Consider the following 70,396-nt stretch of genomic DNA (forward strand, 5'->3'; position numbering starts at 1 on the left):
CTCTTGAACGTCTCTTTTAATATCTGTCAAAGTGCGCCGCTGAGCTGGAAAATTGGAAAATTGCCACACACTCCTACACTGGTGGGGTCACTACACAAAATCTAAGCATAATAACAATATTCCCTTCTCGCTCTCCCAGAGGTATTATTTTCTGTATTTATGTATTTAATAAATGACTAATTATGACTAATAACTTGTGCAACACCAAGTGCACCAAGTGCACCAAGAATACAGACACCTTGTCTACCCTGAGGACAATGGGAACCAAGACCATGTCACGTCATGGTTCAGAACCATTCTTAGCACACCACAACACAAATGATAGGGAGTCTAAAGGCTGCTGAGTCAAGTCAGGCGATTGGTCAGTGGGTTTTGCGATGACGTGTCACCATACACGACCTTCACCTCTGTCCAAAGGCCTTCAGCCGGCTACATGCCACAGCTGACTGGAGACCCTGCAGTGTGCTGGCACCAACTCCCGAGAAGCAATCCCTATGGTGTTGATGTGATCGTGAACACTGATTACGCCTCTGCTCAAAAGCACAAGAAAAGAGCTGGGAAATCATTTGTTGCACTGATACCAAAAACAATAAATGTGTGGACTATGATAGTATGATGAGGAAGCCATAACCTTATGACTCAGATCGCAAATTTCCAACTATAAGACAACATACTTTTATAGAGCAGGGATGCACCATCATGATCCATATCACAATCTAAATATAAATCGAAAACAAGAGCAATTTGTGCATAACATAATATTTCCTGACTTTCAGACAGTTCCTCCAATCGTCATGCTTCAGCCCAGCATCTGCACCTGCCCCACTCACCCTCTCACTCACAGCGTTGACAAAACAATGTATTCTGTGCCGTCCCATGGAGATCTACATGAAGGTATGAGAAGAAAATCACTTTTGAATGTGAGGAAACAGCTGATGTTCTAATCCACTTCCAGTTATGAAAATCATTTAATGACGTTTTAGAGGAATCAGATCTATCTTCTGGTATATACTGATACAACCTAGGATCACATACTGAAGTGACACAAAAAGTGATACACTTTTCAGCCTAACAATGTGAACATAGTCTACAAGAGGCGCTCACTACATTTATTGCTTTGAGTCAACACCTGCTGTCATTATACTGAGACACCAAGTCTGAGACAAGCACCTTTTTCCCCCGAATGCAGGAATGTGTGTTTGTGTGTGGCTCCATGAGAAATGGACCTCCAGACATCCTTTGTGTCTGTCTCCCCACACAGAGGCTCTCCTGCAGCGCTGCCTCTCATTCAGTGCGCTCACAAGCAGGAAGAGGAAGCCGAGTGTTCGATTGTGTGAGAGAACCAAACACTGATCTTCAAAAACTCTTGCTGGATTACCACTCCTCTAATAACAGATGACATCATGTGTGGAGAAATGAGAAGAAATGACATGGCTATGATCCCGCTCATGAAAATGTGCGCTTTGTATATTATGCTGCTTATTCTTCTGCTCTTTCGTTTGTTGTATCGCACTTCAATCCACCAGTTTGATATCCTGCCAATTTAACAAAAACAACTTCTGAAGACACATCTCTTCCCCTTGGCTTTTAGCACTGCTGCACACTGCTTTTAGCAATGCTGATTTATTTTCTCAGCTGAAGACTGCGGGAGGTGGGTCCACTCTGGAGAACACTGACCCACATCCACAGGCAACACACACACAAGATAACAACTCTGAAACTGTGTCGCTCCTCTTAATATCAAATAATTTGAAATACTAAAGAAGTCACCCACAGTGATGACCATGCAGGGAATTATGACCCGACTGTACAGTTCAACAAAGAGACCAAAGAGTTTAAGCATCTTTAAAAAGATAGTTTAGATGTTTTGAAGCATGAATGTACTGTGTGACGTTTGACACATTATCAACACTGACTTTGCTGAACATCAGCCTGAGACCCTGACACTCACTTTTCACCAAAAACATGGCTGCCAGCAAGGAACAGCAGTGCTGTCGCTAAATATACCAGACTCCTCTGTTAAATATTGAGATTTTAGACATTTCCCACGTCTCTTCCTGTGACGACCCTCTGACCAATCAGTGGCCGGCATTTTAGTGCCATTGGTCTCGCAGTTAGACAAGTTTAAAGTGGAACTATGCAGGGGTTTTTTGCCGACCCGAAATCAGGAGTCTTGGGTGTCACAGAAACACAAATTGCTTTACGGCACTACACACATGACTCCCAGCCAGGTACTGGCTATAAAATCAAGGCAGCGATTGTGTTATGTTAGATGTTGATGACAGAGCCGGCAAAAAAGAAGCTCTCATCTGATTAGGCTGACGTAAATAAACACAGATGTTTTTCTAGTGAGCATTTGCACACCTGTCAGAGTATGGGAAGTGGTATTTTTTATTACTCGTGGTCCAGTGTGATAAGAACATCCTCGCAAATTAATTTTTCATTAACCTGACCTATTTTTATATCAGAATGACCTCTGTTTTCACTCTGAACAATAGTAGATATCATGTTACACAATATCTAACCTTCATGACACATCTAAAAGCCTTCACACCACAAGGTTGTTCATTTTAAAATATTTTTTTGTATTGAATTGCTGCTACGCTCTAACAATTTCCCCTCGGGGATGAATCAAGTATTTCTATTCTACCTATTCTATTCCATATTTCTTCACTGTGTGTGTTGTTGCTAAGAATGCTAAGAGTGCTGCACCACCTGCTACAGTAGGCACCCAGCTGTTACTAGGAAATCCTTACAAGTGCTTACAACACATTCAGTCCACTTCTAGGAATTACTCACTGACATATCACCGAGTAAACATCACACACACCAGCATCTGCACCTCACATGTGCGGCTGCTCCCTGGTGTTTTGCCACAGCCTCACTGACACTTTCATGGTGTAACCTCCAGCACACGTGCACATCTCTCCTCCAGCGCCTTTAATAAGTAAAAGTGCAGCATGGTCTTTTGTCTTGCCTCAGGGTGAGCTGCGGCTTCACATACATGCGAGGTGTATATTTAGAATAGTTGTGCATAACATTGAGCGTTGCGTGGGTGGCTGGATGTTGAGGAGTTACTTGCAACTCTGGAACCGATGACCCACGGATGCTGGTCAAAGAAACAACAACACATGCATAGACTTTGATGTGTCGGTGTGGAGACTCACACACACACACAGACTCATTCACTCGATCACACACATGCACACACACAAGCATTGTGCAGCATTGTAGAGAGGATATTCATAGACATCATGCATTCCCTAGCCGCTTACCCTAACCTTAACCATCACAACTAAATGCCTAACACTTACCCTAACCAAAACCCAAATGTAACACTAACCCTAAAACCCTAAAGCGCTTACACACACACACATACACAGGTTTGCACACTTATACCTAAAACCAGGGGTCTCAAATTCAAATGACCTGGGGGCCACTGAGCATGTAGTCTGGTCAGGACTGTTAATTAAAAGAAGATATTCCATTAAGACATCATAATAACAATATTTGTGACAGTATTTCACAGAACTTCCAAATAACACAATGTTTGTGTTGTGAACAATATATTGTTCACAACACAAACATAAATTAATCTTTTCCTCATTATTACTCAATACAAAGAGGCGAGCTTTGAGACCTCTACTTTAATCCTTTGAATTCCGTTCATTTGGATTAACAAAGCGTTATCACTTACCTTAACCATAACCAGTTAATACCTACCCTGACATTAACTTAAAAGGGACATTTCATGCCAAAACACAATGCCACACAGTTTGTTCTGTCATCATAGAGAGCGATCCACCTATTCACGTGGTTACAGTGTTGTGTCATTAAGTGTAAAGCTACAAACTGTTGCCAAAAACAGTTGGATTAAATAAAGCGAAAGATTCTGAATGTCCCAATGTTTACTTAAAAGGTACAGTGTGTAAAGCATAGCATTTAATGAAAGTCCAGCTGACCATCCCTCACCTGTTGGACAAGATGTTTCTCATTTGTGGACTACTGTAAAACTGTTCCTGATATAAATAAAGGCACATTCTGGGGGTAATGAAAAACAGCAATTCATACAACCAGGTGACAAAATCTGTTTAAAATTAAAAAGTTACTTTAAGCTTAAAATGTTTTTTGCAAGAGCATATAATAGTTTATTTAATATGCAACGCAAACACTTTAGAACCTTATTGCTCAGTTGCTGTCAGCACAGAAATCTTCTATTTCAGCAGTGATTATGCACTGTGTGCTGAAAAGGTCCTACAGTTGTAACAAATATGTAACACATGCTCACACATCCACACTAACATGTACAGAAATAAAGAGCGTGTGTTGAGGAGAGGGAGATAAACAGATGCACCAGCTCTCCTCCCGCCCCTTCCTCTGTAGGAAACCCCAGCGTGCAGACACAGCTCTGCGTGATGCCGCGGCGATGTATTATTCACCATCTTTAAACGTGGATTTTCCTTTCACTCCATAGACACGGGTTCATGTGATTCCGAGAGCTTCAGTGAAAAAAAGGAAAGATGAAGTATGATATGTTGTGTTTGGAAGCAGTGAAATCCAGCTCAAACATTTTGTCCTCAGCTGAATGTACATGTACATTTCTGTTTCCTGCTGCAGAGACAGGTGAGCTCATGCAGCAGGGGAAGCCCTACCCTGTCTCTCATGCCAACTGATCAGCACGTATCCTTTAATCACTTGCACATATTCATCATTATTCGCCGCCCACAGGCTATGAATTATGCATCGCACGTTCTCATTTCCACATGAGAACAGTGACAGAAGACATGAGAAATGTCTGTTCCCTGTCATTTCTTTTCCTTTCTCTCTCTCTCTTCCCCTAATCCTCCTTCAGTCACCATCTCGTGTGCCGTTGGCACAGCGAGCACAAAGATGGGGAGAAATCAGCCCCCGCCTCCGCAACCCACATAGTGTTTGAATGTAATAACTGAAGATGCCCAAACCATCATGGTTGCCTGTAAACAAACAATATGTCCTGCAGCTCTGCTCATAGGAGAAAGGAAATGAATACATTTGAAGGCAGAATATTACCTTTTTGAAGTGGTTTTGCAAACCTCAGCACAACAACAATCACGACGCATGTGATACCACTCTGTAAAATATCTGTGGTGTTTTGCTCCTTGTGTAGTCATTTGATTAATTATTATCCGAGCAAGTGAGGCACAAACAATGTGAGCTACACCTGCTTCCTGTTCCTAAAAATGATGAGGTATCCAAAGTGACTAAATGGTTGCCGACCTCTGCTCTGACCCTGCTCCTGTGTAAGCTGCGTGTTTTAGCCACATGACCTGTGATGGCCATTAACAGGTTGCGGTGAAACATTAATCTTTAGCTGCTTTTGTCTCTCAACCTACACAAGCGAGCTGTGACAACAAGATAATGAGGCAGTTTCCAGTTTGCTCTCCACTACAGAAGTCATTGTGATCCATATAGTCTGTGTTTTTCAGGGTCAGATGTGATGCTACTGGCATAATACAGTATATCTTCTGCACCCTGTTTGGACAGGGAGGGGATTGCAAGCTGGAATTAAAAATCGATCGAGCAGCCAAGGCGCTCTCATTTCACACGTTACGGTGTCAGAAGCGGCCGTCTTACATCTGTGTTACTGTGTCCACTGGGAGCAGCCTGCGCCAGTTTACTGTTATGTTGCCAGCAAGAAAATGACTTTTCTACCTGGTTGTTTCCAATAAAACAACCAGGCCTGACAGACAATTTGACAGATGGCAGCTCCCCTCCTCGGCAAGCTGAAAACGCTTTTTCATCATCCTCCAGCTGCAACAGAAATAACTTGTGTGTCGTCTCCTGAAATCCCTGCATTACTGCGGGAAAGTAGCCGTTAATGAGGCGTGGAGGGGTAGAGCAGATCTGTGCCGAGGTGCCGGATGGGTCTGCAGTCTCTCCTGATCACACAGATACACAGCCATGGCTTTGGCAGTGTGAGACCCCGGCACAGAGGGAGGCACAGCGGGGCTTAAGAGATGACTTCCTACTCATGTGTGCGCCCACACACACAATCTGCCACCATACTAGTGCTACTGTGTCTGACTGAGCTTCAGCCTTGTTTTGCAAGCTGCCACACATTCATATCTCTGGAAACAGCTACTTTTCAAAAATAAAAAACTTTGAGAACACTCATACTAAATCAAATGGACTGTATTGACCCCACAGGGTATAGCAAGATGAATATTGCTAAACATTTACACATCCATTTACAAAGTTCAACTAGCTTAATAATCTATTAGTGCCTAATATTAGATGCAATGTCTCATCACTCTGCCAAAGGCACCGATATGTGCTCGGAGTTTTACGACAGGATGGCAATTCTGTATTAAGCTTTTTATTGACTTTGACTGTCTTGTTGCAGCAGTCAGGAGTTGCTAAAAATATTTCAGGTGTTTGAAATCAGCATGTCTTTGGGGCGCCGCTGCCAGCACAGAGGATGTGGAGCGAGGACAATGGCATGTAGCAAGCTGTCTCAACGACCACTTTCACCTTGCAACACATGTTCACTGGGCACAAATTGCTGAGAGCCAAAGAAACCAAAACCAAAGAAACCATCCCTCCTTCTGAGTGCTTACTTGTACATCACACTTATGACTAGCACTTTATAGTTTGAGCACTTACTTCTAGCGCTTGTTTGTACCCAAATGCTGAAATGCACTTGTAATGTAATGTAATTTATTTTATTTTTCAAGACAGGGTCAATGCACAATAAAACATTAATCTTGTACAACAAGAGAATATGCATTGTGTCAGGTTGTAGCAGATTGCTATTTTCCACCTGTAGTCCCTGGACAGATTGATGGAATAGTACATAAAACATACAATAATAACAACAACAAATATAATTGTATTGTATATTGTGAGTCGCTTTGGATAAAAGCGTCTGCCAAATGACATGTAATGTAATGTAATGCTCTGACTGATGCTGCGCCGTGTGCGACACAATGGCCCTGTGCAGAAAACGGGCCCCTCTTTGTTGGCGTCTCACATAAAAACCACAACAGATACATTTATCACAGACGAGCTCGTTTGAAGCTCTCGTTTGTTTGAAATGTGACCGGGAAGGTTCTGGAGCCAAGCCTTATCATTCGGGCCACTTTATCAGATGTACCAAAGTACATGTTTAGTCGACTAGGGCGGACGCTCCCAACAAAGAAAGAAGGCAGGATGTAGAGAGAACACTATAGAACACTATAGAAAGCACACAAGTGCATCCGCACCACAATGGAACCAGTTAATTAGCTATTTCTGCTCATAACAGGGTGACTATTATTAGATATGCTTCAAATAAATGGGCAATGTGAACAGCTGAATTAATTTACAGCTCCAATACATAACCTCTGGTGCACATTCTGAGTAATTAGCAAAACACTATTGGTTATGATTAGGGGTTAACCATCACCTTGAAACACAGAGAAATTGATCATCTAATAAGAGCACTGCTAAAATGTCACACAATCATTTACATAAACAGGTGTATAGTTTCTTCTCTCAGCATGTGTCTCTGCTGCACACAAACACACATCTGTTCCAAAGTTACTCGGGTAAATGGGCTTAACATATGAAATCCATGCTGCAATATCAGTGTTTGTGAACACACACATCACAAACCTGGTAACAGAGTTGTGAAACACAGCTGTTGCAGGGAAATCCTGCTGTGTTTTTTCTCTACAAGACAACGCCACAGATTTAAACGTGAATTAAAATGTAAACCTACAATGGCTCCATACATCCTGAGGCAATCGGACCTCGGCTCCATCCATTGTCTTCATGGCTTTATCTTCCACATGAGGGTCATGGGTCACTGGAGCCAATCCCTGCGGACACAGGGTGAAAGGCGGGGTACACCCTGGACAGTTCACAGGACTGAACAGCCATTCACTCTCACATTCACACCTCCGGAGGAAATTAAGAGTGTTTAGTTAACCTCTGCATGTTTTTAGACTGTGGGAGGAAACCAGAGGACACAGAGAAATGCCACAAACACACAAGGAGAACATGCAAAGTCCATGCAGAAAGGCCCTTGTTCTAACTGGGTCACTGGAACATGGGTCCTTTTGCAAGAGCTTTTATATTCTCGTGAATAGTCAAATTAACTGATTGACACTAATCAAACAAATAATTGAATAATTAAATATTCATGCCTGTCACTATAATGCTTAGTTGATCTAGCACCACCCACAACCCTACGCTATCCAGTTGCAATGTCCAACTGCAGAACGTCCAGTTTTTTTAGCAGTAGAATCCACTTTTCTGACATACTCCAACCATTTTAGCCATCTTGCTTTACCAGTGCTATGTCGCTGTTAAGCCTCTTCTTTGCCTTCATCACTCGTGTAAAAACAAAATTATTTCCTGTGCGCAGCGTGCAGTGTCAGTTTGTAAACGTTTGTCAGTGATTCCACTCGGTAACACTGATGTTATCTCATTATCTGCCGTCGTCTGCCATATGGCGTGTCACAATTGTGGAGGACTTCGCAGTAGCGGCCCGTGATTATATTATTATAAATGGCTTTTTCTAAGGCTATGAAATTCATGCTAGGTGTCCTTTGTATGGATAGTAAATTCGATTTTTGCTAATATAGCCCCAGAAATACTACAAACGTAAGTTTAAAAGTTACACACAACAGTTTAAACCTGTAAGTTGGATAAAAACAAGCAAGAGTGTTCGTACAAGAAAGAATACCATACTTTCTGGTCTGCAAAGGCCACCATAGTTGCCTTGCACACTTCAGACGGGGATGTGAGCAAAGGAGTCTTCCATGTGTTTAAATCTGCAATCTCATTCCATTAGATGTGACTAACTCTTACATAACTGGATATTTAAAATATCCATAATCATGTTCTGCATCCGTTGGACACATCAGCTTGAGGATGTCATGTCACGGACATGAGTACAAAGTACAGTACTGATTAGACTTTGGTCAAATTGCTATACTCAGCACTTGGCACAATGTTGCACTTTGTAACTCACGTGATCTTTTTTGAGGGAGACAACTTATTTTGACTTATATGTGACTAATGTAAGCAGAGCTTTGAGCCTCACAGCTGAATATGTCAGCTCTTACTTTCACCTCTGATGTAGTGGTAACGTAAGTGAAGCAGCATGAAAAGCTTTGGGGAAACATGCTCCCCTTTATTCTCTTCTTCTCATTTCTCTTTACTTACTTTTAAATAAAACATGAGTGAACAGCCTTTCAAGTTTTTTTTTCATTTAATGCAGGCTGCTTTTGTCTTCTTTTTTTGCCATTGCCATTTGCCACATTTATTTTTAAAAACAAACAAAAGAAAAAAGACAAAAAGCAGGTTTATGAAAAGAACTGTGGGTTAAGAGAGAGACAGAGAGATGGGACACATTTAGCAATGCTGGGACTGTGTCATTTGAGATGCAGAACCTAACATAACTTATTTGGAAGAGCATAAATCAGTGTATGGCTGTTGTAACAATTACTCAATCATTAATAGATTACTAAATGAATCTTCAACTATTTTGATAATCAGTTTGTCAGGGAGCTTCGGAATCAGAGTGTTTTTTAAATATTTAAACAATCTTTCAGAGTTTTCAGCTTCTAAATGTGAATATTTTCTGGGTTTGATCATTGTTTACTAAAACTGGAACTGATGATAAGGGTCTCGAATGAAACCAGAAAATGCCCACTTTTGAGAAGCTGAAATATTAGTTTGAGTTATTAAAATTATTAAAACATTATTAGTTTATTAGTTATTACAAACTCAAGCCGATAATAATCAAAAAATAACTGTTGAAGCCCTAATAGTAAATTAATCTGACTACCTCATACGTTAACCTTTTAATACAAAACATTTATAGTCTAAAAAGACTTGTGTCCTCGTTTTTTGCATTTCATCAGCATGATGATTTATTGTATGACAGTAGAATTAAGAGATCCAGGAAATCTGAGAAAGCCGGCCTTAACCTTTGGATGAACTATTAAGTTGACCCTGGCTTGCACAAACGTCAAACCAGGATGAGAAGGCACAGCTAGGTCAAGCCAGGTGTAAGTTATGTGCCACTGCTATTGTGCAACTGACCTGAGGCTAAGTTCAGCCAGTATAACTGTGGCATAAAGGTGAAACTTGTACTTGAATCTGTAGTGAGTCACAGTCTAATAAAGGAATAAACACGTCATGCATATCAGTTTGTTCGGATCCTGTGGTAAATGTGCTGTAATTTATGTCATTTACAGTGAGTAAAGGGCCACACGGCAGTGTAGTGGTTAGCACTCTCGCTTTGCAGCGAGAAGACCCGGGTTCGAGCCCCGGTTGGAACAAGGGCCTTTCTGCATGGAGTTTGCATGTTCTCCCCGTGTGTGCGTGGGTTCTCTCCGGGTACTCCGGCTTCCTCCCACAGTCCAAAAACATGCAATGTGGGGAATAGGTAAATTGGACACTCTAAATTGACCATAGGAGTGAGTGTGAGAGTGAATGGTTGTTTGTCTCTAGTTGTGTGGCCCTGCGATGGACTGGCGAACTGTCCAGGGTGTACCCCGCCTATCGCCCGATGTAGCTGAGATTGGCACAGCACCCCCCGCGACCCTCTGGTGGAGGATAAAGCAGTTAGATGATGACTGACTGACTGACAGTGAGTAAAGAAGGAAATGTGCATGACAGTAATTAATTCATTTGCTTGACTCTACTACTGAGATAAAACTGAAGTGTGAAGTGTGAAGGGTTTAACTTTGTGTGGGAGGTAAAGATGAGTTGTGACTCGCACAATCAAAACAATGTAGAGGAACTGACAATGAGCCCGACCTGCAAATAATAAGTAAAACAGCTTACTGTGCCGTGTGGGAGAGCAACAGGGAGCGAATGATGGTTTGCACAGATGCTGAGAGAGTGGGGGCTCATTTGTTGCTGTGTTGGGAACAACCTGTCTGGTTAAAAATTCAATATGGATGTTTCAAAACATCCCTGTAATCTAGCATCATCGAAATCAACTGAGTGGTAAAGAAATAGCTCAATAAACATTCAGGACCTGGAAAACGATAACTGCACAACAACAAGTCTCACTACAACATTCTTGTTTTTTCTTTTCTTTTTTGTAACTGAAGATTAGACATCACAGACACTTAAGTGGGCACCCAAGGATCTTGATTAAAGAGGCCATAGCCCGGAAGTGTCAATTAACGTGTTTTTTTTAAAAATGTATATTTTTTGGGCTTTTTTGCCATTTAATGGACAGTACAGTGGAGAGAGAGACAGGAAATGAGGAGGCGGAACGGTCGAGGGGGAACGACATGCAGGAAATGGCTGCCTGTGGGGACCAGCAGTGGGGACTGTAGCCTCAACATGGGCCCCAAATTAATGTGTGTTTGGGTGCGTTTGGGTGTGTACCTGCGTCATTACCTCGTCTCTGAAGACCTAAAACAATCAGTTTAGCCACTGCTAAGTGACTGGCGAATCTCACCGCTCCTGTAAACAGCAGCGCCTCCTAGTCTGGGCACATCCGGTAATGTACTTTCAATCATAGAAGAAGAATAATTACTCTCGTTGTAGCTGATGAGCATATCGGTTGAGAACATGTCGCAAAAAGGTTCAGCGAGTGTTTGCTCTGTTCTGGGTTGTGATGCTCCACAAGCTCCCCGCCAATGAGCTCAGTGGATATCTTTCATATTTGATGGGAATATCCCTGCTAGATTTTCCCAAATACCTCCATGTATGCGGCAACCACTTCACAGAGGATTGTTACACAAACTTGGGGCAATATAAAGCAGGACACAGCACCAAAGTTCACCAACAATACGTATATTACAATATTGGCATACCATAAAACTGTCTTTGTGTGCTCGTTCTGTCGTTTAGCATTAGCGATAGTCGGCTACAGGCTAAGCTACACACGTTCGCTCGTGTTTCATTTGCATGTATGTGTGTTTATCATCTCGGTAACCACAACATTATCCAAGCTACAGGCGTCCTGCAGCAGTCTTTGCGATGGAGGTGGTTTTGATAATTGCTCGCGGTGCATCCGCCTATCCAGAGCTGACGTGCCAATTACGTCACTTCCAGGTAACGGGCCACAATCGTTTTTGACCATAAAAACGACTTCATGTTTGTAAGTACACGTCCATACCTCACATATAAGTGAGATAGGACCATGCTATGGCCTCTTTAATTTCCCCCTAAAATAAAAATTATTTTGAAAAATCCAAAATCATTTGGTGGGAAAATGACCTAGGACAGGAAATTAATACTGAACTCACCATTAACCTTTCATTAATTTCCAGCAGATGGTAATGTTATGAATAGCATCACTTAATGAAGCACTTCATCACATATCTGTCTGAAATAAATGTAACTCTTCTTGACAACATAACATCAACAAGAGTGAGACATGAACAGAGGCCCATCATTGTGTCGTGGGAATTGCTTAATGTCACTTGCTTATTGTAAAAAAATATTCTTGATATCATGAGAAAGAGTGCTCCCTGTGAATGAAACTGAACAAACTGTCTTGGAGAGGAACTGCAAGGTCAGGTGGTTAAGAAAAATGACAGGCGTGAATCAGAAGTTTAAAAAAAAAAAAAGTTATAAAGTTTATAACAGGACGTTATATCTACATGGGAAATAAAGCATATCCACTAATGTATGATAATCATACATGTGATAATGGAGTAAATCCTTCGAGGAAAAAGCCAGCATCCTGAGTATTTTGTATCAAACTTAAACTCAACACATCCAAACATTTTCATAAACTGATGACCTGTCTTTTCATCTTGTCTTGAATAAATGTGACTTATTGCCACAAAATATATATTTTGCCTTTACCCCAGCAAGTCAGCAACTTAATCAATCCATGTCAGAGTTTTTATTTGCTTATTAAGACAATTATATTATTACCATTATTACAAAAGTAACAATGATAATAATAATAACGACTATATTAACAATAATAATAATTTCATAGTATCTTTCAGGTTACAAGATGCTTTAAAATAAGACAAATGTTCAAATAATGGAAGTATTACATCCCAAAACATGTAGTAGTCGAAATACAAAATATAAAATGTAACAGAAACAAATTAAGAAAAAAAACACCAAAAAAGTATATATTCCACTCAATAAAAGTGACTTTTATGAGATTTGTATAAGTATAATGTAGTTTTGCTGTGTGAGATCAGTCGAATCAGTGAATGAACAAAGACATTTTCTTTGTTTTGAAGGTAAATGGGAAAGAGAAGGACTGTGTTTTTTGTTGATTTAAAAAAAACCAATAAGGCAAACTAAACTATTTCTGTTTCATGCTGAGTGTGTTGTTTCGATTTATATTTATATAACAAATTTCCACATCATGTATATTTTATTTCTTTGATTCGAACACGTGTAGCCCTGGCACGACCATTTTTTTTTATGTGAATATATGTTCTAATAAAACATTATAATAAAAAGCCAGTGAATGATGCCTCTGTGTCTTGCGCCATCTAGTGTCAATTATTAACTGGCGCAGCATCGAGTGACGATGGAATGATGGGAAAATTATATAAAATCACAAAAACAAAATTAAAAAATATAATATGAATTTAGGGGAGGAAATCCTTAGTATTCTGGATTATTTATTGTTTTCCTCTCTTTTGAGGCTTTTAATTTGGTGAATACGGAATACTTTAGGGACTTCCTGTGAAGTTTATCTTGGAAAAACTTTAAGAATCAAAAACATTTCATGATAACATACATAAATACATAAGAAACAATTAATCACTTTATTATATTCAGCGTTGTGTGTCAGGCATTGAAATTCTCTTTTGAATAAATTATATATTTTGGGAAACGTCAAATTTAAGTGTGAAGTTTCCGACGGTATCTGAAAGCAACGCGAGAAAAGAAAGCCTTTTGTGGTCACATGACAACAAAAGTAACTCACGTGACAGAACCTACATCCAGAGCTGGAGTTCAGTGTAGAGTGTTCGGTTGGGACTGTGTGTGTGTGGTTGTGCGGGTCAGCATGGTGTCTGTACCTGGACGAGCCGGTGTGCTCGGTGCTCTGTGTGTGTCCGCCATGATGAATGCGGTCTGTGCGCTCAGCGGCGGAATGCTGTTGCCGCGAGAGTCTCCGTCCAGAGAAGTGAAGGAGCTGAGCGGACTGTGGGGCTTCAGGGCGGACAAGTCCCCGAGCAGGAACCTGGGCTTCGAGAGGGCATGGTACAAACGTAGATTGGCTGAGGTGAGAGGGAGGAGGTGGTGGGTCAACAAACAAAGCAGCTCGCTTTGTAAATAAGATTGCAGTAAAGCCAGCCTCCACTTCGAAAAACCGTGCAAAAAGCTAACCCTCACTTTGTTTTACGATATCGTTATATACTAGACATTACGGTTAGAGCGTGCAATTTCAATGTTAAAGCAACATATGCCGGCTGAAATAGTATAAATGAAATGTATTCCACCTAACCCCAGACTGGCCCAGTGATTGACATGCCAGTTCCTGCCAGCTACAATGACATCACACAGGACCACTCGCTGAGAGATTTCATCGGCTGGGTGTGGTATGAGCGAGAGGTGGTGGTGCCTGCACGATGGCTCTCAGACGAAGGCACAAGAGTGGTTATCAGAGTGGGAAGTGCTCACTATTATTCAGTGGTGGTGAGTATTTGTGTATCTCGCTGTTAGAGTAGAAAAATTAAGTATATCACTAAGATGTTCTTGATCAGTGAAAATCATACTTCTGTGTTGACAGTGGGTAAATGGGGTGAAAGTGACTGAGCATGCAGGTGGCCATCTTCCTTTTGAGGCTGAGATAGGCGCTTTACTCCGCAAAGACCCAACCTCGCCGTGCAGGATCACCATCGCCGTCAACAACACACTGACCCTGGAGACTCTTCCTCCAGGAACCATCCAGCACTTTGACGACCACACCAAGTAATCTCACCTTTTTTATATATCTATATGTATATATAACCAAAGTTTATTCACCAGTGTGCAAATAAAATAATACTAGAGAAACTAACTTTTGTCTTATTTAAAGACAGTGATTTTTGTGCCCCTATTTCTGATTATCTCCATTAACCATAACAACAAATGTAATAATCAATCACATCACTCCCCAAATAAGCATGTTCGCCAAGTCGCTCAGAAGTCTCTTTTACAAGTTAGGCTATGCATTTGTATATTAAAGTATACTGTGCCCACCAAGTAACCTCGCTTAACTTAGTTCTGAATAAAGCACTAATTTAACGTGTCAAAATGGCTGCTATGCAGGGGACCCATTGCTTTTTCTATGAAATTACAGACACCAGTGTCGTTTTCCACTATGATGTAATTCCTCAACAGATATCCTGATGGCTTTTTTGTGCAAAACTACTCCTTTGACTTCTTCAACTATGCTGGCATACATCGCCCTGTGCTGCTCTACACCACTCCTAAGGCATACGTGGATGACATCACTGCGGTGACCGACTTCTCGGATAACACTGGTAGACACACACAAACAATTTAGTTGTTTTTCACGTTTGTAAAGGGGTCATCGACGTGAGTCATTCTAATTGATGCTGTTTTTGCTGTTTGCTCCTGTGTTTTAGGTTTTGTCAATTACAAAGTGTCAGTCCAAGGTGCGACCACAGCGACGCTGAAGGTCACCCTGCAGGACAGAGACGGACACTGTGTAGCCTCCTCCAATGAGCTGTCTGGAGTGCTCAAAGTGGTGGATGTCAACCTGTGGTGGCCGTACTTGATGCATGATAATCCAGGTTATCTGTACTCTCTGGAGGTAAGACCTCAGGTCCTTATTGACTCATTTTGGTCACATAAGTATTGCCACTAGTTTTGTTAGAGTAGTCTAAAATAATAATTCCACCAGGAACATCAACACCACGTTATTACATATAATTGTACAATAACGCGAATAGAAATTAAATTATCCACAATGATAGAAAACTACATTCATGTAAATCATCATTACTATGAGTGAGTTTTCAATGCATTAATTCAATAATTTCGGATGCGTCATGAAATGCTGTTCCACCATTGACTTGTCATTCAGTATGAGTTCGTCATATTTCACTTAATTGCATGCCACCAAATGAGCTGGAACTCTTTCAGCTACATGTCTTGTTGTCATAGAGACTTGATGCTGCGTTTGACTTTTACTCAATCGCAATCACAGGAGTGTTGCAGCATGACCCAGCAGCTAACATATTCCTGACTTAAACTTTCTCCAGTGATTTGTTAGCACATCATTCTCATATTATCTCTATAACAAATAAACCGAATAAAATAAAATGCCAAAAAAGATCAACTCATTGTGACTTGGAACAGTTTATCTTAGTGATTAATAGGATACATCCTGTAGTAGTGTTGCAATACTAGGCACATGTTTTGTGTCAGTTTGAATGTGTGGCAACATTTCCTGCTTAAAAGAGCTGATGAAGACTCTGGAAGACAGTGGAATATTAACATAGCAATTGATATGTACTTTCTTCATTACTGTATACTAACACGCTAGTGTTTCACTTGTAAGTTAACTTTATGTATGCACATGTACTGTACATGTACTGTGCATACAATTTTAGGTTATGACTTAGTTTCCTAACTCATTGCAATTGCTGAGTATTTTTTCCAAACCCTTCTATACAAGGTCTGAAGAGCTGTGTTTAGCAGATGGTAAGAAAGTGTGGTTTCTGAATCGGGCACTTGTTCCATTCAATGTCCAGGTTCGCTTAATGGCGCCCAATGAAGACGTGTATACCCTCCCAGTAGGCATCCGCTCGGTTAAGGTTACCAGCACCCAGTTCCTCATCAACAACAAACCCTTCTACTTCCATGGAGTCAATAAACACGAGGACGCTGATGTGAGTACCACTAGAGGGCAGCAAAGCTCTAACAATGAGTCAGTCTCATTTCTACATTGAATTGAGCTCCTCTGTCCTTCTGTTTGCAGCAACATCTTCTGATTTACGGGAGAACAGAAGCTCATTGATCTCTATTTTTCTGTTTACCTGGTAGATTCGTGGCAAAGGCTTGGACTGGCCCCTGATCGTCAAGGACTTCAACTTACTCAAGTGGCTGGGGGCCAACTCCTTTCGCACCAGTCACTACCCATACGCCGAGGAGATCCTGCAGATGTGTGACCGCCATGGCATCGTAGTGATCGATGAGTGTCCGGGGGTGGGCATCAAAGACATGTAAGTGTCCCTGTGGCCTTCAGATGTGTGTGGTCATCAGCATCGTCAACCTACATTTCACTTTTAGTCACAGTGTGCAAGAACAGAGAACAAAGTAGCGCGTGGTGTCATTAATACCAATACAAAAATACCCAGTTACGTTAATTAAATGCATGTTAGTTCAGTGTCATTTGTTAAAAAAACATGTTAATAGAATTAAATACCATAAAATTGATTACCGTACTGATTTGAAAATCTGCCCTCTTCTGCGATGATGCGTTGTGATCGGGTCATCGTGTGTACACGACGCGCATCAGTTCTGCAACAGGAAATGGCAGCAATCATGTCGTCCAGCCTTTAACTTCATAGTCTACTCCACTGGTGTCTTCCCAAAAATGATTTTCCAGAAACTGTACAATAACAACTGTAATTTGTACATAATCTACACATAACATAATGATAATGGCCGGTCTTTGTGAAACTGTAATTTTGTTCCTTGAATCAAATAATCACATTGGTGGTTAAGGTCATGACAACTAGACATGATTGATATTCTGATGCAAATACATACTTTTCTTTCAACGTCCCTTTTAAAGTTGCAAAAAATCAAAAATGGAACAATACCTACATGTTCATTTCCATGTTCCTGTGTGTGCTTGGATTTTCTCTGGGTTTTCCGGGAATCCTCCAACAGTCCAAAAACATGCAGATTTAGTGATTAGGTCACTTGGACACTCTAAATTGACCGTAGGTGTGAGAGTGTGAGTGAATTGTTGTGTCCCTGTGATGGACTGGCGATCTGTCCAGGGTGTACCCTGCCTCTCGCCCTATGTCAGCTGAGCACAGCACCCCCGTGACCCTCATGTGGAGGAGAAAGCGGTAGAAAAAGGATGTTTATTTCCCCTGAAAATGCTGTTGTGGGTGCCGAGTCATCTCATTGTGTCCGTCTGTCTGTTTTGAAATTGGCTGGAAAATGTCGTAGGGACTGTTGAAAACTTCTAGGGGGCGCTATGGGCCACACCCATAACACATCAGAACGTAGATGTTTTCAGGGCCAGACACTCATTAACCTGTGTGCCTGCGTGCATGTGTGCTTTACTGTCCTTCATTACATAATGTCCCACACCTATGACTTCACTGCCAAAATGCACTGAACAGCACACAACAGACGGCTGACTCAGCATTCCCAACTAATTACAAAAGCTCTGACTGTGTTAAATGAATAAATCCATCCATCCGTCTTCTACCGCTTTATCCTCCACATGAGGGTCACAGGGGGCTGCTGGTGCCAATCCCAGCTGACACAGGGCGAAAGGCGGGGTCACACCCCAGACAGGTCGTCAATCCATCACAGGGTATCAATACATCTATATTAATAAATACATAAAAACAATTTCAATAAAAGAAATAATAGAACCTTAAATTAATTGTTAACTATTTTGATAATCGATTAATAGGCTTGAGGTTTTTTTAATTTAAGAATTAAAACAGGTTTTCAGATTTTTCAGCTTCTTAAATGTGACTATTTTCTGTTTTTTTTGCATCACATAACAAAGAAACCATTAAAACTAAATGCTTTTGGTTTGTGGACAAAACAAGACAAATTGAGAACATCATCATTTTCAGGTTGAATAAACACTGATCTTTTAATTTTTTCCAAAAGATTACTCGATTAATTGGGAAAATAATCCACAGATTAATCAATTGTGTCAAAAATCACTTACAGCTTCATTTACATACATACGTAAATTATCATTTGGGGTCTGAATATTGAAGAGAAGAACACATATAGGGTAAGTATAAGTAAATATGTGATTAAATCTTTAAACTGGTTTACTTGTTTAATTCAACTTCAATGACACCGGTTTGGTGTAAACAGTGACAGAACTATAATTAATGCGATTGAAAGTGTTCCATTGGTATCAATGGTGGGGGGCCCCCCCATAAAGGCTTGGACCAGCCCTGGCTGCTAGTGTTGTAGTAAAATTGTCGCCTCGGTGTTTAAGGTACATGAATGAGAGCTGAATAAGGACTTATTCATATCTTTTTTTTGTGTCTTTTTCTTGAACTAGTTATAGTTTTGGAAACGCCTCCCTCACCCACCACCTTGTTGTCATGGACGAGCTTGTACGTCGGGACAAGAACCATCCTTCTGTGGTCATGTGGTCTGTCGCTAATGAGCCCGCTGCAGAGATGCATCCTGCTGATCTGTATTTCAAGTGAGTATTAATAATGGACCCGCCCATAATTCACACACACACAGTGACGTTGGGCTGTTCTATTGCTGGGGAATCTGGGGAACAGAAATGTATTTAAAGCATTTGAGCTCCCTGTGTTTCTCAGTTTCAGCCTATCCCTTTAATCTAATGCATGGAATGCAGAAAGAGTAGTCATGAAGCCGCCTGGAACATTCACAGCTGGAGCTCAGCGACAGCCTGAGGCTTCAGAGTGACACGCAGGGCAAACAAACAAACACCCTGAGTGAAGTGGTGTACAGTGGTATTTGTGTGGATACAGTCATTCTAAAGCTTAAGGGCCCGTCGACACAGAGACAGGTTAAGATAAATACGCATGCCTGAGAAGCGTTCTGTCCACACGCAGACGGCGTTTTAGGGCACCTGAAACGCAGTATTTTTTGAAAATGCCTCCCAGAGTGGAGAAATCTCAAAACGCCGGCCTCGCATTTCCATGTAGACAGCGAATACGCTACTTGATGACGTCATATTCCCATCTCTCTGTTGCGCTGTCATTCATTGTCTCGTGTCTGGAGACTGTTTGAAAGTTTTACTAACCATTGTAATAGATTTATTCCTCCTTATCCCATGCACATTTGCCATTAATATTACAGATTTAACTTAAGTGTGTAAACAGCAGCAGTACAGGGGAAAATAAAAAAATTTCCTTTCAATCTGCTGAACGTCTGGGTATTTTGAGCAGTAAAATCCACCTCTGACACACCTTTTGTGTCTCTACAACACATTTTCAGATTATGCACCTTTTGTTTTTCTTGCAGAACCTTGATAAAGCATACTAAAGCTCTGGACCCAACACGGCCCGTCACTTACATCACAGATAGTAACTATGCTCGAGACAAAGGGGTGAGTTTGTAAACTTCACTTCTTGTTTAGCTGAAGAAGAAAGTTGTTTTTTTTCTAACTTGTTGGGTCTCAGGTCACACCCACTTCAAATCCATGCCAAGAGCCTCCATTTTGTTCACCGTTTGTGTTGAAACGAGGTGTGGTCAGATTGACTGTTGCTGCATTCCTGCTGCATTTATTTTATCAACACAAATCTGTTCTGAAGTCAGTGTGGGACATGTACACTCTTCATGTCACATACACACACACACACACACAGCTGGTCCGCTCAGGTGCATTAGTAAAAAAAACTGCCCATATTCTTCCTGGCAAATCCTTTTTTTAAACTATGTGCCATAGTTTAAAGGATTAAGAAATGGCACTGTGCTTCGTATGTTGCATGTTACACCCTCAACACACCCATGTGAGTAAATCACCCTGCAAGTCTGATATCTTACAGTGAGTCAAATAAAGTGCCGGTTGAAAATAAGGGACTAAAGATCGGGTTGTCATGGTATCCCTCCGAGTTTTATCTGTTGACAGACGTGTTGACATGCCTGAGGATTTTCACATTCCTGTGTTGTGAGTAACATCTTCTCAAGCTGATGTTTGTGTCTTGAAGGGTCTCATTAGTTTGACGACACTTAACTTCTGCAGCCGAAAATTTCACAATTCAAGAACTATTTTAACAATGTTGCTGCTGCAATCAGCATTCTCACTCTTAATCGGAGTGAAAATGCCACCACAAGTGCTTTAATATTTAAAAAGCACTTGTGACACAAAGAGCGATGCAAACGATGCTTCGTAATCTAACGGGTATTTTCAAAGTATCTCTCCAAGTCATACTTTTTTGTCTTTTATCTTGTCCTTAGGCTCCCTACGTGGATGTAATCTGTGTAAACAGTTATTTCTCCTGGTACCATGATCAAGGTCACCTGGAGGTCATCCCCATCCAGCTCAACACTCAGTTTGAGAACTGGTATGGGAAATATCAGAAACCCATCATTCAGAGTGAATATGGAGCAGACGCGGTGCCCGGGCTTCATAGTGTGAGTATTACCATACACAGAATTTCAGTGAGGCCACGCGGTTGGTGTAGCGGTTAGCACTCTTGCTTTTGCAGCAAGAAGACCCGGGTTCCCGTGCCAATCTGAACAAGGGCCTTTCTGCGTGGAGTATGCATGTTCTCCCCATGTGTGCGTAGGTTTTGTCTGGGTTCTTCGGTTTGGGGATTAGCCAAATTGGCCACTCTGAGAGTATGGTCGTCTCTATGTGGCTCTGTGACGGACTGGCGACCTGCTCACAACCCTCATGTGGAGGATAAAGCAGTAGAAGATGGATGGATGGACACTTTAAATGACTCGGCCAGCAGTTATGGTTATATTTACATGTTTCTTTGCAGACTCCTAAGGCAGCTTTCTGTTCACCTTTCAGGATCCACCCATGATGTTTACTGAGGAGTACCAGAAGGCAGTCCTAAAGAACTACCACGACGTGTTTGACCAGAAGAGGAAGCAGTATGTTGTCGGGGAACTCATCTGGAACTTTGCAGATTTCATGACTACACAAGGTACAACACCAGCAAATCACAACAACCTGTCCAAACAGACCTAGGGCCCGTTTCGGAAAGGTGGTTCCAAAAACTTGGGAGTCTGGTCGTTCATTCTGAATTGATTTAGTTTAGAGTTAGTTCTATATCTCAGAGTAATGCTGTTTGTAGTTAATTTGTTTCATATTGTTTCATATTGAACAATTGTACCTGTTTTCACCAGTTACATTATATAAATGAATATTATCTATAACCATGGTTCTCAAACTGTGTTACTCCCCTGGTGGTACTTGGAGGAAACACTGTTCTACTGTGTATACTGTACCAGGGTATGTGATCAGATTGGGGCTGAGGAATTCTGACAGGATTGAGTAGAAAATGAAACAAATGATAACAAAAATTCCACCTTATCTCTCGTTCCATCTTAATCTAATTTCACTATGCCAGTGTGTGAAGTATATGTGAGGAAGAGGAGGATGATGAGAGAGCAAATTATCTTACTGGGAATAAATCTGCATCCTTGGTGGTACTTCATTAATTATAAGCCTATTTAAATTCATCTTTGACGGATCATGGAGCAACATTAAAAAGTTATTTACTTTTGTATTTGGGTGATGGTGACATAACCTGTAATATCTTAAGAAGATTTGTGGCCCCACACAGTAATAACAGCCTTTTCATCTACAGCAAAAGGACATGCCAAAGTCTGCTTAAGTAATTATTTCCATTAAAAAGATTTGATAGATGATGCCCATACCATTCCTTGAGCCAATTCCTTGTTATTGTGTCCCTGGCTGCCACACTCACAATCCCAAACAATATTTTGTTTTTGTTTTGTTTTTTCGAAGCTATCGAGTTTGGCAGTCCTGCAAAGTATTTAAACAATATAGTATATCGTATCATCACCCCATATCATGATATTTATTAGGGATGGGAATCGGTATCGGATCGGATATTGGACAGATAAAAATGTAGAATCTGATACAATCCAAAAATCCTATATATAGCATGTTTCATTATGCACAGACTATAAAAATATAAGTAAAAATGAGCAAATTAGATTTTAGCTGAGTCATGTTTGGGTTGTTTTTTTGGGAGAACAATATTTGTTGCACAGTTTTGTGAAAGTGATGTCTTTGAAATGACTCGGCACAGCTTCATAGTTTGTGATCGGTATCAGACACAAAAAAGTGGTATTGAAACATCCCTTATATTTATCGCATTGCCAGATTGTTACCAATACACAGCCCTAATCATAACTGAAAGCCTTAATTTCCCTGTTTTTGGTATACAGGAAGTACAGTTAAAAAAAAAAAAAAACTGACAAAGCCTCCTTTGTTTCAGCATCAGGTGCATGACAAGGTTGTTGTTGATCATGTCTCATGTCTGCAGGAATCACCCGCGTGGTGGGAAACAAGAAGGGCATTTTCACCAGGCAAAGGCAGCCCAAAGCAGCAGCCTTCTTCCTGAGAGAGAGGTACTGGAGTCTGGCAAACCAAACAGGAATACTACCCACGTGGACCAAGTATCCCTGCTCCCTCTGACACTGTTTGGGAACCCAGCCCAGGAGGACCGATTCAAACCTATAGCCGTGTTTCCGCCGAGTCGGTCCAGTTTGGTACAGTACGCATTTTTCATTTCCATTAGGAATGGTAATAAAATAACCAGCCACAAGGGCACCCTTCCCTTGGAGGTACCAGATTAAAATGGTATGGTACAGTCAGGGAGTTGTCAGCTGATTGGGCAACAGGAAAACGTCAGTCCCTTGCGATTGGTGTAAATATCCCATGGATGTCGAGGCAAAAGCCTGCAGTCTATTCTCATACAAATCATCTTATACTGTGAAAGTTCATCTGTCTTCTGATTGAACTTCAATTTTTAGACAATAGTAAGTTTTCCTTTTCCTTGTTAACCAGTTTCGGCGTGTATCTTTCTGTCAGATTTGACACTCCCTCATTCTGGTTCATCGTCCTGTGCGCACGTTTTACAAAGCCCGACGTCAACAGCCACAAACTGAGCAGGGAAAAAAAAGAGCTGCTGGATGTCCTCCATTGTTGTCCGGTTGTGTCGCGTTTGATGTCGTCGCAACAGTATGGCGTCGCGCTAACATCAGGGATTGCTCACCCCCCGCCTACCGAATAAAGATACTGTTCTCCATTGAAACGCAAGCTTGACCCAGGGCTTTACCATTCCAAACCATACCATACTCTACCAAACTGAACTGTACCATGATGGAAACACAGCATTATGTGGAAAAATGTGGGTACTGTTGGTTAGTTTCTTGAGGAAAATCTACTTGGGGACAATGTGCATTCCTGTGCAACTAACAGAGTGTTCACCAGCAAACTGAATATTTTTCTGAACATATAAATACTTTTTATGCTGATTTATGAATACATGATTTTACAGTTTTATTTGTGGTTGTTATGGTTGTGATGTGGTTTCTGCAGAAAACTTCTGTGAGATTTAAAGCTGCAGTGCATAACTTTTTTTGTTATTCTGCCTCCGTTTGGTCTTTGTGAACAGAAATGTAATTATTTCATTATTTGGTTGCTGTCTCCTTTTAAAATTGACTAAGTGAGCTTTTGTGTGTATACAACAGCGTCGGGGTGGGCGGGACAAGAAGTTTTTTACCCGACTAAACTGCTGAACCGGGTTTTCTGAGCAAGAGAATCTAAGAATCTGAAAAGAAAAAGTAACTTTGGTCTAATCAGCTGTGGGAACTCAACTGACAATGGTTTAAATCAAATGGACATCTGTTTTACAATTTTACAAACATAGTCGCAATTTTGTCCACAAAAAGAGATGATTTTCTCCAAGTCTGTGTGATACTTTTTTCCAAACAGACTCAGTTTCTTGCACAATCTTTTCAAAGTCCTGATGCTAGAGATAATGTGATGCTAACGTGACAAAAAAAAAGTGTAAAAATGTAACTTCACAAAATCCTCTGCATTCCTTATCTTGACGCAAGTCGCGGCTGATCATCTGAGATTTTGCGAGCATAATAATTACGACTTTATTCCCATAACATTACGACTTTATTCTCGAAAGATAAAAAAATAATCATTCTTAAGTTTGGCCCTAAAACTCTCGTCTGACCAGAGGAAAGGTCAGACGATATCAGGACATACATTACAAAGATGGGGCCACCATCCTTTTTGTTTCCTGTGTTTTAAGTTTCTTTAATTAAGGAGTTTTAGGACCTGTGTTGATGTTTTTTGTAAATGCAATGTCAGAATGTCAATTCATCTTAATCAGAAAAGTGCATTATTTTTTCTATTTTACTATAAATATGAATGAATTATATTAAAAAATAAAACGTGATCTTTTGCAAACTTGATTTCTGAAATCAGTGTGACTGAAATAACTTAAAGTGTCATGTGTTGACAGTGCAACAGTGAATATTTGGTGTCTTTTTAAATGCAGTAGCGGAGAGTTAACATGAGGATGTAAAAGGTAAAAAATTAAGTAATTTTTTAGTACATTTCTTTCCAAGACTTTAACAAGGCAACTGGCTTTGGTCCAGCTTTAGCAATTTCCTTCCAACAACCAAAATCAATAAACCAAATCATAAAGCAATAAAAAAGGAAATGTATCAGTGCTGCTGATAACGATCAGCGAGATGTGACTGAAATGCTTTCATTCATTTTTGTGGCCACACTGACCTCAAAGTCTTCACACATTTCCCTTACAGGTCATTCATAAATGTGATATTTATTTTGGTTACTGTAACAAAAAACTAAAATTCCTTCATCCATTACTACCTACACTTTGGTATTGGTAATAAAAAGATGACTGGTTAAGTCATTAAGTTGAGTGCTTCAAAATGAGTAAAATGATTTCTGAGGATCTGAGAAATAATATACAAGATTAAATATTGAACATGCCCTTTCATTTCTTACAATAGCTTCACAGTCTGCCAGGTGTTCATATTAAGAACAACACAAGAGGCTGCAACAATTATTAGTAAATTACTAAATTAATTGTCAACTGTTTTGATAATTGATGAATCAGTTTAAGTGTTTTTTTTTTCAATAATTAAAACAAGTTTTCTGATTTCTCAGCTTCTTAAATTTGAATATTTGATAAACACCAAGGTTATAATAGTGAATCATCTGTTTTAGTTTTTATTTAGTTTACTTTTTGTTTTTAAAATGAGTTAGTTTTAATTAGTTTTTAGAGCTGGTTTGCTAGGGTTTTTTTTATTAGTTTTTAGTTTTTGTCATATGGAGGTGGAAGATTCAAAAAGGGGATAACAAGTATTATGTATGAAATTAATTTACAAAGACGAAAACTAAGCACATTTTCGCTCAGTTAGTTTTATGGACACACAATTCAGTTTCAGTTAGTTACTGTTTTTTTTATACAAGTTTTTATTTCTATATCAGTCAACGATAATGTTGTTGTTTTTTTCAATTTTAGTTTTCGTTAACTATAATAACCTTGGAAAACAACATTTTTTTAAACCACACAAGTATAAAATAACAGATGAATCGATTATAAAAATCAATAGTTGCAGCCCGACAACACGCCATCAAATCCTGTATCGGCCCATCAAATCTAATTAGGTCACTCAGTCTTAACGGTAACGAATTTGATTCAAATAATTTAAAACAGGTCGTTTTCAGAGGGAATGTTTTAATGGTAGATCATTTCCACATGACAATCAAACAATTTAAAATGTACTCATGTCAACCCTTTTCCACAGTTTTTCCCTTGAAGATAAGGTGGATTTGAACAGATTACTTTCTCCCCTGCACCCTCCTACCATTCATGTAACACTTTTCCATGTAAGAAAATACAGCATTTCAAAACATATTTGGCAATACAGAAGCAAACCCACAAAGTATTCCTCCAGAAAGAAATTGAATTAACATTTTATGCTGACACATGGATTCCAAGCCCTCCACCCCCTCAACCTTTTGTTTTTTATTAAAATGACGCAGAATGTTAACAGTCTAGACAGCTAAAGGGCATAATCGATGACGGAAAGAGAAACTGACAATCGTGTAGAGGATTCGCAGCTAACAAAACATGACCTAGCTAGAAAAAAAGAAAGGAAGATGGCAATTATATGGTGGAGTTCAGGAAGGGGGGAAAAAAACTTTTGCACCGACACTGGATATTGATCTTTGGGAATTACCAATTCATCAGATTACATTTTAAGGAAGGCAAGCAGAAGTGCCCGTTTAAGTTACCATTCTTTGTTTTACAAGGCTGTTACTGTTGCTCGTCTTTGGCTCAAGGCCTAGTGATCAGACAAAAGGCACTTTTATTGGCATTGGTGATGCAACTAACCTGGCAGTTATACCTCAGGGCCCCAAACATATGTTTCATGAAAATGCAGCATCGCCTATCTTGACCTTTTTTGACATTTCATGATGACGCAACATTAAGAATTAAGCAATCCTTTTACCAGCAAAAGATTTTTTCTTTTTTCAAACATTTAACATCCAAATTCCTTTAAAGTAACTGCACACATCTTAGTGTAATAGCTTTGCATATGACTGGAACCACTGACGTAACAGGCTACCCAGCCTACACTTGTCAGTACTACGGTTGATTCTCACAGCATCCAGTTGCTGCCCAAAAAACAACAACAAAAAAAAACTAGGAAGTAATGTCAGTTTGACTCCTCCACATTAAAGACTTGTGCAAGTGAATCCTTATCCTTCTTTTATAAGTGCGCATAATTTCCCCAGGAAAAAGGACAAAGACAGTGGAATCTAATTCTTTAGTTTAGATGGAAAAAGTACCTGATGGTAAGTCTGCATACACAATACTGTGCAAGAAACGACAATGACAACCTTGCCACTAATCATGTGCACAAGGTTTCCAAAGCAAATCAGTGTGAAATGAGTCTCTCTTTTCAAGCAGATACTGGCTCACATTCATTTCTGTGCAGCATGAAACAAGCGTTTCAAAGATTGGACATTTCAAGAACACGAAGGACATAAAGGTAGAGCCAGGGTTTGTTTGTCTGACTGGGCTGCTGTTAAGTTTAGTTGTGGCTGCCATTTATAACTGCCATTCAAATGGTGTCACATTAATCAAATGTATGACAGTGAGCTGACAAAGAGTGGACAGGGAGGTGTGGCGTCCCTTAAAGTCCGATGCTAATTGTGAAACGAACGGAAAAAACTCTCTGCCTGAAAAACTCAATTACAGTCACATACTGCTTTGGAAAAGTGTGATGAAACAACCGATCATACATACAATGTGTAGTAAATTGGTCACAACATGCAAAAACAGATGCACAGTTTGAAATAGCTAGATAAATAAAACAAAAAAAAAAACATTACCTCGATTTCCATTTACAACTGATGACTTCATAAGTTATCACAGGAAGCATGTCACTGAAATGACTTTCCTGACCACTGACAACCTTCGCCCTACAACACAAGAGTCTAGGAGAACTTGAATTCTATTAAAACAAAAAGGGTTAAGGGTTAGAAAGGAGACGGTGAAAACTTAGTCAACAAGCCGGTTCAACACCACATCACAATGTTACAGTACAGTTATTACTACGACTGTTAAAGATCAAGGACAGCGTGTGGAAGATTGTCCGCCAGGATATACTGTAACTGTTAACTTGATACTTCAGTGGATTCTGGATGGGAAAAAAAGACTGTGGTCCTATTGTGTCACTAAAATGACAATACAACAAGCTGCGCTTGCTTTTTCTCATAATCCATCGGTTTAAACCTCGCTACTGTTCGTTAAATCAACCACTTAATGAGAAGCTTCAGTGAGACAAAAACATCAGCAGCCTGTCCTACTGGAGGAAAAACAAATCCCACATATGGCTCAACAAAACCACTTTGTTTTCTTAAAGAATCCTCTGCCATGTGCCACTTCCGTAATTGCTGTCAGCAAATCATAAAAAAAAAAAAAGGTTTCCAAGTTTTATTTAAGTCCTGCAAATGAACTGTAACTCAGCTTGGCAAGATCACCGCTACTGTTCAATTGACATCAAATGTATACAGACCTGGACAGTGAACAAAAGAAAAATTAAGAGATGTTTCTGCCACCAGGCCACTCTACTCTTGAGCACAGTCACAGTGTAGTAGCCTTTGCTACGTAATGAGACTCGGGGAGGGAGAAACACGTGACTGGTATCTTAATTTTTTACAAAACTGTGAAAAGATAAAGCCTTGCACCTGCAACAGGTAAAACTGGTGTGTACTCAATCGAAACATTTAAAAAAAAAAAAAAAATAATAATTCACCTTAACATTCCTTTAGGCACATAAGTCTTTATGGATTCCACGTGTGTGGTGGTCAGGAATGCTCTTCACAACAATGACTAAAAATGAGGAGGGTGCTTTTTATGCTAACTTGAGGAAAAACTGATAGTTCCGTTTAAAAGATTAGTGTCAAGTGGTGCGAGATGAAACAGTAACCACTTACAACAAAGAAATCCACACGACTCTGAACTGCATGCCTGACCAGGATTAGAGGACTCGGTGTCCCGAACACATCTTTAGACTCTGAAGAAACTGTTGCCCTGGGATTATTAATTGTGTTGGGTTTTTACTCAGATTTACTCATGTTATCTTCTGTTCAGTTAGTTGTTGTCTTTTTTTTCCCCATTTAAGTTTGAGTCAACACTAAATCACAACCTAGCTTAAAATATTGCTCAGCAGTATTTACAGAATTGCAAAAACAAACAATCTGACTGATCTACACACAATATCTCACATTGTCCCATGTTCAGTTTAGTGGTCCTTCTCAAAAAGAAATGTTCAACAAAGTGTAAACATGAGGAGGGGGGGAAAAAAACACGATTCTGTATAAATGTTTGCCAGCCCACCCTGCCATAGAACCTTATCTGCAAACTGTATGATCACCTTAACAAGTGTTTATCTAATTTTGGGACACATTACTCCATTCCAGGTTTAGTGCAGATCTGCTGTGCAGTCATTAATTAAGGACCTTACTAACCATTTCAAGTAAACCACTTTTTAATGTCCCATTTTTTCTTCCATGCTGCGATCCTTTTTGTTCAAAAGAGAAATGTCCACCATCATTCTGTGTTGTGGCCCTCTTGACTCTGCTTGCTCATGTTATTGTGTTTCCCCACATATGCGCACGCACTCACTCTCTCTCACACAGACACACACACACACACACACACACACGTAGAGCTAGCCCCATCCTCAAGTGAGTACAATGTTAAACAAGGTAAAACACGTTAAAAATGAAAATCCGTTTTCACTTACAAATCCTTCCATGTTTGCAATCAACACTGAGATGTCAGGCCCAACATTTAAGTTATATTTCTTCATTTTTTTTTTTTTGAACACACAGCAGAATAAACATCATTTGGAAGCAAGGTCTCCTGGTGGCAAGTCAAATGTTCAGAGGTCATTTCTTTTTTGTTGTTGTTGGTGTTTTGTTTGTTGTATTTTTCCTTGCCGTTCTTGACAGCTTAGTCCTGCTTGGCCTGAAGCTGCTGCTTCCAGGCCTCATTCAAGTAAACTAGTCGCTTGTAGTTGAGAATAAAGAGAATGAAGTTCAGCGCATATGTGGTGATGCAGATGACGCAGTAGTCCTTTAGGACAAAGTAGAGGATGTAGCCCAGGTAGAGTGAACCCACCACCGACAAGATGGATGTCGTCATGAGAATAAGGGCGGCCATTGCACTGACAGTCATTCCTATGGCAAGAAACACAAACTAGGGCTTAGGCAAGTGACGTATGTAAGAGAGGGAGAGAGGGGGGAAGAGAGAGAGAGAGAAGACAACCCTAGCAACACAAAGGGAACCTGATGAGTCTGCACTCACTGGTCACAAAGCTTTCCGCCTCAGACTGTTCTCTATTTATATGATCAGCCTCCTCGTGATGACATTTAGCTCACACACTGAACCGACTGGTCATACTTTTCTGTTGTCACATGAGGTGTAGTCAGAGTTTCTAAGGTAAAGTTTGCCCACTGAGTGCACTTGTGACATTTCGTCAACTGCTAAATAACAGATAAAGTTTTTTCATGCAACATATCATTAGAAAGGATGCTCTACTTGACTTGTGCAGTATTTGAACCTGGGATGTGCCAATTCATCCATTGTTCTAGACCCACTGGTTAGTCTGTGCCCAAGTTGAAAATGGTATGTCCTGGTTTTTCTTACTGGCAGAATACCTGGCTCAAAGGTTTCTGTTACTCTGCTATATCTAAAAGCCTGATTTATACTTCAACATGTGATACTTTAAAATGTGTCAGACAGAAATGGACAAAAGAAAGTTTCATGTCATGTCATGTGACCTGTAGATTTGTCATGTGGCTAGTGGGAAACAAAGGAGGGGGTTTAAAGTACAATTTCTGCTAAATTCATTGGGTTACACTAGGGCTGCAACTAACTATTATTTTAATAATCAATGTTTGTATTGATTGTATTGTGTTGATTATCTTCTTGATTAATCAAGCACTTGTTTGGTCCATAAAATGTCAGACAATGTTGAAAAATGTTGTTTAGTGTTCACCAATTGTGTTCTCAAATATCTTGTTTTATCCACAAACCAATATTATTCACTTTTACTGATTTCTTTATTATATGGAGCAAAGAAACCAGAAAGTATTGACATTTAAGAAAAAAAAATGTGCACATCAAGTTTGGTGAGTTTTAGTGCATGGCAAGGCCCACAAAAGTGCACGCAAGTGAAAGAAAAATTATGATGAACCAGTCAGTGCTTGGGCACTTAGAATTGCACTTCTTATTGGGTAGGAGTATAAATCAGGCTTAACATAGGGACATGACTGAGTCTACTAAATGTAATTTACACATTGTGAATTTTGATAACCAATAATGACAGAAAATTAAACCTTTACATACATTTAATACAGTTGGGATTTAGATAAATGAATGTTCATTACATCCAAGCTCTTAACAGATGAGCCAACACAATGCTGACCAAGGCCGTCAGTGCCAGGCAAATCTCACTGTATTGCAAAATATAATGAACTTTCAAATTTGGTGTTTTTCTATTAACTAGCAATGACAGATTTTATGGAAACTGAGTGGGAAAGTGCAACTAAATGTTTGGCTGGAAAAGTTAGGAGGCATTCAACTATAAAGAAGGAAGTGGTGTGATTTAATCCTTGTAAGAACGCTGAAAGAATTTCCTGGTAGTAAATTTCACTCACTGTCAAGCAAAACTATCAGACGTGACAGAGGGGGTGTTTGCGTGGATACAGGGGTGGGCGGGGACAATAAGCATTTATCCTTACTGCTGAACAAACTGTTTTTTGAGCAGTAGAATTTACTTTGAAAACTTGTCATGAATTTCTGACCCGTTTGCAGCTGTTTCATTTTACTAGAGCATTCTTGCTGTTGTCTCCATCTGTCTTGACATTAAACAAATATGCCTGTATGCGGTGCAGATATGTCTATTAGTTGCAATACTCTAATCAGCATTTTGTGAACTCTTTTTAATGGTTTGAATGATATGGACATTTGTTTATATTTAAGAGTTATACTCTACAATCATGGGAAATACATGTTTATGTCCTCTTACTATTAATATCTCTGAGTGTATTAGACCACTGTGGGTTTAATACACGTGGCAAAATCACAGCTTTATGGACACAATGTTTTGGGTGATTTTTCTGTGATATTTCCATCAATGCAATGAAGTAGTTAATAGATGATTCATTTGCAGAATTACCAAATATCAGTCATTATTGTCACAAACCAGCAGTGCCTTTAAGAGAGGTCACAGCAGTAGCATTTATGTAATGTTGTTGCAAAAGTTTGATCTACAGTAAAAATCCCTTCCAAAAAAGCCTCAAGCTGAACAGAAACTAACCTATAACTAGGAGTCACTCATGCCTACTCATAAATACTACTGGCTAGTCCAAGGTTGTGAGACAATCCAAGTTCTGAGACTGATGGATCATGATTTTAATATGGAAATCTTAACCCGCTGTAGCTATTTGTCTTAACTGGGCAGCTATTGTGTTAGTCATATGAGTGGCAACTACTGTGGCTAAACTGTGGCTTGTTCTGTGCCAGCACCAGGTGGCCAGGGAAGTCTACACACCACTCAGCAGGCCCACATGTCAAACCAGCATGACTGAGTCAGCAATGCCATCATTGAGGAGAACCGACTATGGATATAACGAGAGAGAGAAATCCTTCAAGAAACATCATATCACACATACGGAGAAATAATTTCTTAATGGTCAGGACCAAAGTTAGACAAATACAGCATTATTAGGGGTCAAATCATCTGACTTATTCTGTTACTTCACTGATATATATTATTGAAGGATACTTGGTGGAAATCATTAGAATCTGCCCAAAAACATAAAAGACTTTTGGAGTGTGCTTCAAAATATCAGCAACTTATTTCACAAATACTTCATGTAAACATGGCCACAAACAGGAATGTCAGCATCATATGAATTAGAATTGGTCAAAGAGACATAACAGTGGAATTGAGACAGTGTTAGATGCTGCAGAGGAAGAGATTTATCACTACAGCTTACAAAAATATAAACAGTTAATAAAATGAAAAGTTACCTAGTAGGAGCTGAAAGGCATAAAAAGCAATCCCATAGACACTGTTGGGTTGGTTCAGTGCACTGTCATTTCCAAAAATTGAGCCCAAGAGACCAAAACCTCGACCCCACCTAAATGAGGAAAAAAATAATACATAAGTGTGTCAGGGTAAAAAGACTGGACGATAACTGTATAATTCAAAACAATGAGTGAGACAAAATAAATGATAGTTTAAAAACAAAATACCTCAATCAAATCAAAGTCAACTGATAAAATGACTCCCCAAAATATTTATTTTGTTTTCCAACAAATGGAAATTCCATTCTAACTAAAACTAACAAGCAAACCTTTGACTCTATTATTTAAGAACTATGAAGTACTTACTCAAAAGGGTGACATAATTTATCTGAGTATCACAACCACTGTCCAATGCTACTTACTTGTAGCACACATGGCTTTGCTTCAAAATATGCACTTCCTTCTTATGTTTTTTTATTCTTTCATTTCATGTGCATTTTTGTTATCAATGGTAATGAGGAAACAGTCGTAATTTTACTGTCCAAGAATGAGAAAGCAATTTCATTCATTTAATAATTTTTGAGTCAGGCTTCAGTTCAAATGTCATTGTGTAAAAAGATGTAAATGTGATGGGGGGGTACCCAAGCCCAATCTAAATGTAAAACTCCATCCAGTTCATCAAATATAAAAAGATTGACAGAGTCAGACAGAGGATTTGCTCACTCATTCAACAAATATGTACAAGGGTTAGGGTTAGACAGCTTGCATTCCAATTATGTTGTTGTTTTGACACCAAAGGTTACAAAGAATCTTATTCAGTGAGGATTCACTTGATTCATCAATAAATGCATGATCACATTAAAGCCAGTATGGCAACTTCAGACTTGGTTATACAAGAACTGTCATTTTCAGAACATTAAGAGCAAATGATTGCTTAACCAACTCTTGACATTAGCACATTAGAGAAAAAGCAAATCATAGTAATCCAGCATTTTATCTGTGGACCTTGGACTATTTATTTGATTGGAAAACACAGAAACGTTTCAAGTAGTTTTCCTGGAGCATGAATAGTATGAACACTGTCACAGTTAAGAGCCAGAGAGTACAGTGACGTTTTAAAACCCTCAAATTTGCCTGCTGACATTGAAACGACTACTGCTGACAACAGTAAAATTACCATATGAAATTAACTTCAGTTAAAAGATCAATTGAAATACAGTCTAAAACCTTAGTTCTCAAACTGAGGTACACCACCAGTGGTAGCAAGCTTCTCCTGGTGGTCTTTGGAAATGCGCAGTTTACTTTAGAGCGTCTTCATTTAATCATTAAAATATATTGAAGATTTGCTCTGTTGTATTGATTATTGGATTTGCATGAAGAAGGACAACAATATATGACCAAATTGTAATTTTGACCCACCTTATCCTGTATATACTAGGGTATGTGATCGCAGTGGAGCGGAAGGAATTTTGACTGGAGTTCGTAAAAAATGAAACAAATAATGAATTAAATAATGTTGTTTTTTTAAAAAAACTAATGAATTAAATAATAATAATAACAATTTGAGTCACCTTATCTCTTGCTCCACTTTAATCTAATTTAGTATATGTGAGGAAGAGGAGGATGGGAGAGCAAAGTATCTCATTGATGAAAAGTCCATACCTGACTTGGTGTCAGGTATGGACCTCAGGTATCGGCCTATGTATACCACTGTATTTTAACGTTGGTGATAATGGTGATACTTCAAGAGCAATATTTTCCTCAGGTGGTACTACACAGTTTGAGAACCACTTGGCTAGAATGAATTAATTCCTTCAACCGGCAAAAATAACAACAAGACACAAACATTAACGCCAGTCTGGGCATGTTATACGTCAATATGTACGTGTTACAGATGTGTTGTGCTAACAATCCAGTCAACATTAGCAATCAGTGTCTCAATGCATAATGTAACGATGTTGAATGCTAACAGGCTAAGAAGTATACTATGGGTTTCGTTGGCTAACGGTTAGCAAAGTTAGCTTCGTCTGGCTAACCAGAAAGCAAACTGTGTGTTTATTAAACGTTAAGGTTTCATGTAACTTATTCCTTCGCTTTTCACTCACATTCAGCTCGCAGCATGCCAGCACTAGAGGTGTGCACTTAGCTTTAGCGGTGCCAGCTAACAGACAGATGCTAGCTGAGTGCATTTGACAGTTTAAAGCGCGAAGCCCTTCCCAGACTGAGGCTGCCACAATAGCAGGCTGCTTCAGTGAGCGCCACTGTACTGTCGGCGCTCTTTGCTGAATTCAAATTACCTTGAGCTGAACACTTTCGAACAGCTGATGGAGCTGCTGATGTCGCACATTGCCGTGTAACTCGAATCCCGAGCTTTTTCCCTCTCGACGTGAAAAGCATAAAGAGACAGGAAGATGCCGAGCAGGCACACGAGCAGCCTGGCTATTCTTTCCCACCGAGGGGTGGACACTCTCAGGACGGGCGCCGCCATCACTCCCTGGCCTAGCTGGAGACACGCATACATACGCAGCGAGCTCGCCCGTGAAACACAGCCGTGACGTGGGAACACGTCAGGACGTGCCACACCGTCAGGGGCGGAGCCTCAGCGCAGAGTAGTGACAAGCAATTTTTTTTTCTTTTTCAGATTAAACGAAATAACAGAAGATACATACAAAACATTCATGCGAGTGATATAACGTACATGTAATGACATTTATAGTATATAATTTTATTTTAATTGGAGCCCATATAAAACTAATTGTTGATATCTGTCTTATTTCAATGCCTTTAATGTCTTTTATGGGCCACCTTGACAGGTAAACAATCACATTAATGATGACTGTGTTCCATGTCAGGATGCATGGTGGTTCACTGTGACACTGTCACTACAGAGCTCCTTTGGTCAGCACCTGTGCTTTTCCCACTTGATCATATCAACTTGACTGCTGTGCAAATCTGTGTACTTAAAATTAAGTTTGAACATCATCATCAAAACCAGCAAAACCAAATGAAGTGAGTTTTTTAAATGTCTCTGCGTGTTGGCCCTGCGATGAACTGAAAAAACAGACAGTATGTAAATGTTTGAAAAGTGACACCTTACTCCTTATATATAATACTCAAAACAACACACATATGGATATGGTTTCGAATGCGATTCTGATCAGATTTTTACAGATCTTTTTCAATCTGAATGTCTCAGTCACTCAGATAGGACTTCAAAGTGACTTCTGTGTCACTTGCAGCACGGAAGTTGACTGGAGGCGCGTTAAACAATCAACAGAGTGGAAGAAAGGCACAGATTACTGTTGTCCCTTTTAGTTATTTATTAGACTACTTTTTTGTCTGTAACTACATGCAGATTGGATCTGATCACTTGCAATATACAGTGCCTATCATAAGTATTCACCCCCTTGGATGTTTTACCCTTTTATTGCTTTCATAACTCAATCATGCTCAAGAAAATGTGGCTTCTTTCACACAAAAACTTAGTGGAAAAAACTCTTTAATGTCAAAGTGAAAACAGATTTCTACAAAATACTGTTAATTAAACAAAAATATATAAAGAAATATAATTGTTTGCATAATTATTCACCCCCTTCAAGTCAGTATTTAGTAGATGCACCTTTGGCTGCAATCACAGCTCTGAGTCTGTGTGGATAAGTCTTGTACACTGCAATTTTGCTCCATTTTTCTTTGCAAAACATCTCAAGCTCTGTCAGGTTGCGTGGGTATCGGGCATGAACAGCCCTTTTCAAGTCCAGCCACAAATTCTCTATAGGATTGAGGTCTGGGCTTTTGACTCGGCCACTCCAGAACATTTACCTGGTTCTTTTTAAACCATTCCTTTTGCAGTAAGTTGGAGTGTTCTTCTGTCTTCATGGTGTAATGGTAGCCAGGGAAACTGATCAACCAGTCTCTGGACCCTTCAGACACAGGTGTTTTATACCTCAATCACTTGAGACATACCACACCACTCAGGTGACACCAATTGGATGGACCTCTATTGAATTAGACCATTAAAGTAAAAAGGGGGTGAATAATTATGCAAACAATTATATTTCTTCATATATTTTTGTTTCATTAAAATTACTTTGTAGAAATCTGTTTTCACTTTAACATTAAAGAGTTTTTTCTAATTAATTTTTGTGCGAAAAAAGCCAAATTTTATTGACCATGATTGATTTATGAAAGCAATAACAGGGTAAAACATCCAAGGGGGTGAATACTTATGATAGGCACTGTACAATGTGATTCTGATCGGAAATCATATGCTTGGTGTTTTGGTGAGCGACGCTTATCCTCCACCTCGTTGGTCATGTCATGCTGCAAATGGGAAATTATTTTGCAAATTTGGCTCGACTTTTGTAAGTCGCTTTGGATAAAAGCGTCTGCTAAATGACATGTAATGTAATGTAATGGCTACATCCATTTTATACACTGCCTGGCCAAAAAAAAGTTGCCACCTGGATTTAAATAAGCAAAGGTACTGTACGAGCCTGTGGGGGCAGTGTTATGATCTGGGGTGCTGCAGTTGAACAGGTCTAGGTTCAGCAACATTATGTGCCCAAAGAATGAGGTCAGCTGACTACCTGAATATAATGAATGACCAGATCATTCCATCAATGGATTTTTTCTTCCCTGATGGCACGGGCATATTCCAAGATGACAATGCCTGGATTCATCAGGCTCAAATTGTGAAAGAGAACGAGACATCATTTTCATACATGGATTGGCCACCACAGAGTCCAGACTAGAGCTGAAACAATTAATTGATGAATCGATTACTAAATAAATCGATAACTATTTTGATAATCGATTAATCGGTTCAAAGCTTTTTTCATGATTAAAACAAGATTTCCGATTGTTTAAGCTTCTTAAATGTGAGTATTTTCTTCATTTCTTTGCTCTGGATAACAAAGAAATCATTAAGAGTTAATCATTTTGGTTTGTGGACAAAACAAGACATTTGAGAACATCATCATTTCCAGGTGTGACGAACAACGATCAACATTTTTTAAGATTTTCTGATATTTTATGGACCAAACAATTAATCAAGAAAATAATCAACAGATTAATCGATTATGAAAAAATAATCGTTGCAGCTGTAGTCCAGACCTTAACCCCATTGAGAAACCTTGGGATGTGCTGGAGAAGATTTTGCACGAATGACTGCCGTAATCAAAGCTATAGTGTGTATAATATAGATAAAAATCCATCTAAATGTAGCCCCCACCCCCCAGGTCGCCCTCAAAGTCACTTGTAACGCCCCTGCTGAGTCTGAACAGTGTGGTCATGTGACTCAGTGTATATAAACACAGGGTGACATCATCTGTTTACTCTCCCAGAGACTCTTTGGCGAAAACAAACCACCGCTGCCCTTCACTTTGAAATGGCGACAGACATGGAAAGATTCGTCTCCTTTGAGGAGACCTATTATGATCAATATGACTATTACAACCTGCTCGAATACTCGTGCCACGCTTGTGGCAAAGGCAGATCTAAGAGGGAGATCGAGCTGAACACGAACCGCCATATTCCTGCAGGACATGAGAGGAAGATCGCGGAGAAATTTTACAACAGCCAAATGAAACGCAGGAGAACCAAGAGCTGCTCGTCCTGATGCCTTTCGACGACGTTTACAGGTAAAACTGTCTCCGACATAGGGTTTTAATCATTGTTGAAAACCGTGTTTTCATTCCACCATAATTGCCCCTGTGGTTATAAAAAGGGGTCAACAACAACTTCCTATTATAACGTTTTACTGAAGAGATAAATGTGCAGCAGAAAAACATCTGCCTTTGAGGATCGTTGAAAAATATGCTGTATTTATTAGGTCACTTTGTTCAGTAGAGTTTGGCTTAGGCCTGTAGCACATACTGTAACCTCCCCCAATCCTTTGTCAATGATTTAAACTGGCCTTGTTTGTTTACATAAATTATGACAGCACGGTTTTTTTATTAAAAAACAATTTTATTAAAAGAAAATCAGAACACAATTCATCATTTACCATTTTTAAGAAAAAATTATAAACTTCAAATCCCAAACCTTTTTGTTGATTGAAAATTTAATCAATTACCTTTTTTTTTTCTTTTTAAATCAAAAATATCTGTAAGCTGTTACGACTGGAAACAACAATTAACAAATTATAGTGGAATTCTTTTGAATCAAGCATTGGGCTTTTGGACTACTGGTTGCATGCAAGTGAAACATGAGCTTCTCAACAACAACAACAGTGTTGTCACAATGACACGTTTCCATGTTGTCAAACAGTTGACAGAAATAATCTGCAGACAACTTGACTATGAAAACTCTGAGCTGCTGAATGTGTTTTCTGATGATCCATGTAACTGTTAATTTTCCTGCAGATTTTGGATACAAGTTGGATTTCTGATGTTGACCATGACCAAGTGTCTCTGCCCGTCGTGTCCCAGTGAATGGAGCGCTGTGACAGCGCAAATATGTCCAGCATACAGTCACGAGACAGCTCTCCATTACACACACTCTACCCTGAAACAAGACCTGCTACCCTCAAGTTACAGCTGTGCAAGAATTGTTTGTTGAGCTATATAGGTCAGTGGTGTGTGCTTGGTAATATCTATATATATATATATATATATATATATATAGACAGATAGGTTTAGGCAGCGCTGTGCGTACACAAGATGTTATACTGTATTTTAATTGTATGATTCAATAAATTTGGTGTTAACTAAAATATCACAAGTTGCTTGATTTCTGTTGCCCATACAGTTGAGTATAACTTGAATTTTTTTGTTAAACTTTTTGTTTACACAGTATGTTAAAGTCCTTCTCTTTCTGTCTTTGCTTTCCTAATCAAAAAGGTAACTCTCTTTCTTCTCTTTATATTCTCTTTTTTTATCCTTTGGGAAATAAAAAGGGTTTATTTTTGGTATCTTGGGAGTGAGACCCAGATAATCCTGCAGAGCAAGGAGGGATTACTAAACAGGCCTACTGGGCCCAAGGGCTCGGGGGCCCTGATGCCTAAGCCTCTGTGCTGATATCTTTGCTACTATGTAATTCATTGCAATAATTTAATGGGGCCCTAAAGCAAATAACACTGGTTATGTTCTGTGATATATCTTAATAGGGCCTCTCAAACCATGGGTTATGTTGTTAACCCTGATATCTGAAGGGGGCTCCTCAACCAAATAACATTGGTTATTTGGTTAACAAGTTTTTATGGGCCCCCTTAGTCTATGTTATTCACCTCTGATGTCTTGACATGGGCCTCAGTGAACTAAAAAAGGTTAAGTTATGCGATATGTCTAATAAGACCCCTCAGTTATATTATTATCATTATTATTATATTAGGTGTTGCCTGATTTCTCACATGACAACCAAAATATTTTTCACTTAATATATGTTTTTCTTTTGTGCAACATTCATACCATTGTTGATTTGTGTGTGGAATTATTAAGTAACTTGTTTAGGAAAACAAGAAGATTTGATCCTTTTTTTGTATTGCCGTTGTTTGACTATAGATACTGACAGCAAAATATGAAGCTGGAGATGATGGAAAGTCAACTGAAATATTACACAATCACACTGATACATGAAGATAATGAAGAGGTCAAAATATGGTCCATTTGAGGTTCAACAATTCGTTCCAGTTTTTATTTTGAAGGAGGAACCCCCTAACCGGAAATTATATACTTTATTTCCTGTCCTACGTGCTACTAGACTGACCCATGCTGTCAGGTAGATAGCAGTTTCAAAGTGTATTCGTTCGCCGAAACTGTTATATATTGTATTTTTTAAAGACAACAGGATGCAGATATGTAATGTGTGCAGCGAACAGTCACCAAAATACAGATGTCCAGTCTGCAAAATAAGATAGTAAGTAACTTTAGCTTTCTGTCTGCATGCTAACTAGCTAATAGCTTGCTTCTGAATAGTTGTGTTTGGTGTTCTATGCTGCTTGGTAAAAACGATGACCACACGTGCACAAAATATGTTCATAGTAACTGGGGAAGGAAGTCTGTTCGATGTTAATATAAAAACTATAATAGAGCCGCTCGTATACGAGTACTAAACAGTGCACTAACGTATGTGTGGTAAATAGAGCGCCTTATCTTACGACACGAAGCCAAACGTAAAGCTCGAATCTATTTTTAGGATGAAAATAGTGGTATTTGTGAACAATGCTTAATGTCTTAAAACTCCCACGGTTCCACGTTTAAACATTATTGTGTACGCCATCACATGTGACGGCAGCTCAGACGGGTCAAAACAATCAACGTGGGCTTATTGGAGGTTGCTGAATGGGTGCATTACCGCCATCTTCAGGACTGGAGTGTCGATGTAGAGACAAAATTGTTGAAAACACTCAATTGAAACACTTGTGATGAGCTTTAATACTAGTTCTTTCTTCATTATACTTAATGTAAATAAAGTGTGAATACATATTTCTGACTAGAGTGAGTGTTATTTTGAGTCAGTATTTTATATATGTATATATATATATATATATATATATATATATATGTGTGTATATATATATATATATATATATGTCATGACTAGATGTTTGTTTGTTTTTTTCTTTTGCAGTTGTTCCCTTGGTTGTTACAAGCGACATAAAGGTAATTTAGCTTGAGCTCAGTCTATTTTTGATATTTTAAATTGTGGACAAACTCCAAACAGGAAGTAGTTCACACTATATTTCTTCTCTCCCTAGCAGACACATGCCTGCCTGTTGTACAGACGACATCAGCTCTTCCTGAAGCGAGGGGCACTTTGAACACTGGTAGGGCCGTTATTCTCGTCATACCAATGACCCCGTTTGTGTACATTCCAGTAGCAGCCAGCAAAAAGCACAATGTATTAAATTGATTGCAGTTGTGTGAGTAACAAGGACAAAACTAGAATTGCTGTTTCTATTTTTGCAGAGCCTTGGAGCGTTGATGATATTCTGCACGAGGAGGACATCATTGACAAAGTGCCTCTGCAAAGGCTCCAGCAATTAGGTAACATTACTTGTTGCTCTAAAAGTGATAGTTCAGGAAGTGTGGTTGTAAGTGGTACTTAAACATTGTCAAAAGCACCGGCTGCACCATGAATCAACTTGAGACACTAATGTTCACTCTCTTTGAAAACATGGTTGCCAATGTGGACACAAGTAAGAATCTACACCTGCCAAAGTGTTAGATGTTTCAAGAATTGTTGCTGCTTTATCTCAGAGCAGACAGCCTCATCCTACAAGAAACTAAAGTTTGCAAAGCGCTGACTCTTCCACCCCAAAACTCCATATGGAAAATCTGCGTTTTAGCTCCCAGAGAAATGGGAGCTGCTGGTCTACTGCTGCCATATTTGTTATGTTGGTGTCACTGAAGTAAATGTGAATGAACAATTCCAATCTCCAAAGTCTCAAAATAACAAACTTCTGCCTTCTGATAGAGGCAGCAGTGGATCGACAATAATCATGCCATGATGGCAGACTTATTATATGGACTTTGGTGTGGGGAGTGAGCTACTGTATATACAAACAACAGAAACTTTAGTATCCAGTCAGAAAAGGCAGTCTAGCGTGACAACAAAACAGGTGTATCTTCAGATATCAGCTTAAACCAGTGTAGATTTTATTAGGTGCACCTTTTTGTTAAGTCGTTAAAATCAGTTTTTCCTTGTGTCCCCGCTGGCAGACATATTGTCAATGACAGCCACCATGCCCATTGGTTAGATTTGAAGGGGGTATCTGATTATGTGCAAGTATCTCATACAGCCTCACCTCAAAAATCATTCCTCCAGCTAATGCTGTTAACCACATAAATTAAATGTCAGATGTTGTTATTAATAATTAATCGTTTTTCTTCCACAGGTCAGTCAAAGGAGCTGAGAGGTCTCCTTTGTAACCCCCATCTGAGAGAGTTATTGCGTTCTGTTGACAGAGCAGACGGCAAAGATGACGCAATGAAGACTGCGATGCAGGAGCCTCTATTTGTTGAGTTTGCAGATCGGTGTTTGAAAATTGCAGATAATGAACCTCGGTCATTAATGTCTGATGACGAGGATCTCTAATGTTAAGATTTTCAGATACTTTCTGAGAACTATTTTTGCAGTAGGTAATGTTTTTTTCTCTTTATACAAAATGTCTATAGAACAAGCCACACTGTCATGTAAGAGTTATGGCTACTGGAATTTCTGTTGTGTCCTATTATGTTGCAATATGTACAATGCATAACATTTAAATAAATGTTCAACCAAAATGGAATTGATTCCAAAGTTAACACCTAAATGTTCTACAGTGAAATGTACAGTCTGGGTAGTAAGGTCAATTTGTGCATTACATATTTTATAACACTGATATTTATTTCAGCATAACAGTCATTTAAATAGAACAAAATTCAAGTCTTGTACATGGATCCCTTGGTACCTCTGACAAACACACATAACAAACTGACCCAGACACAAATGAATGTGAATTGACAGAGTAAACATTAGTGTTAAGGAACATGCATCATGTTTAGTTAATTTTTTGAAGCATAAAGAAATTAAGTTAAAACTTGATATAATTAGTTTAAGTGTTCTCTCTCAGAAAACAATAGTGTTCAAAGACTAGTGACTTATAATACATTACTGGCTTTGAGATGCAGCTGAAAAAATGATTAAAAAAAAAGTTTGGTCAAAGATTTGGCTGATGTGCATATTAGAAATACCCTTTATAAAACAAAGCAACATGAAAACACCTGTGATGTGTTTTGCTTGTTGGTAATTTATTTTTGGACCTTCTGTTGTGGCATGAGAGCAGAGGTGTGCTTTTAATGTGCAATATGTGCTTTTACATGTGCAATACTTGCATAGTTACCATTATTTCCCAACAACAACCACTGTCAAAATAAATGCTGGATCTTATAACAGCTGCAATCATTCGTGCAACTGAGTCACCACTGTTTATACACCCAAAAAGTACATTTCTGAAATTCCATTTTCATTTAAATAATCAGCTTTAAATAAACGTGTATACTCATTGTACATTTATAAAGAAAAGGAGGCACTTGTCAAAAACCCAGTACTTTGACCAACAGATGTTAAAGAGCAGTGGTTCTAAAAGTGGGGTCCACAAAATTATTAACAATACATAAACAGAAACATGCCTTATTGAGCAGGACGACAGGAGAGGAAATATTCTGGCTAGTGTTATGACAGAAGCAAAGCTAGAAGAATGTGTGGCTGTTATGGTGCAGATATGTGTGTGTAGATAAGGTCTCAACCTGATGATAACTGCTATTCACTGTGCAAAGGTGCTTGCATCCAAAATACTTTTTAAATACAGCTGTGAGTGCAGGTCATTTTGTGGAGTCAAGGAAACTGCAATTATGCTAATAAATTGGCATGAAGATGTACGCTGGATATGATGCACTGCTGTATCAGTCTAAAGTGCAGCAGGTTTTGGAAGTACGCAGAGAGAAAAACACCCAACATCACATAATATTTGTGGTATCTAGGAGTACAACTGGAAGTAAAATATGCTTGTATATATATACATATGCTTGATTATGATTATGAGAGGGGGACACTGGAAAATGTTCTTCCTGGCCCCAATAGGTTTAACTTCTAGAGAGACAATGATGAGACAAAACACTGATGATGCTGCTGGCATCATCATAATCAAAAGTCATATCTTTTTCAATGATTTGATATGTGGAACACAGGAGTTGAGAAAATCTCAAAATGTAGCAGAAGAGCAGCAAAGAAAATCCCTGTTACCTTAAAGGTCCAGTGTGTAAGAATTTGCGACATTGAATGGTGAAACTGGTGCGACTGCAGATTCTAACAGACATAAGACTCCTCTGCTCAGCCCTCCCTTTGTTTGTTTACTTACAGTGAACTTCCACTCCAACCACTAAATGCACGCTCTGGCTGGTCCATTTGGCAAAACATGGCAGCACAAAATGGCGTCCTCTGTAAAGCCAGACCCTTGCCTAAGTACAGTTACTTAATCTTAGGCTATAAAACAAAACCTTTTTTCAAGATTAATACATTTCTGCCAAATCACCCCCCATAGGTGTTACACATAGGACCTGCACATTTTATGGATGTAGCACACTGTGATATCTTATGACATCTGGACCTCCTGTCAGTTAAAAAATAATTTGTCTGTGGAGGTATTGCAGTCTTGTATAATACTAAGATCTTTGGCAGCATTTAAAAAATACTCTTCTTAATTAAGAGCAAATTGGCAGCATAAACTGCTGGGTGTGGTCCCATTGTGTGCGGTCACCTTTTCCTGGATCCATGAAATCAGCCTTTAGTGTTCACTCTGTTTTCTCGAGCAGAATCTCATTGAACCCCGTCACATCAGTCTTCAGCTCTGGTTTCCTGTCGGCATAGAGAAGTGGAGATCGCCGAAAGTGCAGTTTTACAGATCCCTGTGTAGAAAGGTGACATTAAAAGTCAAAGGAATAGTCACATAAATCTATTAAATGACAAAACTTTACAGAAAATGTTCACAGAACTTCAGTGGATGTACTCTCACCTTGGGCTGAGCCCTTATGGAGGCGATGCCCTGCGTGTACTGGTTGGTCTCTGCCTTGTACTCTCCTCTCCTTGCAGGCAGGTTGAGTGAGGCCATCAGTGACATCATCTTCTGGAAGCCTGTTGCTGTCAGAGACACTGTGATGGATGGAGCTGATGCCAGAGCCAGGCCCATGGGCCACCCTCGCACCGTGACAGGCTCCTGGATGGTGGAGAGCTGCACTGAGCCCACTTCACTGATAGCAGGGTTTAATGCCAACACCTCCTCTTCTGCAAAGTCCTCAGCATCATCAAGTTCTGCCTCAGCCAGGGACTTTAACAGATCCTGCCATAAGAACCAAACAGCATTTGCTTATTATTTACACTAAAGGCAAGAAAAACTGACAAGTATGATTTTATACAGGATGTTCTCTCAAAATCTCACCCTCCACCGCCTCCAGGTGTTCTGGATGACTGTAGCTGCTCTGTGCCATCTGTGGACCTGCCTCCTGACCAGCCAGGACCGCACCACTGCAAGCAGTAAAACACATGTTAACATCTAACAGCCATTCATTCATTCTGCAGGTTTAAACTGTGCATAATTGTCGCACTGTCAGTACAAATACTGTCATCAGATATTCTTGCTTCTAAAAGGAAAAGCAGTGTCGGCCTGTTAGCGGTATGTAGTGTGTAGTGATGTAGCCAGGTGGTTCCAGTCAGCCTGTCACTTTGCCAATGTGTTAAAGACTTTACCTGCTTGGATCAGAGTAGCAGAATTCCAACGAGCATGGCGTATGCGCCGCTGGTACCGCAGCCAACAGCACTGAATGGTGAAGGCACACTGAGATAAGATCTTCTTACGCTGATCCTCCAGCAAATCTAGCTGTGAAACAGAGGCCAGTTGGGTCAGTGCGCCCAAAAAAACAACTAGACATTTAAAACAACCATGTTTTGGATGTATTTTCCTATACATTTGAGTAAAAATGCCAGTGAACATGAACCACTGACCATTGACTGAGTGAGAAAGACTTTAGTTTTTCCACAGTGCACCCACAAACTGCGTTTTTCGCAATCAACGCAGAGTGAGGGCGACACCACCTCCAGCACTTGCTCCACCTGTTGCTGATGAATGTCACTGCTGTCGGCCTCTAAATCTGGGATGGGGCAGAAAACACACATTAGGTGCAGTGAAGCATAACAGATGTACTTCACAGATGGCTGAGCAACACTCACACACACACCAGAGATTTAGTTTCCAACATAGGATTAATTCAACAGTGTGTTTTTTTTCAGCAAAGGTAGGAAAGTTTGGTGGATAAAGAACATTAAGAAATCCTCAGAACATTAACAGCAGAGCTTCAACAGGTGTTAATGTTTTAATACTAACTAAAATAAAAGTCCACGTGAAAACACAGAAAGAAGTGAATAAATATCTGAATGCATTCCGATTTTGTGAGCAGGTTCCATATCATTGGCACAAAAAGCAGCAGAATTGTGAGATATGAATTTAACTAAATAGCAAGGAAGATAAAGCATTTCACAGCAAGCAATGGGAGACCTCATCATTCACAGGCGCATGCATTTACCTTCAAGGTTCATAAGGAGTTGCAAATTGTGTTAGAAAGATCCCATTTTTATAGACACAACTTAAAGGTCCCAAGGAAAGTAGACAACTGAGTGTCAAATATACTAAGAGCACTAGTGAAGGAAAAGGAGAATAAACCAGCAGACCTAAAGAGAGGACATAAAATCAATCTTTGTCCACAGTCCGCATTCCAAAATGAGCCATTCAAGGACATAGCAGCAAACTGTACATACCGGAAAAATGACTCTGTGACTTGAGCCTTGAATGTTTTGCGATCAGTCTGTAACGCTGGATAAAGCTTCTGAAAGGAATTCTGCAAGACAGAGAGGACAAGTCAACAAAATATCCAAGAGTCCACTGTTCTTATCTAGTGGATTTCTGTCCAAGACTTCTTCTAGGTAGCTTATTCCTCGCTTCAGATAAAAGAATCTGGTAAAAATGCTTAAAAGTTATAGTTAAGAGTTAAAGAGTCGCACAGCACAAATTGAACAAAGGGAAAATGTCTGACCTGATTGGAAAGCCAGCAGCACTGATGTGAATGGTCTCTACAATCCCACAGGCCTCCAGCTGCATGATGACCTGACAACATGACAGGGAACATCCATGAAAACCAACCTCTCTTTTGTATAGAAAGATATAGAAAAGCACTGCCTCCCACTGGTGGCATCGCAACACTGTTGAAAAACAGCTCTTGCGTTCAGGAGCATCTACCTCCTCCTTCTTGAAGGTCAGCGGTTTGCAGTCTGGATTTGGCTTGATGCAGCGGGTGTAATGAGGAGTTGTGGTGTGGAGGATCTTCATCAGGCTCTCCAGAGAATTCTACAATTAGACATTTACATCATCAGCATGACCATGTTAATATGGCCATAATTATAAAGACTTCAGCCATATCTTACCTTGAACTTGGAGACCACAGTGACTTTACTCAACCCTTTGCTAGTCACATTGTCAGTTTCTTTCTCACTGAATATTTGGTGAAGCAGGGAGTTTTCAGACTTCTCAAGGAGGCTGATGAGCTCCGGTGGCACTGGGTCCTTAAACACAAAATCCAAATGAGAGGAAGGATTGGTGGGTGGGGTTCATCCTCAACAAATGCAGTTTTAAAGCTTTTCTCACCTTGTTTTTCTCCACCATGCCCTCTATGTGGTAGTCGACTTTGCCAGCATAATGGGCCACAGTGAAGTGGGGCACCATGCTGAACTTGTCCCAGCTGATGTTGATGTTCTCACGGAGCTCCTTCTCTAAACGAGCCCTGAACGTGTTGGCGTCTGACGCTCGATTAAGGCGACTCGCCTACAGACAAAGTACAGTATGTAAAACACTGCTCAACAACACCCATTCGCTGTAGATACATGTTGTGCATTTAAACAATGGAACACGTTAACCAGGAAAATAACTGTAAAAACAAAGTCGGTTTTCCCTGAAATTATGAATGGCTTCAATATGTGAATATAAATCCATACTATATACAATTTATAGGTTATGTCTAATAATTGTTATAAAAAAGATATAGACACATAAATAACTAGAAATAACAATAGTACCTCATTCAGAAGAGAGAACACACTGACTGGACTCCCCTCTATAAGATCCAAGCAGCTCTGGTTGTCTTGGTATTTGACAAAGGACCACTGCAGTCCTTCTGACACGTATTCCTCCTGGGAGAACAATAGAAAAGCCAGTGTTTCACTTTTACAGAATAAGATGCGGCATGTTTTTGTCAGCAATAATACAATACAAAAAAGTGGATGATTGTCTGAGGGCTGTACAGTTCATTAATGTAATGTACAGTTCATTAATGTAGAAGAGTTGAACAATGAAGTAGGAAACTTAATATAAGAAGAAAGGTTAGAGGTTCAGCATCAGTTACCGTGGTAATTTAAACTCAAAAGTAATTGCAAAATCAATATTTAAATGACTTTGTAAAAAACAATGAAACACACTAAAACTCCACACATTTGCTGAATGTGTGCAGCAGAAGCACTCCTTGTTGCAGCAGTGAGCAGGATTCAGTGTCACATGACTACTAGTGGACCTGCGTGATCACATGACCTCTCACTAGCATCCTCCTTGTCACACAGGTTAACAACATTTTTGAACTTGTTTTATGAGTTGCTCTTCTTTGTTTGCTGTACAATTTACCTCACGGAAGAGCATCTGAATGTTTACCTAGAGTTCAATGTTTCTACACTGTAGCTCATTTATAAGCTTCAATTGTTTTTACTTGAATGCTAAAGGTTTAAGAAAATAAGCAGTTTTCCTGAGACATTGATCTATAATATAACAGCAATTAATGACTTCAACTCATGGTTCTACCAGGGTATGTGATCAGAGTGGAGCTGAGGAATTTTGACAGCAGTGCATAGAAAATTAAACAAATAAAAACATATTAATTAATAATTAGTCACCTTATCTCTCACTCCATCATAATCTAATTCCACTATACTAGTGTGTGAGGTATGTGTGAGGAAGAGGAGGTGTTATGGGAATTATGTACCTCATGTAATACATGAAGACAAATGTTCAATACAACTGTTTGATGTGACCTGAGACCATTGACCCTTTGTATTGTTAATGTAACTGTTTGAGGTGACTTGTGAATAGAGACAATGGGACTGCAACTTAGGGAAAGGTGATAACAGACCCACAGAGGCCGGGGTCTGCACCTTATGGCAGGGTGATAGCTGACCCATTGAGACAGATAAATACCATGCGTTTCCTCCAAGACAGGGAGTCTTCACTTTGTAACTGGCCTGTGTGTTGCTTTGTGAATGCTCCTCTTGTACAAGATTAAACCCTTGTTTGGACACTGAGCTGACTCCGATCTCCTTCCTATGGATCACAACAATTCTTTTAACAGGAAGAAAATGAGAAAATGAGAATTATCTTATTGGGAATAAATAAGCCTCCTGTGAAAAGTCTATAGATGACTTTGCTCGGCCTATTTACACCACTGCATTTTAATGTTGGTGAACCACTGACTTCAACAATTAAAATATAATTTTTTAAGCAAATCCACAAATTATCGTTATCGTTGTACAGGCTTCAGATTACCATCAGATGCATGGAAACAGAAAACTGGCAGACACTCCCACTACCTGCTGAGCTCTGAGATAATGGGCCACAAAGTGCTGCTGCAGTTTCTCATTGGCGTAGTTGATGCACAGCTGCTCCAGATTATTAATGTGGAAACACTCAAACCCGTACACATCGAGGACTCCTGGAATTTACAGAGAGTAGAGGATAGTGTGAGCAGATAAAAACAAACTGGAAATTTCTTTTTTGTGTGTCGTTAACAATAACAGTGTTTACCTATGAAGTTGCACCATGTGGATTTGTCCGCACATATACTGTTGTTGATGAATGTAACCAGCCATTCAAATAATCTGTTGCAGAAAACAAAGGTGACACATTTAATCCTATTGTAATAATAATAATAATAATAATACGTGACTATCATTCATCAGGCATCTTCCTCACTATTTACTGTAAACAAAAAGGAATGATGGTTGAATTGTGCACCTGCAGGATCAGACATTACCACATGACATTAAAGTGTGACAAATGGTGGTGTAATCTGATAATCACGTCCTCATTCTTACTGGGCGTAGATGACCTTGGCCAAGCAGTCTCTCCTCATCCCACAGTCGGCCTGAGAACATGGCTTGAGAACGCTCTGCTTCCCCGCCTGCAGCGTCCTCACCCTGAAACACTGCTGAAGCTCCTCAGCAGGGACACACAGCAGCTCAGCAGCTCTCTGCAAGAAGACTGAACAAAGGGATGAGAGGAAGGACTTTCAGTACAAAACCAAGATATCTGTCTAGGATATGTCAGGGAGAAAAGTGAAATCATGGGGTTTTCTAATCAATCAGAGGCTTGACACAAAAGTATAAACTTTCAGAATAAATCCCTGTAAAAAATCACAACGTTTTTGTTTAATTATTAATTCTGTCTCTAATACAAGAAGCAATTTTTCCATCAAACTGCTGAGCAACTGATAAGTAGAACTTTTGTAGTGTGTCACGTAGCACACCCTGGGAAATAATTATTTTGGCCATAATAATGAATCATAGCACCAGCATCTTGTAAGAAGTACTGGTATGCAGATTAAAGTGCGGGTACTCAAAATAGTAAAATTATACCAGACAGTACTGGCCAACTTCAAGCTCGATAAGAGCTAATTGAACATCTTACACAAAATCATATCCAATACCTTTAGAATGTTCTTCTACGTCACATGGTTGTGATTCATTCATTGGAGGGGAGAAATACACATTTCCCAGCTGCAGAAGTCCTGCTAAAATCTGTAAACCATTACAACAAAGGTTTCATCCCCAACTTACAGAGAAATCATGTTAATCAACTACACTGAAAAACAAGGATCAATGACTTACCCTGAATATTTGTCTCTGCCTTTCTTCATTAATGCCCAGATGATCCAGTGCTTCCACAGTGTCAAGAAAACAGTCCTCTATAAAACATTTAATGAACAGTCACTTGTAAAAGAAAAACACAAAAATACAAATGTGCAAATCCAAATAAAAATCAAACACCAACCCTCAATTGTTTTTTCAGCCTTTGGCAGCCACACAAAATGTTGGCCAAGTGGCATCTTCCACTCCTTTCTCTGCTCGTCTGTGGCCCCTTTCATCATCTGGAAAAGAATACATTCACCATTTTTACACACACACACACACACACACACATCTGTGCTATTGCATTGATATCAAAACTAAAATATCGTACATTAGAATGCAGGATGTCTGTTAAATCACCTGATAAAAGACGTGGAAGTTCCTCTCATTGGTCGGTTGGTCGGCGACCCTGGTCTTCTCCAGCAGGTATGTTTGCACTGATGCCCCCACTAACAGCTGACACCTTCAAAAAAACAAAAACATGTTCAACTGATTAAATAAATTTGAGTACATAAAATGACTTTGAGTAAGTGAGTTGATGCCATGCGGCAGATGACAGAGGACGCAGAGCAGTTACCTGTCTAGCTGGAGCTGGATGTACTTTCCAAAGCGGCTGCTGTTGTTGTTCCGTAGTGTGCAGGCATTGCCTAATAAAGGGTACATTGTGGTTGATGATGTATTTTTTCGTATGTCGTATCAACAACACAACAGTGATCTGCAATCTCACCGAAAGCTTCCATGATGGGGTTGGAGTCCAGCACCCTCCTCTCTATCTTCTCCACCGTGTCCTGACTCTTCACCACTGAGGACGACGCGGCCACAGTGGCATAGTATTTCATCAGGCATCGAGACGTCCATGTCTGTGAAGACACGAGCCTTTCAAGTTTGACCCAACATTAAAATGTTCTTGGGCTTACAAGTACTCAAATCTATGGAAGCCGAGAGTGGCCTGGTTGCTGCTATATTTTTTCAGTCCGTTATCTCACATGAATTCGTTATCATGGGATAACGGTCCATTTTCTTGTGATAATGAGATAAATGAATGCCTTATTTCGGGATAACAAGGCTCTTTTTCTGGTGATAACAAGATAATTGATAGATTGAATAGTGTCTGGTTCATAATTACACTCAAACACTGCCACTTGTCAGGGACTGGGAGGAATTTTGATTGGTGTGCAGGCAAAAAGTACACATGTATAGGCTTGTGCAGGTAGACCAAACCACCTGTAAACAGGCCTGAATGTATAATCATTGTGGTTGGGTGGTTTCGGTAACAGGGAAGGACGTCCAGTGTTTTCATGCTACTATCCACTACTAATAACTGCACCATTCTCTGTGTGCAAAACATCCATGACACAGGAGACAGGGCGCACAGATTCATCTCCCATCATGTGGATTGACCATACTCATATTTCATAATAACTCGTGTGACATCGTTGTGGCCGTGTGTGGCAGCAACTGGTGCAGGAGAGTGGCACCATGGCAGTGAGACAACAGACCAATATCTTTACAGCAGCTGACTGAGCATCGTGCGCCTTGTAAGGGGAGACAATTTGGCTGAGACCTCATTTATGATTTTTTTTGGATCACAGAACTATATTGTAATGCAGTTAACGTTATCTGTTCCTTGTCATAGTAATTACACACCATCTGTCATCCAGTGAAGTCAGTCTAGCTCTGGGATCTGCAACCTTCAATATTAAAAGAGCTTATGTTGATGTGTTGGTTTACCTTTCCAGCACCACTCTCACCACTGACCACCAAGGACTGGTTCACTGGCTGCAGCTGACCCTGTACATTCCTGTAGGCCTCTTCTGCCACAATGAAGATGTGTGGTTTGAACTCCTGTTGACAAGAAAATTATTCATTACTTCTTGAGATGCTGTTCATACAGTATAACACATGCAATTACAGTGATGGTGTAAATACCTGGGGCTGAGGAGCACAGTGGTACTGCTTCATCACATCCAGAGAGTAAAGATGTGGGATTGGCTGGAAAGGGTTTAGAGCCACCAAGGTGCAGCCAGCATGTGTGTAAAACACCTTCACTCTGTACCTGGCCTGTAGGCATTTCAGTACTAACAGGAAAAACATTACATATCATTAAATATTAATATACAAGGTCCCCAGCACGAGCACTGCACACGATGCCAGTACCTCATATAACTACACTTTGAAAAACCTGAAATATCACTATAAAGAACTTAAAGGGCTCTAAAAGAGACTTGCTTGCTAGTTACCTGTTGTAGGGGTCACAGGGTTGACTTTGGTGAGGTCGTCATAGGTGTGAAGTTCATCTTCATCAGTGAGGAAAGCCCGAATTTCTCCCTCCAGTGAATCACTCAGGGATGGATGCGGGGAACAGTCTTTATTGACAGACCCTGTAGCCTATGTGTATAAGGGCAGATGTGAGGCAAACAAACACAATGTCACGATGCATAAAACGAAACAAAAGCTAAGAGACGTTGTTATTGCATGTAATGAACCTTGTACTTGTGATTACTGCAAATACATGAAACACAAATGTCTCTTTCCAGAGAGACATTAGATGTCCGAACATCTGAAGTCTTCATAACATGAATTATGTACCTGCCAGCAAAGCATAAGGATATGGTCCTCGATTCTGACTCTCAGCAGTACAGTACACAAAAGTTGAAATGCCAATCTCTGAATTAGCACCGCATGTATTATCATAAAATCAAAATGCAATTATTTTAAACAATATGATAAATATTGTAGTGGTGAGCACTCTTGCAGACCCGACAAACAAGGGCTTTTCTGCATGGAGTTTGCATGTTCTCCCCGTGTGTGCATGGGTTTTCACCGGGTTCTCCAGTTTCCCCCCGCAGTCCAAAACAATGCAAATTTGGGGATTAGGTAAATTGTCACACAATTTAAATTCATCAAATGATTGCACTCTCATTTTGAATAATACACTTAGAGAGTGCCCTACTCTGCATCCATTAAATCAGCCATCCTTCTGTGTCTCCGACAATGCTTTATATCGATACAACAAAATGCAACGGCCAGACTCATTGTTTACTGATCAGTGTCAGAGACAGACAAATCCAGATCTACCTCTAACCTGTCAGAATCACGTGGTCTGGACCTGCAGCCTTGCTTAAGGACAGTCAACAGTCTGACGTAGTTTATATGTGAGTGGACAGGTTTAATCCAATAGCACCTGGCCTACATCCCATCATTCAGGCTATTTTAAACAGGCAATGGCATTAATTTAATTTAATTTAATTTAATTCCCAACTCTAAACAGGTAATATCCAGAATGTAGAAAATACTATAACATACAAATAAGACTAAAAAGTGTAATGTTTCCTTTACAATGATTAACTGGCAACAACAAGCAATAAAGTGTATTATCTACAAGATATCAAGAGCCACTTGACGACATAACACGTTACAGCGGCGCTGAAATACAGTGAAATTCCATTCATGTCGGTAAAAGTGGACCACAACAACCTGACAGCCGTCTTTCGTCACGTTTGACGTAATTTACTCGTCTCATTGTAGGGACTACTTTGTCTTATAAGACATTTACAGTGTTATATAGACTGTGCATATATAGACATTATAGACATTGCATAGATGCTACAGGTAAAGTTTAACCTGTCATTAACTGTTAACTGTTAACTGTTTCAAACCAAATAAGAAAACATTTGAATACCGCTGAGCACGCGGGTCCTAACTTACCGCACCACCACGTCCATTTCTGTATCCTGCTCCAATGTTACGTCGATCCTCCGCCGAATTCATTGATCTTATCCTTTACCCTCGTGTTGGTCTCGGTTTGTCTTAAAACTACGCCAGAATTTGCGCGTTAACCGTGTCAAAGTAATGAATTGTGGTTATTCTAGTTTGTGGTCCTCAGCCCCAACATTTCCCCACTACTGTCAGAAATTCCTCAAGGACAAAAACTTCCCAACCGCTGCCTCCCTCCAGGCTGACTGAGTGACTGAGCCTCCTTTACTTCCCGCCCTCCTCCCTCCTCTTGCTGTTCCATGGGTCAGCTGTCTATCAGTACAGTGTGTATAACTTTTACCTCCGGCCTCTTATTCGTGTAACATGTTTATATTCTTTGTTATTATTAAATGTCCCGCTTTGTTTTCGTTGAAATTACTTAGGTGGTATACATTTTAACTTGTTTTGCTTATTTTCCTCGCAAGTCATCTACATTCATTAATTGAGCCGGTTAATGTGGCGTACGAGCGTTTGTACTAGTCAGTGCAACATTTCTCCCCCATTCTCGTTTGGACAAGTTGCCTGAAATCCGAGCTGCCCTGAATGCGTCTTACGACTGAATACGGAAGTGGTTAAAGGCGCTCTCGCGTAAACTCAGTAAATACTGTGCTTACTGTAAAACAGGTGTTTAATAAAACAGCATTTTGCTCTCCAACGCTTCAGAAACCCTGGTAAGTACATGGTTATTAGACGTTGCACTGTATATTATAAAATTTAGTTGACTTTACTCTTAGTCGAGTGACATTTTATACCTCTAATGTTACTACTGTATGTTTAACGTGGACGCTGTCATTGTGCTTCTAAGCACAGTGAATCATGTAGTGACAACTGAACATTATTGTCCACAGGCCATGACTCAGAAGGACCTGAAGGAAGCGTTTGTCAGTAATCTCAATGGGACCAGTCTACAGGAGGTTGCACTGGGTACATCTCTCTCACCAGTCTGCCTTCTCAACAGAGGTCTGATGTTGATCCTCATCCATCAGGTCAAAGGGACTCTTCCACTGCCTCTTCCACAGATTTCTCACCTGCTCCTAGACTTTTCTGTGCTTATTCTCCCCCTCGTCGTGTCCTGCACCGTCCTGAGCGACGTTCTTCACCACGTCATAGTGATCTTGATCTTTGTCTCAGCTTGTGTGTTTTGCTACATCCGCCCTTCTACGCGGCACCCAAAGACCAGTGTCAACACCTTTCTTCAGAATCATGTTCAGTTCAACCAGGTTCCCTTTGTGACTGCCTTCAGAGTGTTTATAAATGTGAAAACAGCCATCAGCATTCTTGCTGTAGACTTCAGTGCCTTCCCAAGGCGATATGCTAAAACAGAAACCTATGGAACGGGGGTTATGGACTTTGGCGTTGGAGCTTACGTCTTTGCAAATGGCCTTGTGTGTCCGGAAGCTCGGAGAAAGAACATCTCTGGATCAAAGATGAATCATATCACGAAGCAGCTTGTGTCCGTCTGGCCCCTGGTTGTTCTTGGTCTGGGAAGGCTGGCCAGTGTCAAAATGACGCATTACCACGAGCATGTGACAGAATATGGTGTCCACTGGAATTTCTTCTTCACACTTGCTGTTGTTAGAGTTGTGGCTTCCATGCTTTTGGCCATCTTACCAGTCAGTCAGGCGTGGGTCCTTTCCCTTGTGCTTAGTGGGCTTTATCAGTGCACTCTGGAGACAACAGGGCTAAAGGCGTTCATTATGCACAACAATAACAGAGATAAGGACTTTCTGCATGCTAACAAGGAGGGCATATTCTCTACAGTGGGCTATGTTGCCATCTACATGGCAGGTGTTCAAGTTGGACTTTATGTGATGCAGTTGAGATCCCACATTAAAGAGTGGCTTAAAGCAATTTTAAGTCTCCTATTAGTTAGTTTTGTGCTGTATGCTGCTTTGTACATGTGTCAGACACTGGTGGTGCCAGTGTCTCGCAGATTAGCTAATTTACCATTCTGTCTCTGGAGTGTTGCACAGTCTTTGTTTTTCCTTTCCTGCCTTGGTTTAGTTGATATGGTTTTACTGTTCTCCAAAACAATATCAGGTTGTCATTTTGTACCCTCATCGTGGAACTTGCATAAAAAACACCCAAACTCTGACGGAAAGACTGTCGTCATCGAAAGATTCTGTTTGGTTCAAGCTGTTGCCAGGAATCAGCTGTTATTTTTCCTGCTTGCAAATGTCATGACAGGACTGACCAACTCAGTCGTGGACACGCTTCATTGTAGCAGTTCATTTTCAGTGTGTGTTTTGTTAATATACATGTTCACTAATTGCTCTGTAACATATGTTTTACACCTATGTGGGATTACAGTGAAATTCTGGTGACTTTAAAACATACTTTACACAGTATGACATGCACTGATAAATTAATTTAAAACTTGCTGATGACTTTGGCTATGCTGTCTTAAATAAGATTTGTAAAACTTGATGGTTCATTTGTATGCAACAAAGGATTGTGATATATAATGCTGAAGACACTATGTAGTGATTTGCAAAGTGAAAGCTATGACCTATAATACTGCAGATGGACTGTGAGGTTTAATTCTGTGTTTTGAGATTAAGCTTCAAATGTTTTTTTCTAAAACATCACCAAAAAAAAATGTGTGTTCTTCTTATCAACACAGTCTGTGGACATAATAAAACATATTTTTTTTTAACTAGAGGGTTCAACAGCAGATTGCATCGATGATGTTAAATTACTGCCATCGTCTGGATCTAGAAAACTCCTACACTACCTAGGTGACATCAGATAGTTTTAAGCTCTCACATTGACATTGAAACATTTTCTCATAGTTTTATGGGGGATATTAAAGTGAATAAAAAACTTCATTCTATGCTGGGTCAGCTATGATGGGGTGGTTGCTTTCAGATTGAAAACTGAATTTAAATTGGGTCACAGCATTCTTAAGTTTATGCATATGATTATTTGTGTCAACAAATACATTGATAACACGCAGAGCCCCATGAGTGAGGAATAATAGGATTAAATTTGGCATTGTGCCATGTGCAATAGCTTTTTTAAATAAGTGATTTATGCGATGTTACTGTTCAACAGCTGTTTTAGACAGGTAGAGGTGATTGTAGTGTTTTTAAAGCGTATACATTTTATTCCATTTTGATTTTTTTACAAGAGGTTCATGTCTTGAACAGAACACTATAATGAATGGGAGTGTCTTATTGTAAATGCAATGTCTCTTTTAGTCCAAGTTTCCCATCAGGGACAGTAAAACGACTGAATGAAATGAACATTTAATAACAGACCTTGAAATCACTGTGTTAAGTTTCAACATATTTTAAATTTGTATAGAACATAAATCGAGGAATTCTCAGTTAACATTTTCTAAACTTCAAAATATAGCACAATACGCCCTCTGGTGGTCATATGCATTATAACGTCACTTACTACGTCGCAGGTCATAGGTCAAATCAGTCATGAAGATTCCGCCACCGTAGCAGCTTCACTCACTGTCGCACTTGTTTATTTGTAAGGGGAACTTTCAGGGGCTGGTGAGTAGTAACACAACACTTGGTTCCAGCCAGGTGCCTGTACATACTGTGAATGGACGGCTCACGCTTCGCCTTTTTATCGTCAGTGTGAGGAAGCTGGCGAAACTGACAGTCACTGAAGTGGCCACTCACATACTTTAACTTTATATTAGCTGCATTCAAGCTTGCTAACGTTAGCTCCGTACGATAGATGAGCTAACTTGTAGGTAAGCTAAGTTTGCTGGTGTCGACAGCGCGTATAAGAAACATGTCACTGCAGCGTGTTCATAATATAATTGTAATATATCCGGGTGCCATAAACTTCACGGTATAATAAAGAATCAGTATTTTAAAAATACGGATTTACAGCATGATTTACAGTTTCCTCAAGTTGTGAAACCACACTGCTACAGTCAATTAGCTTGCAGGCTAACTTTAGCTGGCTAGCTGTTGGTTGCTGTTTTTTCTACCAGACAAACTGACTATAGTGTAATTAAATGCACTTTTGATTAGAATGGTGTGTGTGACATTCAAACGGGTATATACAGCATACGGAAACAACCTTACACCTCTTCACCCACAGGAGCGTCCATTTCCCACATTGTTAAGCTAACTTAGCTGATTAAACCTGTGTTAAAGCAAAGTCTTGACGAACTGCAGCAGTTCTAGTTGCATTAGACTCTGTTAACTTTGACCATTGGCTGACGTGTTGTCACTTGATTGTGTGCCAGGCAGTAGAGAAGACAAGCATTACGATGACGAGGTGATGTTGGCTGTCGAAGCTAACCCTGCAATGACCTGCTGCCGATTAGCATTAGCTTGTTATAGCCCGTGCAATCTTTAGATGTGGTCAGCCGGTGTCTGTCTGTGTGTCAGGTGCAGAAGCGACACTGGAATCAGCCATGGCGCGTCTGGTAGCAGTTTGCAGGGAAGGAGAAGAAGAGTACCCCTTCCTCTCCAGACAGATCCCCCTGTATATCGACGATACTCTGACGGTAAGAAGCTTTCTCATAATCGTGACCTCAAGAAGAATCACTAAAATTACAAACATAACCATTACTTTGTTTGATTCAAGTGTATCCCTATAATTAACATCATGTTTGATATGCAGAAGTAAAGGGAGTAGTTGTTTGGCCTGTTTATTTGAAGGACAGAAAAATAGATAATGAAAGTTATATATAAGAAAACAAATCTAACATAAGATTATCTGTAAGTAGCGTAGGTGCAACACTGATGATTGCAAAGAAAAACCTTGTATCTTCCATATTGTGACATAACATAAGTCATATGCCCTAGTGAAACATTACAAAGGGTAATCTGTCACTAATGTTCCATTTTCAAAATACTAACTGGCCACCTGCCTGCGACTAAAGCTGTTGACAGATATGAACTCTGGTTATAAAGTCCCTCACTAAAAACTTAACTGACTAAATATAATTTGAACCCACTTGTGTCAATTGTTTTTTTAACAATTTGCAATAGTCTCAATGAATTTTTACCACTGGGTGTATTGCACACACCCAGCAGTATATCTGTGACACAGCACATGTTTTGTTTTATTGTTTCAGTGTATGAATTAAGATGCATCATGACTCTTGACTTTGTAATCTAAGGACCCACAATTGTGTCAAAAACATTGATGTAAATTAACTACTGTGTTCTATCTTATGTTGCCAGATGGTGATGGAATTTTCTGATAATATTATGAATGTTGACAGCCATGATATCAACCCTTCACAATGGAAACAATTTTCAGAGGTGAGGTGTTTTTAACTTTATTCAACATAGGGCCTACAAAAATGTATGGAAGTGCTCAGACTGTGTGGATGCATGTGTGTATGTCCTCACAGATTCTGTTCAGACCTGATATTAGCATCTGTCATCAGAGGTTTGATCTCAAGTGAACAGTATTAATTAAGACACACTTTCAAATTTATGCTGGGTGTGTCCTCTGTTACTGGTCACATTTTCACACTTGATGTTTATACACACAAAAGTCAAAGTTACCTCTGTTTTTATTTATTTATTTAAGTCACAGTCACACAGAAATCCAACTATGGGGTCCAAAAGTCTGAGACAATGTTTTTGTGACAATTTTAGTGTATAGTTTGTCACCATCTAGTAGTTGGCACTCTCGCCTTTGCAGCAAGAGGACGCGGGTTTGTGGCCCGGTCGGAAAAAGGGCCTTTTCTGCATGGAGTTTTGCATGTTCTTCCTGTGTATTCTGTATTTATGTTTCCTCTGCTTTTAGTATCACTCCAAGTTGAAGCAACAGGACCTGAATATTGCCCTGATGGTGACAACTAAAGAGGTCTACAGTGCATTATCTCAGTTGGTGCCATGCGTGGGCTGCAGGCGAAGCGTGGAGCGCCTTTTCTCACATTTGGTGGAATCAGGGAGCCCGGCTTTGGAGCCTCTCACAGTGAAACCCACGGGTCTGCTGTCTTTCACCAAGTCCTGTTTAGCAGATGTAAAAAAGCTTTACACCCTCTTCTACGTACATGGGTAAGATGTAGAGACATTTGTTTTTCATTTTCTCTGCAAAATGTTTGAAACTGCTGCAAAACAAACCAGCCAAAACTAAACTTTTAAATTAATATGAAAACAAACAACTTATGCTCTGTGGTTTTACTGAATTAATAGATAATGTTAATGCATTTCTAAGGTAAAACACTGCTGTCCTTTAAAGTATGCTTCAGATGTGGTGTGTTAAGTCCTTTTATTAAATGAATATGGCAATGTGTATATTGAATTATGTAATTTGCAAGTATTTGTTGTTTTTATTTTTACAGGTCAAGGTTGAATGACATGATTGATGCTATTCCAAAAAGTAAAAAGAACAAGAGGTGCCAGTTACACTCCTTAGACACACACAAACCTAAACCTTTGGGGTAAGTCATTTTGATTTTCCCTCTATTTTCTGCATCAAACAGATGTCAGATCATATAGTAAGATGTGCTCCGATAAAGTGATTGAGAAATGATTGCACAATATGGTCTTAAGACATTGCTATAACAACACATTTAATGGTGGCCTATGAGCAGCAATTGCTGTAATTGGAATTGCACATTGAAACATAGACTGAAATTCATCATATAAACTAAAGAATAATGTCTGTGTTTATGCCGCTTTGTTTCCAATGCAGGTCAAAGCGATGGAGTTTATTGTAAGCTTTTTGATTTCATTGCTATATGTTTGCTTACAGGGGAAGCTGGATGGATGTATGGGAGCTTATGTCTCAGGAGTGCAGGGATGAGGTGGTCCTCATTGATAATGCCTGCCTCCTGGAGACACTGGAGACATACTTGTGTAAACACAGGTAAAGTGTGATTGTTGTAGCCTGTGTTTTCAGTTGAGAGTTAAAAAACACCTGGATCATTTGTCATGATTTAATGGTGTTGTTTTTGCAGGTTTTGCACTGACTGTAAGAATAAAGTGCTGAGGGCATACAACATCCTGGTGGGGGAGCTGGACTCAAGTAATGAGAAGGGCTACTGTGCCGCCTTGTATGAGGGACTGTGCTGCTGCCCCCACGAGCACCACATCCATGTGTGCTGTGAAACAGACTTCATCGCTCACCTGCTCAGCCGGGCAGAGCCGGAGTTTGCAGGTGGTTATGAGTAAGTAAAGCTTTGTACAGGGCACGTTCAGACTTCAGACAAATAAGACTTTATGTCAAATCAGATCTTTTCAGGCAACCTTTCTGCACTGTAAATTGCAAGATCTAATCAGTCTTATGTGTCTAGACATAACCAATTTATCTGTATATGTTACTTTGGTAAGGATGTAGGTGTAGCCATGTTTGTGGCAAGGCTGGAAGACATGGATGCTGTGTAGTGCAACTCCTTTGTCATACAAGAAAAAGTCACTCACTAGGTTTACATGCACAGTAGGGCTGTGTGCATTTAATAAAAACTTGTGTTTCAGTTACTTATGGTTCAAATTATTAGAAACAAAACAATTATTACAAAATGGGGAGGAATTTTGGAATGCACCAATACCAGTACCTCACCACTGTTAATGTATCCTCCTTGAGACTGGTGAAGTGTGCATGGATTTTGGCCCCCCTTTGTGTCCTTTATGGCCTCTGACTTAGAAATATCCTAGATCTGCTTCTGGAGATTGAGGAGACTAATATATCTTGCAATGTTCTATGCTGTGGTCACAGCCAGTTTTACTGAGCCACGAGGGGTGCAGCACTGGTTTTGACATTGTTGAGACTCTCAAAACTTCTCTACATAAACGCTTGATTTGCAAAATAAACTACTTATTCTGGCAGTCTGAACGAAGCTGCAGTGACAATGGTCGCCAATCACATTCGCCTAAGAGTGAAGGGAGAGACCGTTCATGTATTTGTATGGCCAGTTGATTATTGTATTTTCTTAAAGACGCAGAGAGAGACATGCCAAAACCATTGACGTTGCACAGGAGGAGGTTCTGACTTGTCTGGGTATTCACCTCTATGAGCGGCTGCACAGGGTCTGGCAGAAACTACGAGCAGAGGAGCAGACCTGGCAGTTATTGTTCCATTTGGGAATTGATACACTACGCAAAGGTTTTGAGGTAAGCTTTGAACACGTGTGTATATGTTATAATTTCTTTATTTATTCATCAGATAGTGCATTATGGCTGTGTAATACTATATTATGTCTGTTATCATGGCCATAGATGGCGGTAGAGAAGATGCAGGGAATCAGTCGGCTAGAGCAATTTGTTGAGGAGCTGTCTGAAGAGGAGAGGGCCAAAGAGCTGAAGCAGGAGAAAAAGAGGCAAAAGCGGAAAAACCGACGCAAGAACAAGTGTGGGTTTGACATAAGTGAACAGGAGGCAGAGGACAAAGACACAATTCTGGACGAGGTAACCATCTACTAACAGTCAGGGACATAAATCATCCCACGCACACAGAGGACTTTGTTCCCCTGCTTCACTCTTACACATGTAATGTGCCGCAGGGTTCGTTGGAGTTCGTGGAGGGCAGTTGCAAAGTCTGTGGTAGCCATGATGAAGAGGAGGAGGAGGAGGAGGAGGAGGCCAGCTGTGAGGAGGGTGTTGCCTCCAAAGGACTCAATTCCTGTACCTGCCCAAACGACACCAAACAAGGTGACGATGCACATAAGAGACATTAACATCCAGACGACTATTATAAGGATGAATAATGCCTGTGAATATAAAATGTGCTTTTGCCCGTCTCTTCAGAGTTGTCCACCCACAGCAATGGCAGTGACTGTGGCTACTCCTCAAGCATAGAGGGCAGCGAGATAGGATCACGAGAAGGTTCTGACGTAGCCTGCTCTGAAGGGATCTGCAACCATGATGCAGCAGGTCAGGCTTGAGCTGCCCTGAGATACTGCCCTACGCCTTCTGAAAACCATTACAGGCAGCTAGTGTGGTGTCGTTCTCATAGTATGTTTTTGTTTACCTTCTGAAGGCGACGACTCAAGTGTTCATCACTGTGCTGAAGACAAGGAAGAGGATGGAATAGACAGTTGTGTGGACTGCTGGAAGCACTCTGAGGAAAATTCTCAAAGCAAGAGTAAAAAAAAGAAAAGGAAGGGCAAGGGCTTATGCAATGACCAGGTGAGTGAACAAGCTTGAAAATGTCACCTGTTGTATACAGAATATACCAAGGTGTTTAACAAGTGTTTGCATTCCTACAGGGACACACGTGTGAAGGCTGCATGTCAGCTGGAAATACAACATGCCACAGTCCATCATCATCATCGCACACTTGCCGAACCAAAGAAATCTTTTCCTCTTTATGTGGCAATACATTTTCCAGCATCGCACAACGTTTACCGTGGACAGTACATCATAAGAACCTTCACACTAGTCATCCAGAGGCAAACAAGAGTCTTGTGGAACTTCTGGTTAGTAAGAAATATAATTTAAAGCTGCATTATAAAAAACAAATTTGAGTTTGTTTTGTTAAAATTGTTAAAATTATTAACATTTTGGGATTTTGCAGTTCTGCCTTTTCTCATCAATCAGTACATACTTTTCATGCACAAATGAAATGGATCCTTTTCTAAAACAGCTAATTTGTGTTTTGCTTTTATTTTCTGACTCTCTTTTACACTCTTGTATTTTTAGGTTTCTTTGCAGCTTAGATAGTTACTAAAGTAGCAATTGTTTCACCAAAGGGACCTGTATGCAGATTAGGCATAGTTGAACTATCATTAGTCATTAGTGTGTCTGCTCTCTCTCTCTCTGAACTACCCTCCTGGGATGCTTCTATCTGACATCACTTGATTTCCTTGTGCTTAAAGGTTATGGAATTATTGAGCAATGGCACCAAATAAATTCTGCCTACGGTACTATCAATAGAAATGGGCAGTTTGTCACGGTGTACAACCTGCTCTATGATTGATTGATTTAACCTTGTGTGCTGCTGTTTTGGGTTTTTTATCCAGGATGATTCAGAGGTGAGCTCTGATGAAGACAACTGTCTGACACAGGAAGAAATCCAGGCATTTCTACAAAGAAACCAGTCCTTCTACAACAACCGCCACCAGTACCGACAGCTACTGAAAGAAAAGTTCACCAACTATTGCCGTGCCACTGAACAGAGTAAGCCAGTGTGTGGAAAGTGGTTTGCCACCACCAGTGTCAACTAACAGCACTAACGACTCCCTACCCTGGAAGAAACACTCATGACCACTGCTGCAACATGTTTAGAAAAGACAAACTTCTGACTTTATATTTGGTGTCTTGTTCACTCATATCTCCTTGAAAGTAAATGTAATTGTCAGTTTCTGTTGGTCTCTTTCTCTCTCTCTCTTTTGCACTTATACACCAACACACTTTCTTTTCCTTCTTTTTCTTTTTTTTTCATACTTTGTCTGCCACTTTCTCATCACTGTAATGTAATTGTTCTCTTTGACCAAGCCTAGCTGTTTTTCTGTCAGTCTCCTGTAGGGATGTTGGGTAAGAGCACTGTGGAATCTGTAATCATGCTTTACAAGCTGTGACTTTAGGGATCCATTTTAGGAGTCTTATGATTTCTTTTGTTTTCTTTTTGGTGTCTTTTTCATTTGTCTTTGGTGACACTTGACTATAGAAGTAAGGTTGTACCATTTAATGTGTACATAAATTCTAATTAAGATTTTACAGAGAATAAACATCCATTTGTAAAATGAATTTGGGTGTGATGTTAAGAGCGCAATGTGCAAAATTTACTAAATAAAGAATATTTATTAGTATACAATATACATTTGTTCTTTTTATTTTTTACTTGACTTCTTTGTGACAGTTTATTTTATTTGTATCCTATATTGTTTGTCTCCTGACTTTAAAATGTGTTATTAACTGTAAGTCTAAGTAGGGATTTAGATTAAATACAGTATAAGATAGATAATCAGGTTCCTGGAAACAGTTGAGTTTTGGAGGCCCCTAAAAATTAATCAAAATTAATCAAACATTTTATTTTGAAAATATTTAACAGTTTTCTCATTGAAAATGTATTAAGCCGGACACCGACCTTGCCCATAATATATCTGGAGGAATCTAACAGATTGAAATGAAATTAACTATTTCCAATCATTTCCAATAGGTGGCGGTACACACTCGCGTATGCAGAGCACTCCAGGACTGGGGGCTCAAATAAGAAAGTGGGAGTTGAATGTGAACCAAACATTGATTCGCTCCGTTGCTCTTCGTATTTCATCCAGCGGTGCGCGTGCACTCGGGCTCGCACACTTGCTGCCGCTGTCCTGGATGCTGCATGGACTGGACTGAACACAGCAGGGGTTTTAGCTGCTGCATCGCGTCATTTGAATAAATCACACATTGTATAATAGTGACCGCGCCGGGCAGTGTGAAGTGAGCAAACAAACGTTTAGCATAGGAGCTTTTTCGTTGGTTTGTGTCGGAGCGGAGGAGATTCACCACTTTGGAGCAGCAGTTTTCGGTTAGTTTTACTTGTGTAAACCGTAATTTTGAGTTTGAGTTCCGAGTTCTTCTAGCTCAGCTGTGTCCTAGGCTTCAGTGTCAACACAGCGATTCGGAACCGGACATGAAATTGATACATTAAGCAAGTTGAGCACTGTGATTATTCTTAAAAGGCAGTGGCGCGGTGTGTACATCGTTTGGCTTCTATTTAAAAAAACGGTAAGATCGGATGTGGTTGCTGTGTGACGCATAGACATTTACTGTGTGACGCAATGAACAGTTGCCTTTTATGACGAAACCTCCGTGTTAATAGTGTACGGTACGCTGCCCATAGGTATCCCGGCACTTTTGCTGGTTGTTTCAGTGTGTGGTAGGTTTTTGTCAAAATACGATCATTTTAAAGTCACAGTACGATATTTCTGTTTTTTTCCAACTGGCAACACTGGGAGATGGAGCGGTGGAAAGGCAGAGTGGCCCTGGTGACCGGAGCCTCGGTGGGGATTGGAGCGGCTACAGCCCGGACACTAGTCCAGCAAGGCATGAAGGTGGTCGGCTGTGCCAGGAATGTCAATAAAATAGAGGTGTGTAATACAGATGAATACCATTAGTAGCTGTGAGTTAAGTTTTTTCCGACAAACAAGAGAAGCTAGCTTTATTAGAGCAACAACAAAGTGGCTAACTGAGGTTAACTGTCTTCGCTAACTGACGTTAACTGTCAGTTAGCTAACATTAGCCCCTATGTCATCTCGTGAAAACACACTGTTGTAACTCTGCTTGTTGTAAGTAACGAGTCATTTTTTAAACTCAATTAAATAAAAGGTGCCCCATTCATTCTAATAGTTTCACAATTATGTCATAATTTGTTCCCATTACTTTGAAATGAGCTACAGTTTGAATCAACGGTCGTATCTCGTGAGGTCCTTATCTATGCCAAAAGCTGTCTTTTCCAATTTTCTATGTTACCAAGGTCCATAGTGACCTATAATTGCTGTTTTGGTTGACCCACTCCGCTTAGGTGAGTGGTTGGGCTCAGTGGGAGCAGAGCAGTATCCACCAAACTGTCAGGGAGTCAGTGTTTTGTTATTTTGACAAGTAAAATACCTTTTGTTGGTTGGAGTTAGTAGGATACCCTGTCAAACCCTAATTCAATTTCTGCCAGTATATACTTGTTCGGGTAATCAAGCTGCCTTGCCTCAGTTTCCAAAGGGAGATGTCAGTAGATGCATCATGCCTGTGGGTCTCTGAGGAGAATCCTCCCACAGTCCCAAGACATGCAGATTTGGGGATCAGGCAAATTGGACACTCTATATTGACTGTAGGTGTGATTGTGAGAGTGGATGGTTTGCCTCTATGGCCCTGTGATGGACTGGTCTTTTGCTTTATGTTAGCTGGCGATTTGCACCAGTGCCTGTATGTGGAGGATAAAGTGATAGAAGATGGATGGATGGATGACTTCTGAAAGTAATTTTTTATGTCTTTATCTAAAAATTAAATGCTTGAGGTATTTATTTATCAGGTATTTATGTATTTATTTTCACTTAAGATTTTTCGGAATGGATTTGCTACTTAATTTTTATAAGTTGAGTTTTTAATGTAGCCACTATGTGATAGCTCAACAACCTTTTGGAGCATTAGCACAAAACACCATCAGTACTATATTCTATTTTAAGAATGAGAATTTAAAGGTATGTACTGTTTCCAGTATATATTACAGTTTGTCATAGAACATTAAAAAAATATTACTTATATTGCAGTCTGCTTTTTCCAAATTGCTTTGAATCGAAGTGGAATTTCTATTTGAAAACAAATGAGTGAAATTAAGTGTTCAGCCCCACAGCAAAGGTTACTGTGTCCCCCAGTCCCCACCCCACCAACTCTGATCTTAAGTCATAATGCATTGTAGTGCACCTTGCTTATCTTGTCAGCCAATGATTAAGCTACATACTCCTCACTCTTCGGTTGTCATAGCTTCTACCTGTGGACTACAGAATGGCTGCTACATTAATGTTGAGCACTGTTTTGCCACTTTTCTAATACCAGTGTAGTGGCGCTTGGCAACCATACAATACTGTATTTAGTTTCAATAATTAGGCACTGCACTGTGGCATGTTATGTCATGTACTATTTTGTGAGCACTAGTGTGAGTAATAAAGCTGTGTAACATTTGGTAACTAATTAAATGTATTTTTTCCAAACATTTAGTTTACCACTTACTCAGGATAGGCTGTCTGCGAATAGGATGTGTCAACATCCTATTCGCAACATGGTTTATAACTGGTTACAACGAATTGTAACTGAGTTGAAAGAATGATTAACATGAATTATTGACATTGACATTATTGACATGAATTAGGTACAGTACGTCATACTGTAGTTCATGGTTGATATAAGTGCCGAAGGCCACTCTGCCTTTTAGTTCAGTCAGCATTTATGAACAATGAAACATCAATGTGATATCACCTTACATGTAGAAAACTGATGACCTCTGATATTCCACTGTCAAGTTGTTTACTAAAGACACAAGCAAGGGGTGTGTCTTTATAAATAGTCATCACACATCAATCCTTTCTCCTCATAGTATCTTTTTCAGTACTCAGGCTAGAACCAGTCATGTTCAATATTGATTAATCTGACTATTTCTATTTGATAAATTGTTCTCATGAGCTCATAATGTCAGTTAAACCAATGGTCTGGCTAACGCTAAATGGATTTCATTTAATTATTAGTGATAAACAGCAAGTTTATTTTTGCCTGCAGCGGACCAGGGCTGAAACAAGTGCTTGATACGTCGATTACTAAATTAAATGTCAATTATTTTTATAATTGGTTTGAGTGTTGTTGGTTTTTTTAATAATTAAAACAAGTTTTCGTATTCCGAACTTCGTAAATGTGAATTTTTTTACGTCTTTGCTCCATATTACAAAGGAATCATTTCAACACTGATCAACTTTATTCAACATTTTCTGATGTTTTATGGACCAAATGGTTACTCGATTAATCGAGAAAATAATCAACGGATTGAAAATGATGACAACAATTGTTAGTGCAGCCTTAAAGCAGACTACAAAATAGGGTCAATTATCATAGCGCAGAGATTTATTTTTAAGACAGTAAAGTAATAAAACAACTAATCATTTCATCTCTTTACTGTACTGTGTCATTTCTACTGCTGCACATGTCACATGCATGCATTTTCTCCACCTTAACTAGACACTTGCACACACCCATGCCCAAACATGCATACAGCGAGTATGAATTGCTCAACAGCAGCCTCCCTCCATTCATACTGAGGTCACATGGTCCTTGCTGTCAATAGTTAACTGCTACAGCTTGTTTCAGCTCCTGCTTCTGTCTTGTGCAAGACTTAAACAAGGTCACTCACAACATTTAAAAGACTTTATAGAGCTTTTACATAATAACACTCTAATGTCAGCATTAAGTTCACTGTATTAGAGCCGGAGTAATCTGAAATCTCCCTGTGTATGGATTACAATAGTTGAAATCAGCAGTTTGCCAAACTATAGATAGATG

The 70,396-nt window shown here is 39.8% G+C and overlaps 7 protein-coding genes and 1 long non-coding RNA gene across 11 annotated transcripts in view; 5 read left to right on the forward strand and 3 right to left on the reverse strand.

The window, feature by feature from the left end:
- Positions 1-13,873: 13,873 nt before the first annotated feature.
- Positions 13,874-25,092, forward strand: gusb (glucuronidase, beta). Its single transcript, XM_044042384.1, has 12 exons — positions 13,874-14,197; positions 14,425-14,610; positions 14,705-14,886; positions 15,298-15,440; positions 15,546-15,733; positions 16,677-16,814; positions 16,969-17,147; positions 19,199-19,345; positions 20,140-20,224; positions 21,076-21,252; positions 21,638-21,773; positions 23,145-25,092. The coding sequence occupies exons 1-12, from the start codon at positions 13,877-13,879 to the stop codon at positions 23,294-23,296; spliced, it is 2,034 nt and encodes a 677-aa protein (XP_043898319.1). The 5' UTR covers positions 13,874-13,876; the 3' UTR covers positions 23,297-25,092.
- Positions 16,269-17,835, reverse strand: LOC122779778. Of its 2 annotated transcripts, XR_006361607.1 has the most exons (3): positions 17,755-17,835; positions 17,366-17,536; positions 16,269-17,207 (listed from the first exon to the last, which is right to left on the reverse strand). It is a non-coding gene; the product is annotated as an uncharacterized LOC122779778 (long non-coding RNA). The 2 variants fall into 2 exon arrangements; XR_006361606.1 differs by having other exon boundaries at positions 17,366-17,835.
- Positions 25,093-26,373: 1,281 nt separating the features above from the next.
- On the reverse strand, positions 26,374-35,817 carry vkorc1l1 (vitamin K epoxide reductase complex, subunit 1-like 1). The gene is made up of 3 exons (XM_044042817.1): positions 35,564-35,817; positions 33,270-33,379; positions 26,374-30,409 (listed from the first exon to the last, which is right to left on the reverse strand). The coding sequence occupies exons 1-3, from the start codon at positions 35,785-35,787 to the stop codon at positions 30,183-30,185; spliced, it is 561 nt and encodes a 186-aa protein (XP_043898752.1). The 5' UTR covers positions 35,788-35,817; the 3' UTR covers positions 26,374-30,182.
- A 3,811-nt stretch (positions 35,818-39,628) lies between these two features.
- On the forward strand, positions 39,629-43,494 carry znhit3 (zinc finger, HIT-type containing 3). 2 transcript variants are annotated; one of them, XM_044041270.1, is made up of 5 exons: positions 39,629-41,120; positions 41,835-41,866; positions 41,962-42,030; positions 42,173-42,250; positions 43,102-43,494. In XM_044041270.1, exons 1-5 carry the CDS (start codon positions 41,053-41,055, stop codon positions 43,299-43,301), a joined length of 447 nt encoding a protein of 148 aa, XP_043897205.1. In that variant the 5' UTR covers positions 39,629-41,052; the 3' UTR covers positions 43,302-43,494. The 2 variants fall into 2 exon arrangements, with proteins under 2 accessions (XP_043897205.1, XP_043897206.1); XM_044041271.1 differs by having other exon boundaries at positions 41,965-42,030.
- A 77-nt stretch (positions 43,495-43,571) lies between these two features.
- LOC122779154 (unconventional myosin-XIX) lies at positions 43,572-55,699 on the reverse strand. The gene is made up of 24 exons (XM_044041266.1): positions 55,446-55,699; positions 53,978-54,125; positions 53,667-53,815; positions 53,469-53,582; positions 52,465-52,597; positions 52,315-52,384; positions 52,098-52,200; positions 51,880-51,976; positions 51,717-51,793; positions 51,536-51,626; positions 50,925-51,090; positions 50,635-50,708; positions 50,421-50,542; positions 48,867-48,980; positions 48,439-48,615; positions 48,219-48,356; positions 48,034-48,141; positions 47,831-47,901; positions 47,556-47,635; positions 46,746-46,891; positions 46,491-46,620; positions 46,183-46,268; positions 45,760-46,083; positions 43,572-45,652 (listed from the first exon to the last, which is right to left on the reverse strand). The coding sequence occupies exons 1-24, from the start codon at positions 55,506-55,508 to the stop codon at positions 45,539-45,541; spliced, it is 2,895 nt and encodes a 964-aa protein (XP_043897201.1). The 5' UTR covers positions 55,509-55,699; the 3' UTR covers positions 43,572-45,538.
- A 118-nt stretch (positions 55,700-55,817) lies between these two features.
- On the forward strand, positions 55,818-58,146 carry pigw (phosphatidylinositol glycan anchor biosynthesis, class W). The gene is made up of 2 exons (XM_044041269.1): positions 55,818-56,164; positions 56,342-58,146. The coding sequence occupies exon 2, from the start codon at positions 56,345-56,347 to the stop codon at positions 57,815-57,817; it is 1,473 nt and encodes a 490-aa protein (XP_043897204.1). The 5' UTR covers positions 55,818-56,164; positions 56,342-56,344; the 3' UTR covers positions 57,818-58,146.
- A 772-nt stretch (positions 58,147-58,918) lies between these two features.
- ggnbp2 (gametogenetin binding protein 2) lies at positions 58,919-65,731 on the forward strand. The gene is made up of 14 exons (XM_044041268.1): positions 58,919-58,999; positions 59,855-59,973; positions 60,656-60,736; positions 61,230-61,483; positions 61,771-61,869; positions 62,184-62,297; positions 62,389-62,598; positions 63,367-63,541; positions 63,647-63,835; positions 63,931-64,078; positions 64,175-64,300; positions 64,407-64,555; positions 64,636-64,845; positions 65,389-65,731. The coding sequence occupies exons 2-14, from the start codon at positions 59,881-59,883 to the stop codon at positions 65,590-65,592; spliced, it is 2,052 nt and encodes a 683-aa protein (XP_043897203.1). The 5' UTR covers positions 58,919-58,999; positions 59,855-59,880; the 3' UTR covers positions 65,593-65,731.
- Positions 65,732-66,620: 889 nt separating this feature from the next.
- Positions 66,621-70,396, forward strand: part of dhrs11a (dehydrogenase/reductase 11a) — a 17,576-nt gene continuing 13,800 nt past the window's right edge. Inside the window, exons 1-2 of one of the 2 annotated variants that reach the window (XM_044041792.1) lie at positions 66,621-66,884; positions 67,302-67,446. In XM_044041792.1, the coding sequence (XP_043897727.1) occupies positions 67,315-67,446 (132 nt within the window). In that variant the 5' untranslated portion in view covers positions 66,621-66,884; positions 67,302-67,314. The remainder of the gene's footprint in view (positions 66,885-67,301; positions 67,447-70,396) is intronic. The other variant, XM_044041793.1, reaches the window with a different exon arrangement.

This window comes from Solea senegalensis, linkage group LG13, assembly GCF_019176455.1.
Source record: "Solea senegalensis isolate Sse05_10M linkage group LG13, IFAPA_SoseM_1, whole genome shotgun sequence".
In the NCBI taxonomy this organism is placed as follows: domain Eukaryota; kingdom Metazoa; phylum Chordata; class Actinopteri; order Pleuronectiformes; family Soleidae; genus Solea; species Solea senegalensis.

Excerpts from the sequence above, each read along its gene's own strand:
- ggnbp2 (XM_044041268.1), top strand. The coding sequence starts at position 59,881 with ATGGCGCGTCTGGTAGCAGTTTGCAGGGAAGGAGAAGAAGAGTACCCC. Across the intron at positions 60,737-61,229 it reads AATGGAAACAATTTTCAGAG|TATCACTCCAAGTTGAAGCA; the intron begins GTGAGGTGTTTT and ends CTCTGCTTTTAG. Across the intron at positions 61,870-62,183 it reads CACAAACCTAAACCTTTGGG|GGGAAGCTGGATGGATGTAT; the intron begins GTAAGTCATTTT and ends GTTTGCTTACAG.
- gusb (XM_044042384.1), top strand. The coding sequence starts at position 13,877 with ATGACAACAAAAGTAACTCACGTGACAGAACCTACATCCAGAGCTGGA. Across the intron at positions 14,611-14,704 it reads CTCACTATTATTCAGTGGTG|TGGGTAAATGGGGTGAAAGT; the intron begins GTGAGTATTTGT and ends CTGTGTTGACAG. Across the intron at positions 14,887-15,297 it reads CACTTTGACGACCACACCAA|ATATCCTGATGGCTTTTTTG; the intron begins GTAATCTCACCT and ends ATTCCTCAACAG.
- pigw (XM_044041269.1), top strand. The coding sequence starts at position 56,345 with ATGACTCAGAAGGACCTGAAGGAAGCGTTTGTCAGTAATCTCAATGGG.
- LOC122779154 (XM_044041266.1), bottom strand. The coding sequence starts at position 55,508 with ATGAATTCGGCGGAGGATCGACGTAACATTGGAGCAGGATACAGAAAT. Across the intron at positions 51,091-51,535 it reads CGTAGAAGAACATTCTAAAG|TCTTCTTGCAGAGAGCTGCT; the intron begins GTATTGGATATG and ends CCCTTTGTTCAG. Across the intron at positions 48,981-50,420 it reads ATTATCTCAGAGCTCAGCAG|GAGGAATACGTGTCAGAAGG; the intron begins GTAGTGGGAGTG and ends TTGTTCTCCCAG.
- vkorc1l1 (XM_044042817.1), bottom strand. The coding sequence starts at position 35,787 with ATGTATGCGTGTCTCCAGCTAGGCCAGGGAGTGATGGCGGCGCCCGTC. Across the intron at positions 33,380-35,563 it reads TCGAAAGTGTTCAGCTCAAG|GTGGGGTCGAGGTTTTGGTC; the intron begins GTAATTTGAATT and ends TTCCTCATTTAG. Across the intron at positions 30,410-33,269 it reads TGCCTTTCAGCTCCTACTAG|GAATGACTGTCAGTGCAATG; the intron begins GTAACTTTTCAT and ends TTCTTGCCATAG.
- znhit3 (XM_044041270.1), top strand. The coding sequence starts at position 41,053 with ATGCAGATATGTAATGTGTGCAGCGAACAGTCACCAAAATACAGATGT. Across the intron at positions 42,031-42,172 it reads GAGGGGCACTTTGAACACTG|AGCCTTGGAGCGTTGATGAT; the intron begins GTAGGGCCGTTA and ends CTATTTTTGCAG. Across the intron at positions 42,251-43,101 it reads GCAAAGGCTCCAGCAATTAG|GTCAGTCAAAGGAGCTGAGA; the intron begins GTAACATTACTT and ends TTTCTTCCACAG.